Source organism: Salmo trutta, chromosome 35 (assembly GCF_901001165.1).
Source record: "Salmo trutta chromosome 35, fSalTru1.1, whole genome shotgun sequence".
Taxonomy (NCBI): Eukaryota; Metazoa; Chordata; class Actinopteri; order Salmoniformes; family Salmonidae; genus Salmo; species Salmo trutta.
The window spans coordinates 39328313-39399496 of NC_042991.1; the positions used below are offsets into that span (position 1 = coordinate 39328313).

The 71184-nt window shown below is 46.5% G+C and overlaps 2 protein-coding genes across 3 annotated transcripts in view; one reads left to right on the top strand and one right to left on the bottom strand.

Annotated features, from left to right (window-relative positions):
• Positions 1 to 9436: 9436 nt before the first annotated feature.
• ccm2 (CCM2 scaffold protein) lies at positions 9437 to 36530 on the top strand. Of its 2 annotated transcripts, none has more exons than XM_029734429.1 (10): positions 9437 to 9848; positions 25211 to 25387; positions 25564 to 25647; positions 25924 to 26107; positions 31053 to 31189; positions 31323 to 31458; positions 31813 to 31870; positions 32981 to 33119; positions 34553 to 34691; positions 35205 to 36530. In XM_029734429.1, exons 1-10 carry the CDS (start codon positions 9819 to 9821, stop codon positions 35501 to 35503), a joined length of 1383 nt encoding a protein of 460 aa, XP_029590289.1. In that variant the 5' UTR covers positions 9437 to 9818; the 3' UTR covers positions 35504 to 36530. The 2 variants fall into 2 exon arrangements, with proteins under 2 accessions (XP_029590289.1, XP_029590290.1); XM_029734430.1 differs by lacking the exon at positions 9437 to 9848 and adding an exon at positions 19874 to 19976.
• Positions 36531 to 69541: 33011 nt separating this feature from the next.
• The window catches only part of fam167ab (family with sequence similarity 167 member Ab), a 14986-nt gene continuing 13343 nt past the window's right edge, over positions 69542 to 71184 (bottom strand). The window contains exon 4 of the mRNA XM_029734431.1: positions 69542 to 69817. Coding sequence (XP_029590291.1) covers positions 69554 to 69817 — 264 coding nt within the window. The 3' untranslated portion in view covers positions 69542 to 69553. The remainder of the gene's footprint in view (positions 69818 to 71184) is intronic.

A 71184-nucleotide genomic window follows, 5' to 3' on the forward strand; every position in this document is an offset into this window, starting at 1 on the left:
AATTTAAAATGAGAGAAGAGCCACAAGGTGTAGGCTAAGATCAATGAAATCAAATGTAATTATTTCAGAAATGTATATTGATCAATAATTTGGTGAATAAATAATATATTCGAATCGTTCTCTAGTTGAGAAACACCACTTATTTAAAAAAAAAAAGAAAAAAAGGTTGAGACATTTCTGCAGTAAGGCTTTATTAAAACATAACATCGTATCTGTCTGCCAATGGCGTTAAAGACTTGGCCCGAAAGTGACGTTCATCCCTGTGGATGCTAACCTAGTGGAAGGTAGTGGTTGGTGGTGTTTCAGACAGAACTCTGTGGTTATGTCATCGGGCTTGAGCCTTCACATTAGACAAACTCTTTTTCTTGTTGTGCCAGTCAATGTCTCGTGTCCATGAGGCTGAGTGCGGCATTTTGACGGGAGCTGTCCACTGCTAAACTGGTGCTGAAATAGTGGTGGGGGGGGGGGGGGGGGCTGGGAGGGAAGCTGAAATAGTGGGGGGGCTGGGAGCGAAGCTAAAATGGTGGAGGGATGGGAGAGAAGCTGAAATGGTGGGGGGCTGGGAGGGAAGCTGAAATGGTGGGGGGCTGGGAGGGAAGCTGAAATAGTGGGGGGGCTGGGAGGGAAGCTGAAATGGTGGAGGGATGGGAGGGAAGCTGAAATGGTGGGGGGCTGGGAGGGAAGCTGAAATGGTGGGGGGCTGGGAGGGAAGCTGAAATAGTGGGGGGGCTGGGAGGGAAGCTGAAATGGTGGGGGGGCTGGGAGGGAAGCTGAAATAGTGGGGGGGCTGGGAGGGAATCTGAAATGGTGGAGGGATGGGAGGGAAGCTGAAATGGTGGGGGGGCTGGGAGGGAAGCTGAAATGGTGGGGGGGCTGGGAGAGAAGCTGAAATGGTGGGGGGGCTGGGAGGGAAACTGAAATGGTGGAGGGATGGGAGGGAAGCTGAAATGGTGGAGGGATGGGAGAGAAGCTGAAATGGTGGGGGGGCTGGGAGGGAAGCTGAAATGGTGGGGGGGCTGGGAGAGAAGCTGAAATGGTGGAGGGATGGGAGGGAAGCTGAAATGGTGGAGGGGCTGGGAGGGAAGCTGAAATGGTGGGGGGGCTGGGAGGGAAGCTGAAATGGTGGGGGGGCTGGGAAGGAAACTGAGATGGTGGGGGGCTGGGAGGGAAGCTGAAATGGTGGAGGGATGGGAGGGAAGCTGAAATGGTGGGGGGGCTGGGAAGGAAACAGATGGTGGGGGGGCTGGGAGGGAAGCTCTCTTTTGGTTTCTGTTATTCTATTGAATCCCTCCTCCCCTCCCCCTTCCATCCTCCTCCCTCCTCCCCTCCCCCTTCCATCCTCCTCCCTCCTCCCTCCTCCTTCCATCCTCTGACTGTCTATAGACGCATCATGACTGACTGTCTATAGATTCATAATGTCTAACTGTCTATAGATTCATCATGTCTGACTGTCTATAGATTCATCATGTCTGACTGTCTATAGATGCATCATGTCTGACTGTCTATAGATTCATCATGTCTGACTGTCTATAGATTCATCATGTCTGACTGTCTATAGATGCATCATGTCTGACTGTCTATAGATGCATCATGTCTGACTGTCTATAGATTCATCATGTCTGACTGTCTATAGATGCATCATGTCTGACTGTCTATAGACGCATCATGTCTGACTGTCTATAGACGCATCATGTCTGACTGTCTATAGACGTATCATGTCTGACTGTCTATAGATTCATCATGTCTGACTGTCTATAGATTCATCATGTCTGACTGTCTATAGACGCATCATGTCTGACTGTCTATAGATGCATCATGTCAGACTGTCTATAGATTCATCATGTCTGACTGTCTATAGATTCATCATGTCTGACTGTCTATAGATTCATCATGTCTGACTGTCTATAGATTCATCATGTCTGACTGTCTATAGATTCATCATGTCTGACTGTCTATAGATGGATCATGTCTGACGGTCCAGTGTGGCTCAGTTGGTAGAGCATGGTGTTTGCAATGCCAGGGTTGTGGGTTCGATTCCCACGGGGGACCAGTATGGAGAATTTTTTTTAATGAAATGTATGCATTCACTACTGTAAGTCGCTCTGGATAAGAGCGTCTGCTAAATGACTAAAATGTAAATGTCTATAGATGCATCATGTCTGTCTGTCTATAGACAGTCAGATATGACAGTTTTGGGCCAGCATCCCTGTGGAACGCTTTCAACACATTGTAGAGTTCATGCCCCGATGAACTGAGGCTGTTCTGAGAGCAAACGAAGAGGGGTGCAGCTCAATAAGGTGTTCTTAATGTTTTGGAGACTCAGTTTGCTTTGGTCCACAGTGCTTTTGGTAGAATTAACCTGTAAAAGACACAGGAAAGACTCCGATGCATGTGGATATATCACTGTTTAGTTTCATTGACATTCAGAGGTTGGCTTTGCTTGGGAAGCAATCTAAGATGTTTAAACTCAGACAGCTTTTAGGGAAACACTTGTGACCTCCTCTCGTTGGGTTAAGCCACGGAAGAAGAGTAGCCAGCAGGGGTGGAAAGGTAGGCCTACTCTGTCTGGGGTGGAATGGTAGGTCTACTCTGTCTGGGGTGGAATGGTAGGTCTACTCTGTCTGTCTGGGGTGGAGAGGTAGGCCTACTCTGTCAGGGGTGGAAAGGTAGACCTACTCTGTCTGGGGTGGAATGGTAGGCCTACTCTGTCCGGGGTGGAATGGTAGGTCTACTCTGTCCGGGGTGGAATGGTAGACCTACTCTGTCCGGGGTGGAATGGTAGACCTACTCTGTCCGGGGTGGAATGGTAGACCTACTCTGTCTGGGGTGGGAAGGTAGACCTACTCTGTCTGGGGTGGAAAGGTAGACCTACTCTGTCTGAGGTCGAAAGGTAGGTCTACTCTGTCTGAGGTGGAAAGGTAGGGCTACTCTGTCTGAGGTGGAAAGGTAGGCCTAATCTGTCTGAGGTGGAGAGGTAGGCCTACTCTGTCTGAGGTGGAAAGGTAGGTCTACTCTGTCTGAGGTGGAAAGGTAGGCCTAATCTGTCTGAGGTGGAAAGGTAGACCCTACTCTGTCTGGGGTGGAAAGGTAGACCTACTCTGTCTGTCTGGGGTGGAAAGGTAGGTCTACTCTGTCTGGGGTGGAAAGGTAGGGTAGGCCTACTCTGTCTGGGGTGGAAAGGTAGACCTACTCTGTCTGTCTGGGGTGGAAAGGTAGACCTACTCTGTCAGGGGTGGAAAGGTAGACCTACTCTGTCTGGGGTGGAAAGGTAGACCTACTCTGTCTGGGGTGGAATGGTAGGCCTACTCTGTCTGGGGTGGAAAGGTAGGTCTACTCTGTCAAAGGTGGAATGGTAGGTATACTTTGTCAAAGGTGGAAAGGTAGGTCTACTCTGTCAGGGGTGGAAAGGTAGACCTACTCTGTCTGGGGTGGAAAGGTAGGCCTACTCTGTCTGGGGTGGAAAGGTAGACCTACTCTGTCTGGGGTGGAAAGGTAGGTCTACTCTGTCTCGGGTGGAAAGGTAGACCTACTCTGTAGTTCTACTCTGTCTGTCTGGGGTGGAAAGGTAGACCTACTCTGTCTGGGGTGGAAAGGTAGGTCTACTCTGTCTGTCTGGGGTGGAGAGGTAGGCCTACTCTGTCTGGGGTGGAATGGTAGGTCTACTCTGTCTGGGGTGGAAAGGTAGGCCTACTCTGTCTGGGGTGGAAAGGTAGGCCTACTCTGTCTGGGGTGGAAAGGTAAGTCTACTCTGTCAGGGGTGGAAAGGTAGACCTACTCTGTCTGGGGTGGAAAGGTAGGCCTACTCTGTCTGGGGTGGAAAGGTAGACCTACTCTGTCTGGGGTGGAAAGGTAGACCTACTCTGTCTGGGGTGGAAAGGTAGACCTACTCTGTCTGGGGTGGAAAGGTAGGTCTACTCTGTCTGTCTCGGGTGGAAATGTAGGTCTACTCTGTCTGGGGTGGAAAGGTAGACCTACTCTGTCTGGGGTAGAAAGGTAGACCTACTCTGTCTGGGGCGGAAAGGTAGACCTACTCTGTCTGGGGTGGAAAGGTAGACCTACTCTGTCTGGGGTGGAAAGGTAGGCCTACTCTGTCTGGGGTGGAAAGGTAGACCTACTCTGTCTGGGGTGGAAAGGTAGGCCTACTCTGTCTGGGGTGGAAAGGTAGGCCTACTCTGTCTGTCTGGGGTGGAAAGGTAGAACTACTCTGTCTGGGGTGGAAAGGTAGGTCTACTCTGTCTGGGGTAGAAAGGTAGACCTACTCTGTCTGGGGCGGAAAGGTAGGCCTACTCTGACTGGGGTGGAAAGGTAGACCTACTCTGTCTGGGGTGGAAAGGTAGACCTACTCTGTCAGGGGTGGAAAGGTAGGCCTACTCTGTCTGTCTGGGGTGGAAAGGTAGAACTACTCTGTCTGGGGTGGAAAGGTAGACCTACTCTGTCAAAGGTGGAATGGTAGGTATACTTTGTCAAAGGTGGAAAGGTAGACCTACTCTGTCTGGGGTGGAAAGGTAGGCCTACTCTGTCTGGGGTGGAAAGGTAGGCCTACTCTGTCAGGGGTGGAAAGGTAGGTCTACTCTGTCTGGGGTGGAAAGGTAGACCTACTCTGTCTGGGGTGGAAAGGTAGAGCTACTCTGTCTGTCTCGGGTGGAAAGGTAGACCTACTCTGTCTGTCTGGGGTGGAAAGGTAGACCTACTCTGTCTGTCTGGGGTGGAAAGGTAGATCTACTCTGTCTGGGGTGGAAAGGTAGGACTACTATGTCTGGGGTGGAATGGTAGGTCTACTCTTTCTGAGGTGGAAAGGTAGGCGTACTCTGTCTGGGGTGGAAAGGTAGACCTACTCTGTCTGAGGTGGAAAGGTAGGTCTACTCTATCTGGGGTGGAAAGGTAGGCCTACTCTGTCTGGGGTGGAAAGGTAGGTCTACTTTGTCAAAGGTGGAAAGGTAGACCTACTCTGTCTGTCTCGGGTGGAAAGGTAGACGTACTCTGTCTGGCGTAGAAAGGTAGGTCTACTCTGTCTGTCTGGGGTGGAACTTTCTGAACATTCGAGACGTGTAGTCCACTTGTCATTCCAATCTCCTTTGCATTAGCGTAGCCTCTTCTGTAGCTTGTCAACTATGTGTCTGTCTATCCCTGTTCTCTCCCCTCTGCACAGGCCATACAAACGCTTCACACCGCGTGGCCGCTGCCACTCTAACCTGGTGTTCCCAGCGCGCACGACCCACGTGGAGTTCCAGGTCTCCGGCAGCCTCTGGAACTGCCGGTCTGCGGCCAACAAGGCTGAGTTCATCTCAGCCTATGCTACCCTCCAGTCCCTAGACTTCCTGGCGCTGACAGAAACATGGATTACCACAGATAACACTGCTACTCCTACTGCTCTCTCCTCGTCTGCCCACGTGTTCTCGCATACCCCTAGAGCATCGAGCCAGCGGGGTGGTGGCACTGGAATCCTCATCTCTCCCAAGTGGACATTCTCTCTTTCTCCCCTGACCCATCTGTCTATCTCCTCATTTGAATTCCATGCTGTCACAGTTACCAGCCCTTTCAAGCTTAACATCCTTATCATTTATCGCCCTCCAGGTTCCCTTGGAGAGTTCATCAATGAGCTTGACGCCTTGATAAATTCCTTTCCTGAGGATGGCTCACCTCTCACAGTTCTGGGTGACTTTAACCTCCCCACGTCTACCTTTGACTCATTCCTCTCTGCCTCCTTCTTTCCACTCCTCTCCTCACCTCACCCGCTCACCATCCCCCCCTACTCACAAGGCAGGCAATACGCTTGACCTCATCTTTACTAGATGCTGTTCTTCCACTAATCTCATTGCAACTCCCCTCCAAATCTCCGACCACTACCTTGTATCCTTTTCCCTCTCGCTCTCATCCAACACTTCTCACTCTGCCCCTACTCGGATGGTATTGCGCCGTCCCAACCTTCGCTCTCTCTCTCCCGCTACTCTCTCCTCTTCCATCCTATCATCTCTTCCCTCTGCTCAAACCTTCTCCAACCTATCTCCTGATTCTGCCTCCTCAACCCTCCTCTCCTCCCTTTCTGCATCCTTTGATTTTCTCTGTCCCCTATCCTCCAGGCCGGCTCGGTCCTCCCCTCCTGCTCCGTGGCTCGACGACTCACTGCGAGCTCACAGAACAGGGCTCCGGGCAGCCGAGCGGAAATGGAGGAAAACTCGCCTCCCTGCGGACCTGGCATCCTTTCACTCCCTCCTCTCTACATTTTCCTCTTCTGTCTCTGCTGCTAAAGCCACTTTCTACCACTCTAAATTCCAAGCATCTGCCTCTAACCCTAGGAAGCTCTTTGCTACCTTCTCCTCCCTCCTGAATACTCCTCCCCCCCTCCTCCCTCTCTGCGGATGACTTCGTCAACCATTTTGAAAAGAAGGTTGATGACATCCGATCCTCGTTTGCTAAGTCAAACGACACCGCTGGTCCTGCTCACACTGCCCTACCCTGTGCTTTGACCTCTTTCTCCCCTCTCTCTCCAGATGAAATCTCGCGTCTTGTGACGGCCGGCCGCCCAACAACCTGCCCACTTGACCCTATCCCCTCCTCTCTTCTCCAGACCATTTCCGGTGACCTTCTCCCCTACCTCACCTCGCTCATCAACTCATCCTTGACCGCTGGCTACGTCCCTTCCGTCTTCAAGAGAGCGAGAGTTGCACCCCTTCTGAAAAAACCTACACTCGATCCCTCCGATGTCAACAACTACAGACCAGTATCCCTTCTTTCTTTTCTCTCCAAAACTCTTGAACGTGCCGTCCTTGGCCAGCTCTCCTGCTATCTCTCTCAGAATGACCTTCTTGATCCTAATCAGTCAGGTTTCAAGACTGGGCATTCAACTGAGACTGCTCTTCTCTGTGTCACGGAGGCTCTCCGCACTGCTAAAGCTAACTCTCTCTCCTCTGCTCTCATCCTTCTAGACCTATCTGCTGCCTTTGATACTGTGAACCATCAGATCCTCCTCTCCATCCTCTCCGAGCTGGGCATCTCCGGCGCGGCCCACGCTTGGATTGCGTCCTACCTGACAGGTCGCTCCTACCAGGTGGCGTGGCGAGAATCTGTCTCCGCACCACGTGCTCTCACCACTGGTGTCCCCCAGGGCTCTGTTCTAGGCCCTCTCCTATTCTCGCTATACACCAAGTCACTTGGCTCTGTCATATCCTCACATGGTCTCTCCTATCATTGCTACGCAGACGACACACAATTAATCTTCTCCATTCCCCCTTCTGATAACCAGGTGGCGAATCGCATCTCTGCATGTCTGGCAGACATATCAGTGTGGATGACGGATCACCACCTCAAGCTGAACCTCGGCAAGACGGAGCTGCTCTTCCTCCCGGGGAAGGACTGCCCGTTCCATGATCTCACCATCACGGTTGACAACTCCCTTGTGTCCTCCTCCCAGAGTGCTAAGAACCTTGGCGTGACCCTGGACAACACCCTGTCGTTCTCCACTAACATCAAGGCGGTGACCCGATCCTGTAGGTTCATGCTCTACAACATTCGCAGAGTACGACCCTGCCTCACACAGGAAGCGGCGCAGGTCCTAGTCCAGGCACTTGTCATCTCCCGTCTGGATTACTGCAACTCGCTGTTGGCTGGGCTCCCTGCCTGTGCCATTAAACCCCTACAACTCATCCAGAACGCCGCAGCCCGTCTGGTGTTCAACCTTCCCAAGTTCTCTCACGTCACCCCTCTCCTCCGCTCTCTCCACTGGCTTCCAGTTGAAGTTCGCATCCGCTACAAGTCCATGGTGCTTGCCTACGGAGCTGTGAGGGGAACGGCACCTCCGTACCTTCAGGCTCTGATCAGGCCCTACACCCAAACAAGGGCACTGCGTTCATCCACCTCTGGCCTGCTCGCCTCCCTACCTCTGAGGAAGCACAGTTCCCGCTCAGCCCAGTCAAAAAACTGTTCGCTGCTCTGGCACCCCAATGGTGGAACAAGCTCCCTCACGACGCCAGGACAGCGGAGTCAATCACCACCTTCCGGAGACACCTGAAACCCCACCTCTTTAAGGAATACCTGGGATAGGATAAAGTAATCCTTCTAACCCCCCCCCCCTAAAAGATTTAGAAGCACTATTGTAAAGTGGTTGTTCCACTGATATCATAAGGTGAATGCACCAATTTGTAAGTCGCTCTGGATAAGAGCGTCTGCTAAATGACTTAAATGTAAATGTAAATGTGGAAAGGTAGGCCTACTCTGTCTGGGGTGGAAAGGTAGGACTACTCTGTCTGGGGTGGAAAGGTAGACCTACTCTGTCTGGGGTGGAAAGGTAGGCCTACTCTGTCTGGGGTGGAAAGGTAGGCCTACTCTGTCTGGGGTGGAAAGGTAGACCTACTCTGTCTGGGGTGGAAAGGTAGCGCCTACTCTGTCTGGGGTGGAAAGGTAGGCAATACTCTGTCTGGGGTGGAAAGGTAGGTCTACTCTGTCTGGGGTGGAAAGGTAGGCCTACTCTGTCTGGGGTGGAAAGGTAGGCCTACTCTGTCTGGGGTGGAATGGTAGGCCTACTCTGTCTGGGGTGGAAAGGTAGGTCTACTCTGTCAGGGGTGGAAAGGTAGGTCTACTTTGTCAAAGGTGGAAAGGTAGACCTACTCTGTCTGTCTCGGGTGGAAAGGTAGACCTACTCTGTCTGGGGTGGAAAGGTAGACCTACTCTGTCTGGGGTGGAAAGGTAGGACTACTCTGTCTGGGGTGGAAAGGTAGGCCTACTCTGTAAGGGGTGGAAAGCTAGACCTACTCTGTCAGGGGTGGAAAGGTAGACCTACTCTGTCTGTCTGGGGTGGAAAGGTAGACCTACTCTGTCTGGGGTGGAAAGGTAGACCTACTCTGTCTGTCTGGGGTGGAAAGGTAGGCCTACTCTGTCTGTCTGGGGTGGAAAGGTAGGCCTACTCTGTCTGTCTGGGGTGGAAAGGTAGGCCTACTCTGTCTGTCTGGGGTGGAAAGGTAGGCCTACTCTGTCTGGGGTGGAATGGTAGGCCTATTCTGTCTGGGGTGGAATGGTAGGCCTACTCTGTCTGGGGTGGAGAGGTAGGTCTACTCTGTCTGTCTGGGGTGGAGAGGTAGGCCTACTCTGTCAGGGGTGGAAAGGTAGGGCTACTCTGTCTGGGGTGGAATGGTAGGTCTATTCTGTCTGGGGTGGAATGGTAGGTCTACTCTGTCTGTCTGGGGTGGAATGATGGGTCTAACTTTTGAAAGTACCATGCTCAGATTCCTTAAAATATCTTAGATTTAATTATTTGTAAACAGGGACGGTTTCCTTGCAAACAAGACACAGTGATTTGCCATTGGATAAATATGATCAAATGAATGAATCCCGTCTTCCCAGGCCGTTGGATCAGTAGTATTTTTCTATTTTTCCCCCTTGGTTTTAATTTTTGTAAGGTGATTGATGACACACTACCGCACAGTAGGTGGCAGCATGCACAAACACCATGACACCAAAGAACAACACTCAAAATGGCGACACGATAGAAAAGTTGATGCTGTTTTGTCTGTTTTTATATTCCCTTTTATCTTTTCCATGTAGTTGTTTTTAATAATACCAAGTCACTGACATAAGGAAATACGTTTTTTTGTGTGTGTGTTTTTTTGGACAACGCAAGAACTGAATGTTATCGAAGTTACAAACTGTTGTTATTCCACACATTTTATGAGCACAGAAGGCCCACTAGGCGAATTGGCTAGCTATGCTAACTTTTACTTTGGGTGGAAATGTCAAATATTGTCTGTTTGGCTCTAGATGCCTTTATAGGAGTTGTTGAAGAAATCATCTGTTGAAGTGAGCATGAACAGGATCTACACATAGAGATGGAAGAGGATGTGAAAAAAGTGAAAAAGGTAAGTGATTTTTAACTTTATTAACTAGCTAGCTAGCAAGCTAGTTAGCCTGTTTCCTACCACACGTAACTATCTTGGTTGTCAGGGCGTCGGTTTTTGTCGTCGTTTCGTGACTGTCATCATTATACTTAAGTAACTGACCAAAACATACATAACGTTATATATATATATATATATATAACGTTATGTTGCTACACATCTTGGGAAATATTTCTCTTTTTTGTGACTTGAGTAATTTCTGTAAAAGACTAAATAAACGACATTTGAGCAGTTTATATACCACCAGGACGGTAATGTTCATGTCTTTCAGCTAACTAGCTAAGATCTCACACTGGCCACAAAGTTAGGAAACATTTTCAAGAATATTGGTAACTTACATTTGAAAACATCATTCATGTTCAACCAACCTGGACTCAGGGGTAGACGTAAAATACTAAATATACATTTTGTCTTCCTCCATTTAGTATGATTTGTTACATTTCGTATGGTATTTATTAATTTGTTTATTCATTTCATTTATGTTACGAATTACAGTTTGTTGTGGCCTCAACTTCATTTTACATTTACATTTTAGTCATTTAGCAGACGCTCTTATCCAGAGCGACTTACAGTTGTGAATGCATACATTTCATACATTTTTTTCCGTACTGGTCCCCCGTGGGAATTGAACCCACAACCCTGGCGTTGCAAACACCATGCTCTACCAACTGAGCCACACAGGACCACTTCAGTACTACAGGATAGTTCCCGAATGGCGCAGAGGTCTAAGGCATTGCATCTCAGCGCTTGAGGTGTCACTACAGACACCCTGGTTCGAATCCAGGCTGTATCACGTGATTGGAAGTCTCGTATGGCAGCTCACAATCGGCCCAGCGTCGTCCAGGTTTGGCCGGTGTAGGCCGTCTCATCGTCAATAAGAATTTGTTCTTAACTGAGTTGCCTAGTTAAATAAAATATATATAATAAACACATTAATATTACCGAATATCCTGGAACAAGGTTGTTATGAAGGTATGACAATCTGGATATTGCCCAAGCCTACTGTAATAAAAGCCTTTGACTCTGGCAGGTCACTCACAGATTTTCTTCTCTTTCTCTCTCTCTCATCTGTGTCAGCTGTCATAGAGAAGGATTGGCAGTAGGGGTGTGTTTATAGTGTCAGTTCTCGTAGAGAAGGATTGGCAGTAGGGATTTGTTTATAGTGTCAGCTGTGGTAGAGAAGGATTGGCAGTAGATATTTTAGACGGTAGATATCTAAAAAATGTGATATTTTCAGACGGTAGAAAGAATATAAAATGAGCAGTAACAAAAATAGTGAATCGGCAATCCGTAATATATTTTAAAAAATTATCGATTTTTCTGACCGATGCATGCTACGTTTCGGTTTGGGGGTTTGCGGACCGATGAACTCCTCATATCTTAAACATTTGAATCGGGACTGATACCGATCAGTGAATCATTCCATCTGTGGTCTGCAGTGTCACTCACAGTAGACACTTGGCAGGGAGAGCGAGAGACAGAGTTTCTTCCTCTGAATCTCTCTCTCAGTGTGTGACAGACTCTAACTGTTAAGCTAGAAAACACGTTGGACAAAGGAAGCCGCTGAGAGGAGAGGCAAGGAGTCTTATTATTTATATTTTAATCAGTTGAATGTTCATTTCACTTAAAAGAGTAGTGCACATGTTTTCCCCCTCTGGTTCACACACGGATGTTTTCCCCTCTGTGGTTCAGGCTGCTGGAGCGTGGTGGGTGAAGGGAAGGAGGGCTTACATAAACCAGACAGGAAGTTACACTGCTTTCTCTAGTCTGCCTACACTGTACTCCAACCCTGGGGACTGGAACTCCAACCGGGAACTTGCCTACCATCTTTTTATCCCAGTGTTGTTTCCTCGTTTAGAAAAACTATCACTGTATCCGTAACTCTCTTGTCCTTTTGTGTATTGAGATTAGCAAGGTGGGGAAAGGTTTAAGCCCTATTTTTATTTTTTTTATTTTTTTGGGAGCCTAGGAAGGCATTGTTAGGTGGTGGTCATCTTGAGTCCACACGAGGGGTACTTTCTGTCATGTCCTTTTGATCCTGACCAGACCTCACCAACTCTGGTCCTGGGGAAACTTCTAGATGGCCTGCAGATCTTGATTAGGCCTAGTTATGAGCAGTTGGTTAGCTGAATAAAGTTAAAAAAAAAAAAACATTTTGCTAGGCAGGAACAAAAGTCTGTATACCCTGTCATGGTCACAGACCACTGTGCTTGGGGGAGTGCTTGACAGTGCCTGCGAAGAAACAGACAGTGCCTGCGAAGAAACAGACAGTGCCTGCGAAGAAACAGACAGTGTTATGTAATCCACTAGACAGAAACAGTACTGTCTGATGCTGTCCACTAGATGGTGCTGTTGTATTGTACAGATTCAGACTACCGGTCTGGTAAACTGTTAGCTGCATGTTAATGCCAGTTAGTGTTTATTCCCTATGTAAGGGCACTACTTTTGACCAGGACCCATAGGGCTCTGGAAAGTGGTGCATTATATTGGGAATAGGGTGCCATTTGGGACGCAAGCAGTGTAGCCTTCACAGGCCAGTGGCAGGGTGTTGATACGGGCCAGTGGCAGGGTGTTGATACGGGCCAGTGGCAGGGTGTTGATACGGGCCAGTGGCAGGGTGTTGATACGGGCCAGTGGCAGGGTGTTTATACGGGCCAGTGGCAGGGTGTTGATACGGGCCGGGCCAGTGGCAGGGTGTTGGTACGGGCCGGGCCAGTTGCAGGGTGTTGGTACGGGCCGGGCCAGTGGCAGGGTGTTGGTACGGGCCGGGCCAGTGGCAGGGTGTTGGTACGGGCCGGGCCAGTGGCAGGGTGTTGGTACGGGCCGGGCCAGTGGCAGGGTGTTGGTACGGGCCGGGCCAGTGGCAGGGTGTTGGTACGGGCCGGGCCAGTGGCAGGGTGTTGGTACGGGCCGGGCCAGTGGCAGGGTGTTGGTACGGGCCAGTGGCAAGGTGTTGTTACGGGCCAGTGGCAGGGTGTTGTTACGGGCCAGTGGCAGGGTGTTGTTACGGGCCAGTGGCAGGGTGTTGTTACGGGCCGGGCCAGTGGCAGGGTGTTGATACGGGCCAGTGGCAGGGTGTTGGTACGGGCCGGGCCAGTGGCAGGGTGTTGTTACGGGCCGGGCCAGTGGCAGGGTGTTGGTACGGGCCAGTGGCAGGGTGTTGGTACGGGCCAGGCCAGTGGCAGGGTGTTGGTACGGGCCAGGCCAGTGGCAGGGTGTTGGTACGGGCCAGGCCAGTGGCAGGGTGTTGGTACGGGCCAGGCCAGTGGCAGGGTGTTGGTACGGGCCAGGCCAGTGGCAGGGTGTTGGTACGGGCCAGGCCAGTGGCAGGGTGTTGTTACGGGCCAGTGGCAGGGTGTTGTTACGGGCCAGTGGCAGGGTGTTGATACGGGCCAGTGGCAGGGTGTTGGTACGGGCCGGGCCAGTGGCAGGGTGTTGTTACGGGCCGGGCCAGTGGCAGGGTGTTGGTACGGGCCAGGCCAGTGGCAGGGTGTTGGTACGGGCCAGGCCAGTGGCAGGGTGTTGGTACGGGCCAGGCCAGTGGCAGGGTGTTGTTACGGGCCAGTGGCAGGGTGTTGATACGGGCCAGTGGCAGGGTGTTGATACGGGCCAGTGGCAGGGTGTTGATACGGGCCAGTGGCAGGGTGTTTATACGGGCCAGTGGCAGGGTGTTTATACGGGCCAGTGGAAGGGTGTTTATACGGGCCAGTGGAAGGGTGTTTATACGGGCCAGTGGCAGGGTGTTTATACGGGCCAGTGGCAGGGTGTTGATACGGGCCAGTGGCAGGGTGTTGATACGGGCCAGTGGCAGGGTGTTGATACGGGCCAGTGGCAGGGTGTTGATACGGGCCAGTGGCAGGGTGTTGATACGGGCCAGTGGCAGGGTGTTGTTACGGGCCAGTGGCAGGGTGTTGATACGGGCCGGGCCAGTGGCAGGGTGTTGATACGGGCCGGGCCAGTGGCAGGGTGTTGATACGGGCCAGTGGCAGGGTGTTGATACGGGCCACGGCCAGTGGCAGGGTGTTTATACGGGCCAGTGGCAGGTTGTTTATACGGGCCAGTGGCAGGGTGTTTATACGGGCCAGTGGCAGGGTGTTTATACGGGCCGGGCCAGTGGCATGGGGGTGTGTTACTATATTCTGGTGTTTGTGGAATTGTAGGATTTCCTTGTGCCACAAATGATTAGATTTATCAAACTGTCGCACACAACAAATACATGTTTTCATTGATAAATGAGAGCCATATTATATTTTAGCGGTCATGAACGAGCGTTACACCTTCTATGGTAACAAAAACACCTTTCTGTTCTCCTTCTATGGTAACAAAAACACCTTTCTATGGTAACAAAAACACCTTTCTGTTCTCCTTCTATGGTAACAAAAACACCTTTCTATGGTAACAAAAACACCTTTCTGTTCTCCTTCTATGGTAACAAAAACACCTTTCTGTTCTCCTTCTATGGTAACAAATACACCTTTCTGTTCTCCTATGGTAACAAAAACACCTTCCTTCTATGGTAACAAAAACACCTTCCATTCGCCTACTATGGTAACAAAAACACCTTTCTGTTCGCCTTCTATGGTAACAAAAACACCTTTCTGTTCTCCTTCTATGGTAACAAAAACACCTTTCTTCTTTGGTAACAAAAACACCTTTCTTCTATGGTAACAAAAACACCTTTCTTCTATGGTAACAAAAACACCTTTCTTCTATGGTAACAAAAACACCTTTCTTCTATGGTAACAAAAACACCTTTCTTCTATGGTAACAAAAACACCTTTCTTCTATGGTAACAAAAACACCTTTCTTCTATGGTAACAAAAACACCTTTCTATGGTAACAAAAACACCTTTCTATGGTAACAAAAACACCTTTCTTCTATGGTAACAAAAACACCTTTCTTCTATGGTAACAAAAACACCTTTCTATGGTAACAAAAACACCTTTCTGTTCGCCTTCTATGGTAACAAAAACGGCCTCATTTGCTGTATGATGATCACATTTCTGTAGATGTGTGGGCAGAATGTTTGGTCTTAACCAAACAAGAAATGCATACATCCTGCCGCGAGCCAAACACTGGCTGCACGTTCTGCCAGATTGATTGTCCTTTCAAACAATATAACAGTTAATGCTACAGCCCACACTTCTATGCAAAATACAAATTCTTGTTCAATGTTTTGTTTATCAATGCAGGATTGTTTCTTTGCTCTGTCTCCTGCATTTGGTTTAGGCTTTGAGATTAAATAGGCTATGATGTCATGCTCCTAATTAGAGGGTCGACCGATTTTTAAAAAAAAATTGTATTTTTATTTTTTCCCCCAAGTTTTCATAACAATCGGTAATCTGCCTTTTTGGACGCCGATTACCACTCCACGAGGAGACTGCGTGGCAGGCTGACCACCTGTTAGGCGAGTGCAGCATCAAAAGGACCTTGTGGCTGCAAGAAGCCAAGGTAAATTGCTAGCTAGCATTAAATGTGTCTTTATAAAAAACAATCAATTTTCACATAATCACTAGTTTAACTACACATTCTTGATGATATTACTAGCTTGTTCTGCATTGCATATAATCAATGCTGTGCCTGTTAATTTACAGTTGAAGTCAAAAGTTTACATACACCTTAGCCAAATACATTTAAACTCAGTTTTTCACAATTCCTGACATTTAATCCTAGTAAAAATTCCCTGTTTTAGGTCAGTTAGGGTCACCACTTTATTTTAAGAATGTGAAATGTCAGAATAATAGTAGAGAGAATAATTTCAGCTTTTATTTCTTTCATCACATTCCCAGTGGGTCAGAAGTTTACATACACTCAATTAGTATTTGGTAGCATTGCCTTTAAATTGTTTAACTTGGGTCAAATGTTTCGGGTAGCCTTCTACAAGTTGGGTGAATTTTGGCCCATTAATCCTGACAGAGCTGGTGTAACTGAGTCAGGTTTGTAGGCCTCCTTGCTCGCACATGCTTTTTCAGTTCTGCCCACAAATTTTCTATAGGATGAGGTCAGGGCTTTGTGATGGCCACTCCAATACCTTGACTTTGTTGTCCTTAAGCCATTTTTCCACAACTTTAAGTATGCTTGTCCATTTGGAAGACCCATTTGCAACCAAGCTTTAATTTCCTGACTGATGTCTTGAGATGTTGCTTCAATATATCCACATCAATTTCCTACCTCATGATGCCATCTATTTTGTGAAGTGCACCAGTCCCTCCTGCAGCAAAGCACCCCCACAACATGATGCTGCCACCCCCGTGCTTCACGGTTGGGATGGTGTTCTTCGGCTTGCAAGCCTCCCCCTTTTTCCTCCAAACATAACGATGGACGTTATAGCCAAACAGTTCTATTTTTGTTTCGTCAGACCAGAGCACATTTCTCCAAAAGTACGATCTTTGTCCCAATGTGCAGTTGCAAACCGTAGTTTGGCTTTTTTATGGCGGTTTTGGAGCAGTGGCTTCTTCTTTGCTGAGCGGCCTTTCAGGTTATGTCGATATAGGACTCGTTTTACTATGGATATAGATACTTTTGTACCTGTTTCCTCCAGCATCTTCACAAGGTCCTTTGCTGTTGTTCTGGTATTGATTTGCACTTTTCGCACCAAAGTACGTTCATCTCTAGGAGACAGAACTCGTCTCCCTCCTGAGCGGCATGACGGCTGCGTGGTCCCATGGTGTTTATACTTGCGTACTATTGTTTGTACAGATGAACGTGATACCTACAGGCGTTTGGAAATTGCTCCCAAGGATGAACCAGACTTGGGGAGGTCTACAATTTGAGGTCGACTGATTTCTAGAATAAAGGTTTAGTTTTTTTGAAATGATAGTTTTTGGATTTGACCATATTAATGACCAAAGGCTCGTATTTCTGTCTGTTTATTATAATGAAGTATATGATTTGATATTTGATAGAGCAGTCTGACTTAACGGTGGTAGGCAGCAGCAGGCTCGTAAGAATTCATTCAAACAGCAGCACTTAGCAATGCTGGGATGCACAGCTCTGTTTATGACTTCAAGCCTATCAACTCCCCAGATTAGGCTGGCAATGCTAAAGTGCCTATAAGAACATCCAATAGTCAAAGCTATATGAAATACAAATGGTGTAGAGAGAAATAGTCCTATAATTCCTATAATAACTACAACCTAAAACTTCTTACCTGGGAATATTGAAGACTCATGTTAAAAGGAACCACCAGCTATCATATGTTCTCATGTTCTGAGCAAGGAACTTAAACGTTAGCTTTCTTACATGGCACATATTGCACTTTTACTTTCTTCTCCAACAGTGTGTTTTTTGCATTATTTAAACCAAATTGAACATGTTTCATTATTTATTTTAGACTAAATTGATTTTATTTATGTATTATATTAAGTTAAAATAAAAGTGTTCTTATATATATATCTATATCGATTTAATTGCTATCTGCTTTTTTTTTGGTCCTCCAATAATCGGTATTGGCGTTGAAAAATCATAGTCGGTCAACCTCTACTCCCAATACTGTAGCCTACCCATACTGTCAAGTTGAGTCTTTTTTTTGTACACACACACACACACCTTCGATAAATGAGGCCCCTGGTCAGGGCAGGGTCACCCGTCGTAGCTGTGGACAGTGTGGTGTTTCATTACACATGGCTCATGCAGTGTTAATGCACCTATCCTCTAGTCTACTAGGCTTACTGGTGAGACGAGAGGCATGTTAAATAATGCACTACCAGCTCGTCTTCTAGTGGATTGGAGGATCATGTGTCAGATAGGACTGCTCTTGTCGTTGACAGTAAACGACTCACGTGAAGGAGTTCAGGACTTGTGCATTCACAACGATTTTTAAATGTTACTCAAACTGTCGACTTGTGCAGCACGTGTCATCACAGGAAGTTGGCGGTTGATATACTTCCTCTTCTTGTGTCTCAGCAATAGAGAAGCAGAAACACTCCCTTTCCTCTGGAGAAAGCCACACACACACACACACACACACACACACACACACACACTGTGTGCGTCAGTCAGTCTTCACGTACCAACTGTTACACCTAAGTGAATGAAGCAGCAGGCGTTACACCCAGGGACCAGGCTATCAGTCAGGCACAGCCCAGGGACCAGGCTATCAGTCAGACACCGCCCAGTCAGACACCGCCCAGTCAGACACCGCCCAGGCATATCAGTCAGGCACCGCCCAGGGACCAGGCTATCAGTCAGACACCGCCCAGTCAGACACCGCCCAGTCAGACACCGCCCGGGCATATCAGCCAGACACCGCCCAGGGACCAGGCTATCAGTCAGACACCGCCAGGGACCAGGCTATCAGTCAGACACCGCCCAGTCAGACACCGCCCAGTCAGACACCGCCCAGTCAGACACCGCCCAGGCATATCAGTCAGACACCACCCAGGGACCAGGCTATCAGCCAGACACTGCCCAGTCAGACACCGCCCAGGGACCAGGCTATCAGTCAGACACCGCCCAGGGACCAGGCTATCAGTCAGACACCGCCCAGGGACCAGGCTATCACACAGACACCGCCCAGTCAAACACCGCCCAGGGACCAGGCTATCAGTCAGACACCGCCCAGGGACCAGGCTATCAGTCAGACACCGCCCAGGGACCAGGCTATCAGTCAGACACCGCCCAGGGACCAACTATCAGTCAGGACACCGCCCCAGGGACCAAGGCTATCAGTCAGACACCGCCCAGGGACCAGGCTATCAGTCAGACACCGCCCAGGGACCAGGCTATCAGTCAGACACCGCCCAGGGACCAGGCTATCAGTCAGACACCGCCCAGTCAGACACCGCCCAGGGACCAGGCTATCAGTCAGACACCGCCCAGTCAGACACCGCCCAGGGACCAGGCTATCAGTCAGACACCGCCCAGGGACCAGGCTATCAGTCAGACACCGCCCAGGGACCAGGCTATCAGTCAGACACCGCCCAGGGACCAGGCTATCAGTCAGACACCGCCCAGGGACCAGGCTATCAGCCAGACACCGCCCGGGCATATCAGCCAGACACCGCCCGGGCATATCAGCCAGACACCGCCCGGGCATATCAGCCAGACACCGCCCGGGCATATCAGCCAGACACCGCCCAGGGACCAGGCTATCAGTCAGACACCGCCCGCGCATATCAGCCAGACACCGCCCGGGCATATCAGCCAGACACCGCCCAGGGACCAGGCTATCATTCAGACACCGCCCAGTCAGACACCGCCCAGGGACCAGGCTATTAGTCAGACACCGCCCAGTCAGACACCGCCCAGGGACCAGGCTATCAGTCAGACACCGCCCGGGCATATCAGCCAGACACCGCCCGGGCATATCAGCCAGACACCGCCCGGGCATATCAGCCAGACACCGCCCAGGGACCAGGCTATCAGTCAGACACCGCCCGCGCATATCAGCCAGACACCGCCCGGGCATATCAGCCAGACACCGCCCAGGGACCAGGCTATCATTCAGACACCGCCCAGTCAGACACCGCCCAGGGACCAGGCTATTAGTCAGACACCGCCCAGTCAGACACCGCCCAGGGACCAGGCTATCCGTCAGACACCGCCCAGCCAGACACCGCACAGTCACCCAGGGAACAGCAGTCAGACACCGCCCGGGCATATCAGCCAGGCACTGCCCGGGGATCAGGCTATCAGCCAGACACCGCCCAGGGACCAGGCATATCAGCCAGGCACCGCCCGGGCATATCAGCCAGGCACCGCCCAGGGACCGGGCATATCAGCCAGACACCGCCCAGGGACCAGGCATATCAGCCAGACACCGCCCAGTTTTTGTATAGTTTTATTTTACCAGGTAAGTTGACTGAGAAATAATTCTCATTTACAGCAACGACCTGGGGAAATAGTTACAGGGGAGAGGAGTGGGAGATGAATGAGCCAATTGGAAACTTGGGATGATTAGGTGGCCATGATGGTATGAGGCTGAGATTGGGAATTTAGCCAGGACACCGGGGTTAAAAAAAAAAAACACAGTGATCAGACTGTCAGACACCGTCAGACACCGCCCAGTAACGGCATCAAACAGACACAGACGACATACAGGCAGACACAAACAGCTCCTCTTTCATTGAGGCTAAATGGAGACTGAGGTAGGAATACATGTCTGCGTCCGACCTGGGAAAAGTTAGTTTCCTTTTTTTTTGTTTTTAATCCGTTTGTCTGATCTGTCGTCATGGGTGACGTTGTCAACGCACTAATGGAGCTCTTCATTTTACTGCTTCTCTTGCTGCTGTATTTGGTGGTGTTTTAGCGGTGCTCTTCAACAGCTAACCCCGAACAGGAACTATATATACTTTAGGTCTACATTGTAAGTGGAGAGTTAATGTGTTCTACTTTTTTTTTTTAAAGTTTAGTGTCAACTTTTTACATTTGGAGAAAGCGGAAGGAAGATGTGGATGTTTCTTATACCTAGTCAATGTCTGTGGTTAATAACTTAGAACCATGTTCCGGCCGTGTGTGTGTGTGTGTGTGTGTGTGTGTTTACAACACCATGTTTTTATGTAATGTTCACAGCAGTGTCGTATAAAACCACATAGCTAATGTAATGCTTGGAGTAGTGTTTTTTATTTTAGCGGTGAATATGCTGGGAACATGCAATATTGTGTAACATGGGCTGCTACCAGAGATAGTAACACTACTTCCCAAATGGCATCCTATCCCCCAGGGCTCTGGTCTAAAGTAGTGCACTATATAGGGAATAGGGTGCCATAGGGCTCTGGTCTAAAGTAGTGCACTATATAGGGTGCCATAGGGCAGTGGTCTAAAGTAGTGGACTATATAGGGAATAGGGTGCCATAGGGCTCTGGTCTAAAGTAGTGCACTATATAGGGTGCCATAGGGCTCTGGTCTAAAGTAGTGCACTATATAGGGAATAGGGTGCCATAGGGCTCTGGTCTAAAGTAGTGGACTATATAGGGAATAGGGTGCCATAGGGCTCTGGTCTAAAGTAGTGCACTATATAGGGTGCCATAGGGCAGTGGTCTAAAGTAGTGGACTATATAGGGAATAGGGTGCCATAGGGCTCTGGTCTAAAGTAGTGCACTATATAGGGTGCCATAGGGCAGTGGTCTAAAGTAGTGGACTATATAGGGAATAGGGTTCCATAGGGCTCTGGTCTAAAGTAGTGCACTATATAGGGTGCCATAGGGCAGTGGTCTAAAGTAGTGGACTATATAGGGAATAGGGTGCCATAGGGCTCTGGTCTAAAGTAGTGCACTATATATAGGGAATAGGGTTCCATAGGGCTCTGGTCTAAAGTAGTGGACTATATAGGGAATAGGGTGCCATAGGACTCTAGTCTAAAGTACTGCACTATATACAGTGGGTAGAACAAGTATTTGATACACTGCCGATTTTGCAGGTTTTCCTACTTACAAAGCATGTAGAGGTCTGTAATTTTTATCATAGGTACACTTCAACTGTGAGAGACGGAATCTAAAACAAAAATCCAGAAAATTACATTGTATGATTTTTAAGTAATTCATTTGCATGACATAAGTATTTGATACATCAGAAAAGCAGAACTTAATATTTGGTACAGAAACCTTTGTTTGCAATTACAGAGATCATACGTTTCCTGTAGTTCTTGATCAGGTTTGCACACACTTCAGCAGGGATTTTGGCCCACTCCTCCATACAGACCTTCTCCAGATCCTTCAGGTTTCGTGGGCTGTCGCTGGGCAATATGGACTTTCAGCTCCCTCCAAAGATTTTCTATTGGGTTCAGGTCTGGAGACTGGCTAGGCCACTCCAGGACCTTGAGATGCTTCTTACGGAGCCACTCCTTAGTTGCCCTGGCTGTGTGTTTCGGGTCGTTGTCATGCTGGAAGACCCAGCCACGACCCATCTTCAATGCTCTTACTGAGGGAAGGAGGTTGTTGGCCAAGATCTCGCGATACATGGCCCCATCCATCCTCCCCTCAATACGGTGCAGTCGTCCTGTCCCCTTTGCAGAAAAGCATCCCCAAAGAATGTTTCCACCTCCATGCTTCACGGTTGGGATGGTGTTTTTGGGGTTGTACTCATCCTTCATCTTCCTCCAAACACGGCGAGTGGAGTTTAGACCAAAAAGCTCTATTTCTGTTTCATCAGACCACATGACCTTCTTCCTCCTCTGGATCATCCAGATGGTCATTGGCAAACTTCAGACGGGCCTGGACATGCGCTGGCTTGAGCAGGGGGACCTTGCGTGCGCTGCAGGATTTTAATCCATGACGGCGTAGTGTGTTACTAATGGTTTTCTTTGAGACTGTGGTCCCAGCTCTCTTCAGGTCATTGACCAGGTCCTGCCATGTAGTTCTGGGCTGATCCCTCACCTTCCTCATGATCATTGATGCCCCACGAGGTGAGATCTTGCATGGAGCCCCAGACCGAGGGTGATTGACCGTCATCTTGGAACTTCTTCCATTTTATAATAATTGCGGCAACAGTTGTTGCCTTCTCACCAAGCTGCTTGCCTATTGTCCTGTAGCCCATCCCAGCCTTGTGCAGGTCTACAATTTTATCCCTGATGTCCTCTGGTCTTGGCCATTGTGGAGAGGTTGGAGTCTGTCTGATTGAGTGTGTGGACAGGTGTCTTTTTATACAGGTATCGAGTTCAAACAGGTGCAGTTAATACAGGTAATGAGTGGAGAACAGGAGGGCTTCTTAAAGAAAAACTAACAGGTCTGTGAGAGACGGAATTCTTACTGGTTGGTAGGTGATCAAATACTTATGTCATGCAATAAATTGCAAATGATTTACTTCAAAATCATACAATGTGATTTTCTGGATTTTTGTTTTAGATTCCGTCTCTCACAGTTGAAGTGTACCTATGATAAAAATTACAGACCTCTACATGCTTTGTAAGTAGGAAACACTGCAGATTTTGCAGGTTATCAAATACTTGTTCTCCCCACTGTATAAGGAATAGGGTGCCATAGGGCTCTAGTCTAAAGTAGTGCACTATATAGGGAATAGGGTGCCATAGGGCTCTGGTCTGAAGTAGTGCACTATATAGGGAATAGGGTGCCGTTTGGAAGCAGCCTTACACTCTCACAGTTCTCATATGTTGTATTGTCACATGCAGCAGATAGGTGCAGTAATGTTGTTTTACAGGGTGTCATGGAAACTCGAATCAATAATGAGGAGGGTATTGCTTTATTCAAAACGTATTGATAAGGAACAGGTCACACGACACACACGTGAATGGAGTGAGTGCTCTGCAGTAATGAGGCTGGTTGACCCAACACTCTTCACTAACCCTTACAGAGGTATCCTGGTTCTTATATAGCTGACACTAAGAATGCTTAGTCATGGATGGTTCCACCCCTCCCATGCAGATCGGGGGGCATCATAAGCTACCTCGGGTTCATCTCGTTATCTGCACCTGGTCAGTGTTTTGACCCGGCTTAGTTTCCCAATTACAAGAATGATTAGGAACAATGAGGGATTGTTCTACTCCTAAACTATCTCTAGTAAAACCCATATACTTGACCATACGCCCAGATTAGCGGCAGGGAGCTAGAGTTAAGCTGGACAATAGAACGAGTCACCCAAGGCTGAAAAATGGCAAATTAACTTTGGCTAAGCTGGAACATAGCAACTGAATGGAATCGAACTTTCGCAGAGCCTGTTTTGACTGAAGCGATACTTAGAATTCCATTTTGCCTAAATGACACAACAACAAAAATTATCCCTTTTTATTTTACCACTACAATCTGTTCGTTGGACAAAACTGGAAACAAAACAACTAGTGTAGAAAGTAAACAGCCACACCTCGATGGTGTCAACTGTTTATGGCTGCGTAAAATGAGAAAGTAGGGAAAAAATAAACTTCTGAATATTTCTGGTCTAGTGATCGATGACAACCGAGCTCTCTGCCCAGACTTGCATAATTACAAAGAGGAGATTCTCTTGATTTTTAAAATGGTGTCCGACTTGAAAAAAAATCTAAATATACACGTTACGAGACCTTTGGCGAAATAGACCAGCATGCCTATCTTTCCCCCTATAGGAAACAATGGGACGACCTCAGAGTTCCATGAGTCATTTTTTTTGTTTGTTTAAATTTGAACTACCAACAACGTGAGCAGGTCTCATTGCCATCAATAGCAAAGCAGGCATTGTGACGTAGAACAAGAGGCTGGGAATAGAACGTTCAGAAGACAAAAATTGGTTCCACGGTGCTCAATAGAACTAATTGGAGCTGGCAGGTAGAAAAAATGCTCTAAAATAAGGCCTGTTTTTTTTTTTCTTCTCGTGATTACTTCAAAACTACGGCAAGCAGCTGGGAAATATGGTCATATTATGAAACTGGGCTCCACGGCGGATGCAATGAACTAGTTTTTTATCAGAAAGCATTGTTAAATAGTTCAAGTGTCCAGCCTACTAGAGTGGAGACCATCCTTTTACAAAAACACAGCATTGGTAAAACAGAAATATCTTACTATTTGTTACGTATATAATTTGGCTATTAATATCAAACAAATCAGGTAAATACGTAATTTTTTTCTCTCACAATGGTCAGCCATGGTAGTACAGCGCCCCTAGAGCACATTAGGGTTAAGAGCTCAAGGGGTATATTGACAGATTTTTTTCACTTTGTCGGCTCGGGTATTCGAACCAGCAACATTTCAGTTACTGGCCAAATGCTCTAACAATTAGTAGCTCGCACTGCTTCCAACAGAGGAAACACACTGGGGCAGCAGAACGGACAAGGCCAGAGTAAACACTGGGGCAGCAGAACGGACAAGGCTTGGTAACAGCAGAAGTAGGTCTAGGCCTAGTCCACTTTGTAACTCTGCAGGCTTCACAAACCTTTTACCTATATGGATGTGTAGGCTTAGCCCGATACGGATGGGTAGGCTTAGCCCGATACGGATGGGTAGGCTTAGCCCGATACGGACGGGTAGGCTTAGCCCGATACGGACGGGTAGGCTTAGCCCGATACGGACGGGTAGGCTTAGCTCGATACGGACGGGTAGGCTTAGCCCGATACAGACGGGTAGGCTTAGCCCGATACGGACGGGTAGGCTTAGCCCGATACGGACGGGTAGGCTTAGCCCGATACGGACGGATACGGACGGGTAGGCTTAGCCCGATACGGACGGCTAGGCTTAGCCCGATACGGACAGGTAGGCTTAGCCTACAGATAAACATAAAGATACTCTGGCCTAGGTGACTTTATATTATTGATACTTTGATGTTACTGTGAATTAATACGATACCTCTCCCCTCCCTCCCTCGCTCCCTCCCTCTACCTCCCCCTGTCACCATCTCTCTACCCTCCCTCCTCCCTCTCTTTCCATCCCCTCTCCCTCCCTCCCTCTACCTCCCCCTGCAGCCAGGTATCGTGTCTCCCTTCAAGCGCGTGTTTCTGAAGGGAGAAAAGGGCAGAGATAAAAAGGCTCAGGAGAAGACTACAGAACGCCGTGCCCTCCACACCTTCTCCCTCTCCCTCCCCGACCACCGCATCGACCCTGACATCCTGCTCAATGACTACGTAGAGAAGGAAGTCAAGGTGAGAGGTCAGCGGGTCAAGGCTCCCAGGGCTGGAGGAATGACTGACTGGGAACTAAGACTGTGTCGGTGATAGCTGCACAGCCCAGGGTTTCTCCACAGCTTCTGAAAAAAAAACTAATAATCAAGTGTCTGTATTTTTATCCTCTGTTCCAATGTTACCTGTGTGTTCTGTAGTACTTGGGCCAGCTGACGTCAGTACCAGGGTACTTGAACCCCTCCAGTCGAACGGAGGTGTTACAGCTCATTGACAATGCCAGGGTAAGTTACATCTCCAAATGGATCCTTGTATTGTTCACTAAAGAATTTTAAAAAGTCAAGATTTATTCACAGGAGGTAAAAAAAAAAAAAAAAGGTTATCTTTCTTTTATCATTTTGAATAAAGCCTCTGATATTTCACTTTGCCACGACGTTACAAAGAAAATACTACATTTTAGACTTGAAATGATTATAAATGGTAGAGTCGTGGGGATATATTGTGTTGCCACGGGAACGACAACATGAGTGAAACTGTGACGTCATTTCCTGGTTACCTAGAAGTCCCACCAGTTGGCGGGTCAGCTTACTACGGAGCAGGATGCAGTGGTCAGTCTGTCGGCCTATAATGTGAAGCTGGTGTGGCGGGATGGAGAGGATATCATACTGCGTGTTCCCATCCACGACATCGCTGCCGTGTCATACATACGAGACGACTCACTACACCTGGTGGTGCTCAAGACAGGTACCTAACCACTTTACCTACCTTAGCTCGCTACACCTGGTGGTGCTCAAGACAGGTACCTAACCACCTATCTACCTACTAGAGCTGGGACGATAATCCAAAAATTATCGACAACTGACCATATTGATCACTTATCGCAGGCGTTTTGCTAATATTGTTGTTCATCATGATAAGTACCCGAAACTAGAGAAATGTGAAGTTTGAAATGAAATGTTTGCTAATATGGCTGATTTGTTAATGGCTACAACGATGGAACTACTAATAGTGTAAAGGATCGTAAACACAGAACATTGTATTAATGTTCTGAACTTATCGTTGATATGTAGAATAATGTATCAACCCTACAAGCAATATTATTATGGTGAGAGATTATAACTACAGTTTTAAATACCTCCATGGACCTTGAAGGAAATCACACTACAAACTTATCACCCTCAAGCACATGATTTTTTTTTTATAAATAAATTTATTTAACCTTTATTTAACTAGGCAAGTCAGTTAAGGACAAATTCTTGTTTACAATGACTGCCTAACTCCGGCCAAACGTGGACGACGCTGGGCCAATTATGCACCGCCCTATGGGACTCCCAATAACGGCCGGATGTGATACAACCTGGATTCGAACCAGGTATTATAGTGACGCCTCTTGCACTGAGATGCAGTGCCTTAGACCGCTGCGCCACTCGGGAGCCCAAAATCAAGAATACCTAGTGAGGTATACATGGCGGAGGCTCAATCAAGCTAGTCGTCTTGACTATTTTCTTATGTCATTCTCTCTGGCATTAAAGGTTAGTGTTGATAGGGGACAGAATGCGGTCGGACCATCAAATAATTGGCATACTCTTACAGAATTTCTACGTGTGCGAGGATATTGGAAATGTTATCAAATCCTACTGGACTTGTTTTTAACCAAGACAGTAATTTATAGATTTTTTTTCCTACATAACATATAGGTTTAGCAGATCCCCCAGTATGGGACACTTTTAAAATGTGCCTTTAGAGAGGACATGCTGCAATTCAATACCCATCTTTAACAAAAACAATTTAGTCTCAAAAGAGTTAACATTAACAAAGGAAATGGAGGAACTAACCGTACAGCTGATGGATAGCAATACAAACTGTAGCATAGAGGCTCAGAGTACGTTAGAGGAAAACAAAAAGAAAGATCAAGTGTAATATATTTATTTTTAATCTTCAACATAGAAATGCTACCGAAAATAATTTACAGGAACTAGATGGTAATGATGGAGTCATCCATGTTTCACCAAATTATATCTTGGAAGAGAAACATTTTAAGCATACATTTTCACTTCATTCTCCATCTCCACTAACCAAAGTTAATCGCAATTATTGTTTCTATTAATAATGTAAAATGAACATCTGTACAGAAAGATTCATGTGAATGCCAAATTACAGAGGAGGTATTTATTGATGCAATTAAAGCCTTTAAGTCCGGAAGAACTGCAGGGCTGGATGGCATACCAGTTAAGGTATATCAAACCTTTTTCGATGTAATCAGATGTCTATTATTAGCATGTGTTAACCACAACTAGAAAAGTGGTAGATTCTCAGATACTCAGCAAGAAGGTCTGATTGGTGGTAAATATAAAGATCCAATCCACCTAAAAAAAAAAATGGAGGCCCCTTACACTTCAGTGTTGTGATGCTAAAATTATAGCAAAATGCAAAGCGCATTGAATGGAAAAAGGTATTGTCGGATATTATTCATGCTAAACAGACAGGTTTTTAATGGACGATACATTGGAGATAATATAAGATAAGGACTGGAAACAATGGAACACTATGAAAAATCTGGGAAACCAGGCTTGGTATTTATAGCTGATTTTGAAAAGGCCTTTGATAAAGTACAACTACAATTTATATATAAATGCCTTGACTATTTTAATTTAGGAGAATCTCTTATATAATGGGTTATGTATAAGTAACCCTAGGTGTAAAATAGTAAATAATAGATACTACTCAAAGTATTAAACAATGAAGAGGAGTAAAACAAGGTTGTCTATTATCGGCATATTTATTAAGGGCATCGAAATGTTAGCTATTAAAATCAGATCGAACAATAATATCAAGGGGCTAGAAATCCAAGGCTTAAAAACAAAGGTATTGTACGCAGACGACTCATGTTTTCTTTTTAATCCGCAATCTGGTTCCCTGCACAGCCTCAAAGAGATGCTTGATAATTTCTCTAACCTCTCTTGATTACAACCAAACTATGACAAGTAAATTTGTATGTATTGTGTCACTAAAAACGAAAACTTTTACATTAGCATCTAGTTTACCAATAAAATGGTCTGACAGTGAAGTGGACATACTATGTATTCATATCCCTGAATAAATAAATGATCTCACTGCACTGTGTTTTAATAGAAAGTTAGCAGAAATAGATAAGATCTTGCTAACAAGGAGAGAACACCTATTTGTGGAGAAATCACCCTGATTAACTCTTTAGTCATATCTCAGTTTATGTATTTACGAATGGCTCTGTCTACACCTAACGACTTTTTATTATTTTTTATTATATGAGCAAAAAAATATTCCACTTTATTTGGAACGGAAAGCCAGACAAAATTAAACGGGCCTATTTATATAATGAATATGAATTCAGAGGGAGGAAATTGTTAAATATTAAATCATTGGACCTCTCACTAAAGGCTTCAGTCATACAAAAGTTTTATAGTTAAATCCGAGCTGGTTCTCCAGCAGATTAGTAAGAACACCTCACCCCGGGTTCCAAAATGTTTCCCTTTAGCTAAATTACAACCTATCACTTCCGGTTATTTGAAAATTAAATAATCTCGAATATATCGTTATCTTTTTAAAACAAGCCATAGAAAGTTGGTTGCAATTTCAGTTTAATCCACCAGAAAAGACAGAACAAAGATGGTTAAACTCAAATATACTAATTGATCCCCAAAAAAAAATGTTTTTGGGGAGGAAAAGTGTTTTAAAAAAATGTGCTAATGATAGCATAAATAGGAGTGGTGGAGTTATGTCACACATGGAGCTATCTAAAATATATGGGAACGTCTGCTGTATCCAAAATTACAACCAAGTCAATGCAGCATTACTGCGAAAATGGAGGAGGCAAGTCGAAGGGGGTGAAGGTAAGGAACTTGTCCATGTATCTACATTAAAGGCCAAAGTTTTTTTTTAAATTGGGGGGGGGGGGGGGGGGGGGGAAATAAGAGTATACAAGTTACATTTAGGGATACATTTTTTTTAAACTGCTGCCCCATACAGATAGTTGTGAAGAGATCTTCAATGTGCTGATTCCATGGCACATGGTTTATGAACTGATACACAAAACAACGCCTGATTCAAAATGTAGTTTAGCAATTTAAATTATTATACAAAATTATTGAAACCAATCTAATGTTATGTATATAGGGGATACAACCATCCCAGCTCTGCAGATTTTCCTACGAAGAAACAGAATCATTCGATTTCTTGTTTTGGTACTGCCCGTATTTTGGTCGCAGGTTTAGGAATGGTTGAAAAATCGCGACATTTACCGAAAAATAACTCTGCAAATAGCACTGCTGGGTGATTTTGAAAACCCATAGTCAATCGATCAATAATATAATACTCTTAGTAAACATAATTTTTGTTAATTTGGCAAGTAAAAACTAGATGGTTTTCAGAGATAGATTGGAGGGGTTGAGGGTAGCTGAAGGACTAAAGGAAAATAGTGCCTGTAATATGTTCTGTAGAAGTCTGAGTATTGTTGTACAGTAGTTTACTCCAATTACGGGAGAGGATTGGGGGAAATAAAGACATTTAAAAAAATTATATATATATATATATATATATATATATATATATATAATTGGAAATTATGCAAAGAATTATATTGATAGAACCCTTAATCTGTCCGCAATATTACAGCTGATCTACCACCTAAAAAAAATATATATATATATACACATATATATAGTTATTGTATCAATTCAGGCAATCTATTGCTATATGGTTTTTGTGCATATCGCCCAGCTCTACTACCTACCTTACCTCACTACACCTGGTGGTGCTCAAGATGGGTAGCCAGCCATCTTAAGCCCCTTTTACACAGAGGGCTTTACCTTTTTTCGTTCCTGTATCTAGATATGTATCGTTCCTGTATCGGAAGAGCCCATGTATCTAGATATGTATCGTTCCTGTATCAGAGCCCATGTATCTAGATATGTATCGTTCCTGTATCAGAGGAGCCCATGTATCTAGATATGTATCGTTCCTGTATCAGAGCCCATGTATCTAGATATGTATCGTTCCTGTGTCAGAGCCCATGTATCTAGATATGTATCGTTCCTGTATCGGAGGAGCCCATGTATCTAGATATGTATCATTCCTGTATCAGAGGAGCCCATGTATCTAGATATGTATCGTTCCTGTATCAGAGCCCATGTATCTAGATATGTATCGTTCCTGTATCAGAGCCCATATATCTAGATATGTATCGTTCCTGTATCAGAGGAGCCCATGTATCTAGATATGTATCGTTCCTGTATCGGAGGAGCCCATGTATCTAGATATGTATCGTTCCTGTATCATCAGAGCCCATGTATCTAGATATGTGTCGTTCCTGTATCAGAGGAGCCCATGTATCTAGATATGTATCGTTCCTGTATCAGAGGAGCCCATGTATCTAGATATGTGTCGTTCCTGTATCAGAGGAGCCCATGTATCTAGATATGTATCGTTCCTGTATCAGAGCCCATGTATCTAGATATGTATCGTTCCTGTATCAGAGGAGCCCATGTATCTAGATATGTGTCGTTCCTGTATCAGAAGAGCCCATGTATCTAGATACGTATCGTTCCTGTATCAGAGGAGCCCATGTATCTAGATGCATACAGAATAATCTTTAAAAGGAAAGCTGATTATTGTGAGTGTAATGTTGGTGTGTTTTCTCTCTCTGGTTCACCAGCCCAGGACGCAGGTGTGTCCCCATGCTCCAGTACCTGTCCTGACCTGTCTAAGTCCCAGACCCTCAGCTCTCTGTCTGAGAGCGGGGCTGTACTGATAGAGGTCTGCTGTCTGCTAGTACTGGCTGTAGACAACAAGGTATCTAACACACACACATTGCCTCCTCCTGCTGGCTATCGACAAACACACTACTACCTTTCTCAGACTGTTGGCTATGTTCCCAAACTATTTCCCCTTTGTTGAACTTACCTCTGTTTCCTGTCGTCTGCAGGCAGCAGCAGAGGAGTTGTGTCTCCTGCTCAGCCAGGTGTTCCAGATAGTTTATACTGAGTCCACTATAGACTTCCTGGACAGAGCCATCTTTGACGGAGCCACTACCCCCACCAGACACCTCTCTCTCTACAGTGGTGAGGACATCAATCAATTAACATATCAATCAATCAATCCCACACTGACGCTGACACCGCTCTCTACCAGTGGAGGCTGCTGAGAGGTTGGACGACTCATAATAATGGCCGGAACCGAGCGAATGGACTGGCATCAAATACATGGAAACTATGTGTCGGATGTATTTGATACCATTCCACTGAATTCCTCTCCAGGCATTACCACGAGCCCGTCCTACCCAATTAAGTAGCCACCAACCTCATGTGCTCTCTATAGTGATGAGGCTCTGTCCACCTCAAAATGTTTTCAATGTTACTAAGAGCAGCAATAAAAAATTATTAATATGAATCCATTTATGTTTTCTAATTGTGAAGATGACTCTTCAAGCAAGGTGGACCTTAAGGAATCATTCGAAGCAGAGGCCAGCACCTTGTAAGTAGCTAGAATTATGTCTGTGTGTTATGCAGTTAGTTCCAGGGTTCTCAGGCGGAAGGTTCTCAGGCGGAAGGTTCTCAGGCGGAAGGTTCTCAGGCGGAAGGTTCTCAGGCGGTGGTGACCACACAGCTGGACAGTACTCCAGGTGCGACAAAACTAGGGCCTGTAGGACCTGTCTGGTCAAATGAGATGTCAAGAAGGCAACGCCCTATCATGGACAGACCTCTTCCTATTTTAGCAACCGTTTGTGTCTATATGTTTTGACCGTGACAGCTTGCTATTGTTCTGTAGGGTTTTAATGATGTAGTTCTGGGTTTTAATGATGTAGTTCTGGGTTTTAATGATGTGGTTCTGTAGGGTTTTAATGATGTGGTTCTGTAGGGTTTTAATGATGCGGTTCTGTAGGGTTTTAATGATGTGGTTCTGGGTTTTAATGATGTGGTTCTGGGTTTTAATGATGTGGTTCTGTAGGGTTTTAATGATGTGGTTCTGTAGGGTTTTAATGATGTGGTTCTGTAGGGTTTTAATGATGTGGTTCTGTAGGGTTTTAATGATGTGGTTCTGGGTTTTAATGATGTGGTTCTGTAGGGTTTTAATGATGTGGTTCTGTAGGGTTTTAATGACGTGGTTCTGTAGGGTTTTAACGATGTGGTTCTGTAGGGTTTTAATGATGTGGTTCTGTAGGGTTTTAATGATGTGGTTCTGGGTTTTAACGATGTGGTTCTGGGTTTTAACGACGTGGTTCTGGGTTTTAACGACGTGGTTCTGGGTTTTAACGATGTGGTTCTGGGTTTTAACGACGTGGTTCTGTAGGGTTTTAACGATGTGGTTCTGTAGGGTTTTAACGATGTGGTTCTGTAGGGTTTTAACGATGTGGTTCTGTAGGGTTTTAATGATGTGGTTCTGTAGGGTTTTAATGATGTGGTTCTGTAGGGTTTTAATGATGTGGTTCTGTAGGGTTTTAATGATGTGGTTCTGTAGGGTTTTAATGATGTGGTTCTGTAGGGTTTTAATGACGTGGTTCTGGGTTTTAATGACGTGGTTCTGTAGGGTTTTAATGATGTGGTTCTGTAGGGTATTAATGATGTGGTTCTGTTTGTTCTATAGTTCTTTCCAGGGGTCTCTAGAGGCAGGGGGCGACTCTCCGTCCCCCACCTCCACCCCAGCCTCCCCTCAGACCAAGACAGCCAGCGAAGGAGAGCTGAGCACCACCGCCACAGAGCTGCTACAAGACTACATGACCACGGTAGGGTGGGTGTGTTGTGTGTCTGTGCATGTATGGATGTATAATGGCGCCTGAGGGGGATGGCTGATGTTTACAGGCTCATAAACAACTGCTGTTTTGTGGGGGGGGGGTTTTCCACATTGTTTGTAACTTATTTTGTACATAATGTTGCTGCTACCGTCTATTATGACCGAAAAGAGCTTCTGGATATCAGGACAGAGATTACGAACTGGATTAAGATTTTTTTTTCTTTAATGAGTCCGATGCGAAGGATATACTGCTTCTCCGAGACCCGTCATTTGCGTGAAGAAAATACAGAAATAAAAATACTGAAATACAGGGGGCGGAGATCAGGGTGCCCCGCCTCTACCACATAGTTTTATAATTGTTTGTTTTATTAGTTTAACCAGACTGCGTTTGTGTATTGTTGTTACTTAGATGAAGATCAGATCAAATTTTATGACCAATTTATGCAGAAATCCAGAATAATTCCAAAGGGTTCATGTACTTTTTCTTGCCACTCTAGCCATCGTTATTGTTATTTAATTTTTTACTTTAGTTTATTTAGTAAATATCTTAACTCTTATTTCTTGAACTGCGTTGTTGGTTAAGGGCTTGTAAGTAAGCATTTCATGGTAAGGTCTACACCTGTTGTGTTCGGCGTATGTGACATTTGATTTGATGTATGAGGTTGTGGTTTTGGTGATCTATAAAATGAGGTTGTGGTTTCGGTGATCTATAAAATGAGGTTGTGGTTTTGGTGATCTATAAAATGAGGTTGTGGTTTCGGTGATCTATAAAATGAGGTTGTGGTTTTGGTGATCTATAAATGAGGTTGTGGTTTTGGTGATCTATAAAATGAGGTTGTGGTTTTGGTGATCTATAAAATGAGGTTGTGGTTTTGGTGATCTATAAAATGAGGTTGTGGTTTTGGTGATCTATAAAATAGGTACAGCTGCTTTCTCATTTTATTTTTCTCTAACCTTTTCCCTTCCCTCTCTCCCCCCTTTTCTCTCTCCCCCCCTTTTCTCTCTCTCCCCCTTTTCCTCTCTCCCCCCTTTTCTCTCTCCCCCCTTTTCTCTCTCCCCCCTTTTCTCTCTCCCCCCTTTTCTCTCTCCCCCCTTTTCTCTCTCTCCCCCCTTTTCTCTCTCCCCCCCTTTTCTCTCTCCCCCCCCTTTTCTCTCTCCCCCCCCCTTTTCTCTCTCCCCCCCTTTTCTCTCTCTCCCCCCTTTTCTCTCTCTCCCCCCTTTTCTCTCTCCCCCCTTTTCTCTCTCTCCCCCCTTTTCTCTCTCTCCCCCCTTTTCTCTCTCTCCCTCCCCCCTCTCGCTCTCTCCCCCCTTTCCTCTCTCCTCTCCCTCTCCCCTCCTCTCTCTCTCTCCTCTCCCCTCTCTCTCTCCTCCCCCCTCTCTCTCTCTCCCCTCTCTCTCTCCCTCCCCCCTCATTTCCTCTTTAAGTTGCGTACCAAGTTGTCGTCTCAGGAGATCCAGCAGTTTGCTACTCTTCTTCATGAGTACCGTAACGGAGCGTCCGTCCATGAGTTCTGTATCAACCTTCGCCAGCTCTACGGGGACAGCAGGAAGTTCCTCCTACTGGGTGAGAACCACTTCCTGTATGGGGGTCACAGGGTGAAAGGTCAAACCTGGGCTGTGTTCAGAGGTCAAGCCGAGCAGCAGGAAACAGTTGTGAAACGAACGGGAGATTTTTACCTGAGCTTGACCAATGAGAATGCTTATTTTGTTTCCCAATCCCTGTTTTTGCTACATTGTGCCTTATTGAACAGGACCCTGCTGTTTCAGCTTGACTGTGAAATGAGTCTGCACTATTTTCAGTTCACACAAGGCTCTCAGGGTTCGACAGTGGGACCATTTTAATCCCATATGTGCCTAAATATGTGCTGTGTGCCCTGGATTGTTAATTTAGGAGCAGCAGTGAGTCTAGAGAAATGAGGGACTCTTTAATACCTAAAATAATTTTCATTGTGCTGCTAAATTTCTTTGGCTCCTTGTAAAAAAAAAAAAAAAAAAGTCAGCTTAGAGCCCTGGTTCTGTGATTCAGACTGTCTGTGCATTGTCCTTCCCCCCCCCTTACGATCCCATGTCCACCCAGGTCTGAGGCCGTTCATCCCAGAGAAGGACAGCCAACACTTTGAGAACTTCCTGGAGACCATCGGTGTTAAGGACGGCCGTGGCATCATCACTGACAGCTTCGGACGCTACCGCCGCACCGCCAGCTCCGCCTCCGACTCAACCACCAATGGGAACGGGGCGGCGGGAGGGGACGGGGCTGGGTCTGACGAGGGGCTGGTGCCCTCCGAAGGAGACGAGTGGGACCGCATGATCTCTGATATCAGTAATGATATAGAGGCTCTGGGCGTTAGTATGGACCAAGAAGGGGTCACACCCTAGCTTCTAACCCCTTGCCTCGAGTCTGGGAGAGAGGGTGACGCCCTACTCCCCCCCCCCCCCCCCCCCCCCCCCCCCCTAGACCCTACTCCCTACCATCAAGACTGTGCTGCAGTATGGACTAAAGAGGGGTCACACTCTAGACCCTAACCCCTTCTCCCTATGCCCTAACTCATACCCCCCCCCCCTAGTCCGTACTCGTCCTGAACCAACAGAGAGGACGATCCAGCCAGCCCAGATCCAACCCCTTGATGATGACATGCTGTGCATTGTGGCCAATCAGCTTTCAGTGTGAGCCAGCGTGGCCAATCAGCTTTCAGTATGAGCCAGTGGACCAATCCGCTCGGCCGTTCAAAGAAAACGTTATTGATCCATTCGTAGTGGTTTTTACTAACTGAGTGAATGGCAGCTTTTTTTTTTTTTATCGTTATTGGCAGTATCTGCCATCAGTGACAAGGATGAAGCTGAGTCACCCCCCTGAGGGCAGCCATAATGAATACCCACAATGCTCTGTCTGGTGTCTCGCTTCACAATGGGTGTGTTTGACATTTGCAGTCGAGCCCGACTGATCTACAAATCACATTAGATCATTAAAAATGACCTACTCAATGTTATATGTAGGGTCAAGTCAGTTGCAATTTTTCCCTTTACACAACAAGCTTTTGATGCTGTGGAACACGGCCAATCAGAGTCTGTGAGTGCGCTGTACAGGAAATAAAGGGGTGCCATTTGAGACGTGCACCTGAAGATGTGCCTAAACACAGAATATTGAATATATGTTTTAATGACTTAGGTTCGTGTTTGTAGTAGTTAGCCTGTATTTCTAACTAATGTGTGTTCTTTAAGGTCAATCATTAACCTTCTACAGTCTCAGCCCTGTTTTAAGACTGGGGGCCAGGCGGGGGTTCTACTCAGCTAACATATGGAATTGTTTTAAGAAAGTCATACCAAATGACATTTAGCTCATTTGATTTTTGAATTTTAAGATCCCTTGGAAGTATAAAGAAAAATATATATAAAAAGTATTTGATGAAACAGTGAATTTGGCCTTACTGCTGTTAGCCACAAACAAACACATTGAATAACAGATTCACTACATGGAACGACAGATAGTTTTATTTTTTTTTAATCTAAAGGAAGTCTATTTGATATCTGCGAGATATAAGAAAGATCAGGAACCTTTTTTAATTTAAATTTTATTACATGTTTTTGACCCCTTATTTTTGGCACTAAACTATCTCCATATATACGTCGACGGATGTTTAGGATTAAGATGCATCCAATGTAAGGAAACAGAAATCTCTAGTTTAAACTGAAGGATGTTGATGAGGATTTTTTTTTTTTGTATTATACTGATATGATTTCGGCGGGCTGCGGAAATCCACTCTGGGACGGGTTAACTTAATCCACCAAGTATTTTCTCCTACTCTGCATATTTACTGCTTTCCTTTTCTTTTTTTTAAGTGTGTTCCAAATGCACCCTATTCCTTATTTAGTGCACTACTTTTGACCAGAGCTTTATGGGCACTCGTCAAAAGTAGTGCACTAAATAGGGAATAGAGTGCTCTTTGGTGTTCGGGACTTTGTGTTTTATTTACTTGTATTATTTTGTTGTGGTTTTGTTTTACACTTAGCCTAGCATTTAGCCTGAGCCTTAGCCTAGCAGTTACCCTTAGCCTAGCGTTTTCTATTAACGTTTACTTTTGTCTTATCTCAGTCAACGACAACTGTTGATAAAATGTGACTTTGTATTGTAAAACTGAAAACTCCCATTCAGAATATCTGGATGGAGAACATATCTGACAAAGCCAGTTACTGGCTGATTTGACAATTCCATACCCAATCTCTTCTCATAGCGCGGACAGACCAAACCAACCTTACCTTCAGCCATGCACAGTAGATCGCCTGCTGGGCGTTGACAAAGGTGCCGATTCAACATGTAGAATCGTCTGGAAAATGAAATGGCGGCCGTCGACCATTGTGGTACCAACCCCTATGGGCCCTGGTCTAAAGTAGTATACTATATACCAACCCCTATGGGTCCTGGTCTAAAGTAGTATACTATATACCAACCCCTATGGGTCCTGGTCTAAAGTAGTATACTATATACCAACCCCTATGGGTCCTGGTCTAAAGTAGTATACTATATACCAACCCCTATGGGTCCTGGTCTAAAGTAGTATACTATATACCAACCCCTATGGGCCCTGGTCTAAAGTAGTATACTATATACCAACCCCTATGGGTCCTGGTCTAAAGTAGTATACTATATACCAACCCCTATGGGCCCTGGTCTAAAGTAGTATACTATATACCAACCCCTATGGGTCCTGGTCTAAAGTAGTATACTATATACCAACCCCTATGGGTCCTGGTCTAAAGTAGTATACTATATACCAACCCCTATGGGCCCTGATCTAAAGTAGTATACTATATACCAACCCCTATGGGCCCTGGTCTAAAGTAGTATACTATATACCAACCCCTATGGGTCCTGGTCTAAAGTAGTATACTATATACCAACCCCTATGGGTCCTGGTCTAAAGTAGTATACTATATACCAACCCCTATGGGTCCTGGTCTAAAGTAGTATACTATATACCAACCCCTATGGGCCCTGGTCTAAAGTAGTATACTATATACCAACCCCTATGGGTCCTGGTCTAAAGTAGTATACTATATACCAACCCCTATGGGTCCTGGTCTAAAGTAGTATACTATATACCAACCCCTATGGGCCCTGGTCTAAAGTAGTATACTATATACCAACACCTATGGACCCTGGTCTAAAGTAGTATACTATATACCAACCCCTATGGGTCCTGGTCTAAAGTAGTATACTATATACCAACCCCAATGGGTCCTGGTCTAAAGTAGTATACTATATACCAACCCCTATGGGTCCTGGTCTAAAGTAGTATACTATATACCAACCCCTATGGGTCCTGGTCTAAAGTAGTATACTATATACCAACCCCTATGGGTCCTGGTCTAAAGTAGTATACTATATACCAACACCTATGGGTCCTGGTCTAAAGTAGTATACTATATACCAACCCCTATGGGTCCTGGTCTAAAGTAGTATACTATATACCAACCCCTATGGGCCCTGGTCTAAAGTAGTATACTATATACCAACACCTATGGACCCTGGTCTAAAGTAGTATACTATATACCAACCCCTATGGGTCCTGGTCTAAAGTAGTATACTATATACCAACCCCTATGGGTCCTGGTCTAAAGTAGTATACTATATACCAACCCCTATGGGTCCTGGTCTAAAGTAGTATACTATATACCAACACCTATGGGTCCTGGTCTAAAGTAGTATACTATATACCAACCCCTATGGGTCCTGGTCTAAAGTAGTATACTATATACCAACCTCTATGGGTCCTGGTCTAAAGTAGTATACTATATACCAACACCTATGGACCCTGGTCTAAAGTAGTATACTATATACCAACCCCTATGGGTCCTGGTCTAAAGTAGTATACTATATACCAACCCCTATGGGCCCTGGTCTAAAGTAGTATACTATATACCAACCCCTATGGGCCCTGGTCTAAAGTAGTATACTATATACCAACCCCTATGGGTCCTGGTCTAAAGTAGTATACTATATACCAACCCCTATGGGTCCTGGTCTAAAGTAGTATACTATATACCAACACCTATGGGCCCTGGTCTAAAGTAGTATACTATATACCAACACCTATGGGTCCTGGTCTAAAGTAGTATACTATATACCAACACCTATGGGTCCTGGTCTAAAGTAGTATACTATATACCAACCCCTATGGGTCCTGGTCTAAAGTAGTATACTATATACCAACCCCTATGGGTCCTGGTCTAAAGTAGTATACTATATACCAACCCCTATGGGTCCTGGTCTAAAGTAGGAGCTCTATATCAGGGGTGCACAGTTAGCCACTGGACCTCTTTGAATTCTAACGTTTTTTTCCCCCCCAAAGGTCCAAACCATTAAAATGTCTACCGTGCGCTATGATTTGGGGTCATATGTAGCTCTTGTATATGTATAGCTAATAAACAAAGTACTGCATTTCAATAACATTTCAACAATATTTATTGCACATTTTCAATGCAGACACATTAAACATAAATATGCAGCCTAATCATAAATAAAAGTAGGCCTATCACAAATGTTCTCATTTCAAGCAAAACAAGACTGCATCTTCACAAAACAAGACTGCATCTTCACACAACAAGACTGCATCTTCACACAACAAGACTGCATCTTCACACAACAAGACTGCATCTTCACACATCAAGACTGCATCTTCACAAAACAAGACTGCATCTTCACAAAACAAGACTGCATCTTCACAAAACAAGACTGCATCTTCACGCAACAAGACTTCATCTTCACGCAACAAGACTGCATCTTCACGCAACAAGACTGCACCGTCACACAACAAGACTGCACCGTCACACAACAAGACTGCACCGTCACACAGAAAAATAACAAAAGTTGCCTGTTTCTGAAAAAAGTGCTTTGCATTTTGCACAAATAAGAAACCACATGTTTAATATTTATGTTTCCTACTCTCTCCCAATTCACTACTCCATCTCTCTTCTTTAGTGAGAGGAATGGTCTGTTTCTTCTTTAGTGAGAGGAATGGTCTGTTTCTTCTTTAGTGAGAGGAATGGTCTGTTTCTTCTTTAGTGAGAGGAATGGTCTGTTTCTTCTTTAGTGAGAGGAATGGTCTGTTTCTTCTTTAGTGAGAGGAATGGTCTGTCTCTTCTTTAGTGAGAGGAATGGTCTGTTTCTTCTTTAGTGAGAGGAATGGTCTGTTTCTTCTTTAGTGAGAGGAATGGTCTGTCTCTTCTTTAGTGAGAGGAATGGTCTGTTTCTTCTTTAGTGAGAGGAATGGTCTGTTTCTTCTTTAGTGAGAGGAATGGTCTGTCTCTTCTTTAGTGAGAGGAATGGTCTGTTTCTTCTTTAGTGAGAGGAATGGTCTGTTTCTTCTTTAGTGAGAGGAATGGTCTGTTTCTTCTTTAGTGAGAGGAATGGTCTGTTTCTTCTTTAGTGAGAGGAATGGTCTGTTTCTTCTTTAGTGAGAGGAATGGTCTGTTTCTTCTTTAGTGAGAGGAATGGTCTGTTTCTTCTTTAGTGAGAGGAATGGTCTGTTTCTTCTTTAGTGAGAGGAATGGTCTGTTTCTTCTTTAGTGAGAGGAATGGTCTGTTTCTTCTTTAGTGAGAGGAATGGTCTGTTTCTTCTTTAGTGAGAGGAATGGTCTGTTTCTTCTTTAGTGAGAGGAATGGTCTGTTTCTTCTTTAGTGAGAGGAATGGTCTGTTTCTTCTTTAGTGAGAGGAATGGTCTGTTTCTTCTTTAGTGAGAGGAATGGTCTGTTTCTTCTTTAGTGAGAGGAATGGTCTGTTTCTTCTTTAGTGAGAGGAATGGTCTGTTTCTTCTTTAGTGAGAGGAATGGTCTGTTTCTTCTTTAGTGAGAGGAATGGTCTGTTTCGTCTTTAGTGAGAGGAATGGTCTGTTTCTTCTTTAGTGAGAGGAATGGTCTGTTTCTTCTTTAGTGAGAGGAATGGTCTGTTTCTTCTTTAGTGAGAGGAATGGTCTGTTTCTTCTTTAGTGAGAGGAATGGTCTGTCTCTTCTTTAGTGAGAGGAATGGTCTGTCTCTTCTTTAGTGAGAGGAATGGTCTGTCTCTTCTTTAGTGAGAGGAATGGTCTGTTTCTTCTTTAGTGAGAGGAATGGTCTGTTTCTTCTTTAGTGAGAGGAATGGTCTGTTTCTTCTTTAGTGAGAGGAATGGTCTGTTTCTTCTTTAGTGAGAGGAATGGTCTGTTTCTTCTTTAGTGAGAGGAATGGTCTGTTTCTTCTTTAGTGAGAGGAATGGTCTGTTTCTTCTTTAGTGAGAGGAATGGTCTGTTTCTTCTTTAGTGAGAGGAATGGTCTGTTTCTTCTTTAGTGAGAGGAATGGTCTGTTTCTTCTTTAGTGAGAGGAATGGTCTGTTTCTTCTTTAGTGAGAGGAATGGTCTGTTTCTTCTTTAGTGAGAGGAATGGTCTGTTTCTTCTTTAGTGAGAGGAATGGTCTGTTTCTTCTTAGTGAGAGGAATGGTCTGTTTCTTCTTTAGTGAGAGGAATGGTCTGTTTCTTCTTTAGTGAGAGGAATGGTCTGTTTCTTCTTTAGTGAGAGGAATGGTCTGTTTCTTCTTTAGTGAGAGGAATGGTCTGTTTCTTCTTTAGTGAGAGGAATGGTCTGTTTCTTCTTTAGTGAGAGGAATGGTCTGTTTCTTCTTTAGTGAGAGGAATGGTCTGTTTCTTCTTTAGTGAGAGGAATGGTCTGTTTCTTCTTTAGTGAGAGGAATGGTCTGTTTCTTCTTTAGTGAGAGGAATGGTCTGTTTCTTCTTTAGTGAGAGGAATGGTCTGTTTCTTGCCCTGCCGGTCATTTGAACTTTAGCTGGAATCAGTGTCATTCTCATGATCATGTGTAGGTGCTCGTTGGTGAGTCTAGAACGGTACTTATCTCTTAGGGATGTTCATAGTGGAGAAAGAAGATTCACAGCTGTATGTGGAGCCAAACATGGTCAAGGAGTGTAGTGCTACTTTGGTTAGACCAGAGAACACAGTCTCAGACACAGTCTGCAGCCAGGAAGGGTCGTGGTTGGTTAGACCAGGGAACACAGCCTGCTGCCAGGAAGGGTCATGGTTGGTTAGTTGGTTATAGACCAGGGAACACAGCCTGCAGCCAGACAGGGTCATGGTTGGTTATAGACCAGGGAACACAGCCTGCAGCCAGACAGGGTCATGGTTGGTTAGACCAGGGAACACAGCCTGCAGCCAGGAAGGGTTATGGTTGGTTAGACCAGGGAACACAGCCTGCTGCCAGACAGGGTCATGGTTGGTTATAGACCAGGGAACACAGCCTGCAGCCAGACAGGATCATGGTTGGTTAGACCAGGGAACACAGCCTGCAGCCAGGAAGGGTCATGGTTGGTTAGACCAGGGAACACAGCCTGCAGCCAGACAGGGTCATGGTTGGTTATAGACCAGGGAACACAGCCTGCAGCCAGACAGGATCATGGTTGGTTAGACCAGGGAACACAGTCTGCAGCCAGGAAGGGTCATGGTTGGTTAGACCAGGGAACACAGCCTGCAGCCAGACAGGATCATGGTTGGTTAGACCAGGGAACACAGCCTGCAGCCAGACAGGATCATGGTTGGTTAGACCAGGGAACAAAGCCTGCTGCCAGACAGGGTCATGGTTGGTTAGACCAGGGAACACAGCCTGCAGCCAGGAAGGGTCACGGTTGGTTAGACCAGGGAACACAGCCTGCTGCCAGACAGGGTCATGGTTGGTTAGACCAGGGAACACAGCCTGCAGCCAGACAGGGTCATGGTTGGTTAGACCAGGGAACACAGCCTGCAGCCAGACAGGATCATGGTTGGTTAGACCAGGGAACACAGCCTGCAGCCAGACAGGATCATGGTTGGTTAGACCAGGGAACACAGCCTGCTGCCAGACAGGGTCATGGTTGGTTAGACCAGGGAACACAGCCTGCAGCCAGGAAGGGTCATGGTTGGTTAGACCAGGGAACACAGCCTGCAGCCAGACAGGATCATGGTTGGTTAGACCAGGGAACACAGCCTGCAGCCAGACAGGATCATGGTTGGTTAGACCAGGGAACACAGCCTGCTGCCAGACAGGGTCATGGTTGGTTAGACCAGGGAACACAGCCTGCTGCCAGACAGGGTCATGGTTGGTTAGACCAGGGAACACAGCCTGCAGCCAGGAAGGGTCATGGTTGGTTAGACCAGGGAACACAGCCTGCAGCCAGACAGGATCATGGTTGGTTAGACCAGGGAACACAGCCTGCTGCCAGGAAGGGTCATGGTTGGTTAGACCAGGGAACACAGCCTGCAGCCAGACAGGATCATGGTTGGTTAGACCAGGGAACACAGCCTGCTGCCAGGAAGGGTCATGGTTGGTTAGACCAGGGAACACAGCCTGCTGCCAGGAAGGGTCATGGTCAGTTAGATGAAAGTGATCTCTCAGTGCAACATTTGCTTGCAGATCAGTCAGTTCCATCTGTAGAGATCCAGCATGTGTCCACTTTGAAGGTCTGTGTCGTCACCTCCTTTTTGAAAATCCTCTGACATCTGTGATGAGGAATGGATTCTTAAATTAGACGACGGTGTTGCTGTCCAAAGGCTGAAGCTGTCAAAGCGATTTTTCTGAAGTTTACAATCAGCATATCTATGAAGTCAACATGAGGAGAAACATCTCTCTCACCCCGGAATCTGTTCCTGTACTTTTGGGAAGTGTGCTCTGTCTCTTTCAACACATTCCAGTTTCCTCTGGAAGGAGAGGACAGATTTTCATCAAATCGCAAACTGAATTGTTCTTGCCCTGTAGTTTCACGTTGAGCTCATTAAAGGTGTGATGTCGACCAAAAAAATGCATCAATATCCATTTTGCTCTCATCTTGCAACAAAAAAAAAAAGTGAAAACTCTGTTTCCTTCTGAGCTGTACTAGGAAAGCTATTAATTCCTTTCGAATGGACCAAAAGCGTTTCAACACCCTGCTTTTACTGAGCCGTCTCACGTTGTCGTGCAGCAGTAGGTCATTTGCATTTGCCTTTCAACTTCTTTCCAGGAATTCTCTCAGCGGGACGATGTTGATGAGGATGAGGATGATGCCCTGAGGAAGTGGATGAGTTTCATCATTGTATTCATCATTTCAACATACTCTTCTGACAGATTGGCGCACGGGGGGACAGACGGGCGGAAATCCCGGGGGGGACAGGGGGGACACGACCCCCCCATCCTGGGAAAAATATGATTTGTCCCCCCCAATATATCACTGAAACATAACTATGTAATTTAAATAATATTAATAATACGCAATGAAAGCAATTGTGCTGATTATAGACACTTAATAGCGCGTTTTTAAGTTTCAAAAGATTGCGACCCCTTTGCCTCACAATGATTTGATCCACTGCCAGTTCCTTAGTTTGCACGTAACTGCCGTGAGGTTCATCCAGTCAATCGCGCACACACACACTAGCTGAATATGCAGAGCTAGCGCGCAAATATTAACTATTAAGCTAGCTAGTACCTATTTCATTTATGTGGCGTCGTCAAAGATGGAATCTTTGCTATCGTCAATGTATTCCAAGATCAGCACGCAGTTGATGTAAGTTAGTGCTTCAAAGTCCCTGTGATAAGGTTAGCGATAAACTGAAGTCCAAACTGAACAGAACTACACTCTCTTCTACCATTGTCTTAAATATATTTCATGGTCTCGTTGCAAAAGCTAAATTGTCGCAAGGGAACTTTTATTTATTTATTTTATTTCACCTTTATTTAACCCGGGTAGCAAAGATTATAGCAAACACCACTGAAACTGAATTGGTGCTCGCTAGCTTTGCAAATTCAGCTATTGTTGGAAGCCAGCCAATATGAAACAAACTATAAAAATTACAAAAGGTTGCAGCATATGTTGTGTAAATGGTGAACTCATACAGCTGTCAACTCTTGTCATTTTAATCCGTTTCACATTTGCTAGCTACCTTTTAGATCGAAGCCCAAATAGAATGATAAAAGATAAGATGATAGAAGCCCATCTCCTACTGTAAATAACCTACACACTGTGTGTGGCCAGCCAGCCAGGTAGAAAAATGGCAGAAAAATAAAAGACGGACATCAGAGTATTTTTCAGTTCACCAAAACGCAAAGTAAGAACCCTAGTAGCCTAATATCTCAAAGACTAGTTGATAAAATGTTCATAAGAAAGAAATGAAATTCTAATGGAAATGTTTCACAATGATGTCATTAGGCAGAGCAGGCAACAGATGGCACACAGACAGCAGAGTTGGGGACAGATATGCAGGGACAGACTGGCAGAGACAGGGAGTCTCAGGTAAGTTTGTTGAGTCTTTGTTTGGCAATATTATGAAAGGTTCTCCATTTTTTTGACTTGTAAAATAGGAACATAATTGGAAAATGCCATGGATACCCCCACTCTCAACTTAAACTGGTGACTGAACTAAGATTTGTTAAAGGCAATGGTATTGCTGTTGTGTAGTTTTGGATACCGGTAGTTAGGAGTACGGCAAACACCTTATTTCTTTGGTTCCTCAATATACATTTACCATATTACAATGTAGGCTGTGTGTTACAGCACTACTTTTGGTGTCCCCCTCAGGAATTGCTCTTGAGAAAATTTCATGTAATTGTCCCCTCCAAAGTTGATATCAGATTTTCGCCCCTGGGGACAGACTGATGAATGATCTACAGTGGTAAGCTGTGAGATCAGGGTTGTCCTCTTTCAGCCGTGCCAAAGCTCCTCTCTCTCTCTCTTCCTGTCATGACAGGGGGCCCCGTCTGAGGTGGTAGAGACCACTTGTTTTAGGTCTACCCCCCCTCTCTCTCAGCATCTCCTTTATGGCTTTATGTACATGTCCTTTTTCCTCTTGTATGTGTCTCGAGAGGTGTTACCCCTAACATGTCTTCACAGAATTCCTTCTTCTCTGTGTGGTAAAATCTGACATTACACCAGAAGCTGGTCGTTATCACTCACATCAGTCGATCCATCAAACAGCATAATGCTCTGCCTGGTGTTCTCCGTATCGCTTCATCAAACTGTGTTAATACGTCCTCTGTTCGTATTTCACTCTTCCTTGCTGTTGTTGTACGTGACGTTGCGATTTGCTTCATCTTTTCACACAGCTCGTCTTTTATGTTTATCAGTCAAGTAAAGTTTTCAGCAACAGCATTCATGCACTCCATCACCACTCCCACCATCAGTAAAATGGCTTTTGGTGTTGACCCAAAAATCCAATTTATTATTATTTTTTTTTTGGTGAACATTCGTTTGCATGTTGTTGGGCAGTGAATGCACGGGGGAGAGAGGACTCTGGTGGATCGATCATACTGGGCTTTGAGTTGGTTTATTTTTGCGTGTCCTCACCTCAGACTGCTGTGGATATGTTCGCTCAACAGATCTGTACTTTGTCTCGTAGTGGCGCTTCATGTTGGCACTTTTTTTATCAGAGCCGCGATCTCTGAACATATCAGGCAGAGGTTTGACACCTGCTGCGGGAAGGATAAAGACGTATTTGTCTGCCCTACTCCTCTTTGAAAGCTCGATATTCTGTATCGACTTATCTGATAATTATTTTGGGGGGCACGCCATTCAATAATTTCTCCTCTCTCTCTCTCTCTCTCTGACATCAGTCTCTCTCTCTGACATCAGTCTCTCTCTCTCTCTCTCTCTCTCTCTCTGACATCAGTCTCTCTCTCTCTGACATCAGTCTCTCTCTCTCTGACATCAGTCTCTCTCTCTCTCTGACATCAGTCTCCTAACATGCATTGTAAACATTCGCTTTGTTTGGCTGAGTTTCGTGAAGGGATTTTAAATAACGAACGTGATTGGACAACACACAGTAGTATGGGCCGTTGTCTGGGACCTTCCCAGCTGCGCTGAGCCAGAAAAAAAAAAAGGTTGCTTCATCAGTATTTAAATTTAACAATTATTAATGAGAAATCTGTCGAGGTCCAGGTAGAACCCGGACCGAGTGCAATTATGCACCTCAGCTATATACCAACCCCTATGGGTCCTGGTCTAAAGTAGTATACTATATACCAACCCCTATGGGTCCTGGTCTAAAGTAGTATACTATATACCAACCCCTATGGGTCCTAGTCTAAAGTAGTATACTATATACCAACCCCTATGGGCCCTGGTCTAAAGTAGTATACTATATACCAACCCCTATGGGCCCTGGTCTAAAGTAGTATACTATATACCAACCCCTATGGGTCCTGGTCTAAAGTAGTATACTATATACCAACCCCTATGGGTCCTGGTCTAAAGTAGTATACTATATACCAACCCCTATGGGTCCTGGTCTAAAGTAGTATACTATATACCAACCCCTATGGGCCCTGGTCTAAAGTAGTATACTATATACCAACCCCTATGGGCCCTGGTCTAAAGTAGTATACTATATACCAACCCCTATGGGTCCTGGTCTAAAGTAGTATACTATATACCAACCCCTATGGGTCCTGGTCTAAAGTAGTATACTATATACCAACCCCTATGGGCCCTGGTCTAAAGTAGTATACTATATACCAACCCCTATGGGTCCTGGTCTAAAGTAGTATACTATATACCAACCCCTATGGGTCCTGGTCTAAAGTAGTATACTATATACCAACCCCTATGGGTCCTGGTCTAAAGTAGTATACTATATACCAACACCTATGGGTCCTGGTCTAAAGTAGTATACTATATACCAACCCCTATGGGTCCTGGTCTAAAGTAGTATACTATATACCAACCCCTATGGACCCTGGTCTAAAGTAGTATACTATATACCAACCCCTATGGGTCCTGGTCTAAAGTAGTATACTATATACCAACACCTATGGGTCCTGGTCTAAAGTAGTATACTATATAGAGAATAGGGTGCCATTTTGGGACATAGACATACAGTAGCTTCTACTGCCCAGTCTCTGTCCCCTTGTGATGATGTCATTCTGAACTGTATTGTACAGCTGTTGCGTTATTAAATAACTTTAACGTACAGGAGCTGTCTTTGGCTATTACTAATATATACTGCTCAAAAAAATAAAGGGAACACTTAAACAACACATCCTAGATCTGAATGAAAGAAAGAATCTTATTAAATATTATTAAATACTTTTGTCTTTACATAGTTGAATGTGCTGACAACAAAATCACACAAAAATAATCAATGGAAATCCAATTTATCAACCCATGGAGGTCTGGATTTGGAGTCACACTCAAAATTAAAGTGGAAAACCACACTACAGGCTGATCCAACTTTGATGTAATGTCCTTAAAACAAGTCAAAATGAGGCTCAGTAGTGTGTGTGGCCTCCACGTGCCTGTATGACCTCCCTACAACGCCTGGGCATGCTCCTGATGAGGTGGCGGATGGTCTCCTGAGGGATCTCCGCCCAGACCTGGACTAAAGCATCAGCCAACTCCTGGACAGTCTGTGGTGCAACGTGGCGTTGGTGGATGGAGCGAGACATGATGTCCCAGATGTGCTCAATTGGATTCAGGTCTGGGGAACAGGCGGGCCAGTCCATAGCATCAATGCCTTCCTCTTGCAGGAACTGCTGACACACTCCAGCATTGTCTTGCATTAGGAGGAGCCCAGGGCCAACCGCACCAGCATATGGTCTCACAAGGGGTCTGAGGATCTCATCTCGGTACCTAATGGCAGTCAGGCTACCTCTGGCGAGCACATGGAGGGCTGTGCGGCCCCCCAAAGAAATGCCACCCCACACCATGACTGACCCCCGCCAAACCGGTCATGCTGGAGGATGTTGCAGGCAGCAGAATGTTCTCCACGGCGTCCCCAGACTCTGTCACGTCTGTCACGTGCTCAGTGTGAACCTGCTTTCATCTGTGAAGAGCACAGGGCGCCAGTGGCGAATTTGCCAATCTTGGTGTTCTCTGGCAAATGCCAAACGTCCTGCACGGTGTTGGGCTGTAAGCACAACCCCCACCTGTGGACGTCGGGCCCTCATACCACCCTCATGGAGTCTGTTTCTGACCGTTTGAGCAGACACATGCACATTTGTGGCCTGCTGGAGGTCATTTTGCAGGGCTCTGGCAGTGCTTCTCCTGCTCCTCCTTGCACAAAGGCGGAGGGTAGCGGTCCTGCTGCTGGGTTGTTGCCCTCCTACGGCCTCCTCCACGTCTCCTGATGTACTGGCCTGTCTCCTGGTAGCGCCTCCATGCTCTGGACACTACGCTGACAGACACAGCAAACCTTCTTGCCACAGCTCGCATTGATGTGCCATCCTGGATGAGCTGCACTACCTGAGCCACTTGTGTGGGTTGTAGACTCCGTCTCATGCTACCACTAGAGTGAAAGCACTGCCAGCATTCAAAAGTGACCAAAACATCAGCCAGGAAGCACAGGAACTGAGAAGTGGTCTGTGGTCACCACCTGCAGAACCACTCCTTTATTGGGGGGGTCTTGCTAATTGCCTATAATTTCCACCTGTTGTCTATTCCATTTGCACAACAGCATGTGAAATTTATTGTCAATCAGTGTTGCTTCCTAAGTGGACAGTTTGATTTCACAGAAGTGTGATTGACTTGGAGTTGCATTGTGTTGTTTAAGTGTTCCCTTTATTTTTTTGAGCAGTATATGATCCTCTCTTCACTTTGTCAATATTGAGGTTCGAACCGTTTTTTTACATTTACATTTTAGTCATTTAGCAGACGCTCTTATCCAGAGCGACTTACAGTAGTGAATACATACATTTCATACATTATTTTTTTTTTCTTCCCCGTACTGGTCCCCTGTGGGAATCGAACCCACAACCCTGGCGTTGCAAACACCATGCTCTACCAACTGAGCCACACGGGACCAACAGGGGGACTGATTGGCCTGTATGTTAGCTCCCTGGTGGTCTTACCATTCACAGTTAAGGCAGTGTGTTTCTTCCCCAGTGTAGTGCATGGGGATTAATTGGCCTGCAGTGTGTTTCTTCCCCAGTGTAGTGCAGGGGGATTAATTGGCCTGCAGTGTGTTTCTTCCCCAGTGTAGTGCAGGGGGATTGATTAGCCTGCAGTGTGTTTCTTCCCCAGTGTAGTGCAGGGGGATTAATTGGCCTGCAGTGTGTTTCTTCCCCAGTGTAGTGCAGGGGATTGATTAGCCTGCAGTGTGTTTCTTCCCCAGTGTAGTGCAGGGGATTGATTGGCCTGCAGTGTGTTTCTTCCCCAGTGTAGTGCAGGGGGATTGATTAGCCTGCAGTGTGTTTCTTCCCCAGTGTAGTGCAGGGGGATTGATTAGCCTGCAGTGTGTTTCTTCCCCAGTGTAGTGCAGGGGGATTGGTTAGCCTGCAGTGTGTTTCTCCCCAGTGTTAGTGCAGGGGGATTGATTAGCCTGCAGTGTGTTTCTTCCCCAGTGTAGTGCAGGGGGATTGATTAGCCTGCAGTGTGTTTCTTCCCCAGTGTAGTGCAGGGGGATTAATTGGCCTGCAGTGTGTTTCTTCCCCAGTGTAGTGCAGGGGGATTGATTAGCCTGCAGTGTGTTTCTTCCCCAGTGTAGTGCAGGGGGATTGATTAGCCAGGGGGGTTAGCCTGCAGTGGTTTCTTCCCCAGTGTAGTGCAGGGGATGATTATGCCTGCAGTGTGTTTCTTCCCCAGTGTAGTGCAGGGGATTGATTAGCCTGCAGTGTGTTTCTTCCCCAGTGTAGTGCAGGGGGATTGATTAGCCTGCAGTGTGTTTCTTCCCCAGTGTAGTGCAGGGGGATTGAATTAGCCTGCAGTGTGTTTCTTCCCCAGTGTAGTGCAGGGGGATTGATTAGCCTGCAGTGTGTTTCTTCCCCAGTGTAGTGCAGGGGGATTGATTAGCCTGCAGTGTGTTTCTTCCCCAGTGTAGTGCAGGGGGATTGATTAGCCTGCAGTGTGTTTCTTCCCCAGTGTAGTGCAGGGGGAATGATTAGCCTGCAGTGTGTTTCTTCCCCCAGTGTAGTGCAGGGGGATTGATTAGCCTGCAGTGTGTTTCTTCCCCAGTGTAGTGCAGGGGGATTGATTAGCCTGCAGTGTGTTTCTTCCCCAGTGTAGTGCAGGGGGATTGATTAGCCTGCAGTGTGTTTCTTCCCCAGTGTAGTGCAGGGGGATTGATTAGCCTGCAGTGTGTTTCTTCCCCAGTGTAGTGCAGGGGGATTGATTAGCCTGCAGTGTGTTTCTTCCCCAGTGTAGTGCAGGGGGATTGATTAGCCTGCAGTGTGTTTCTTCCCCAGTGTAGTGCAGGGGGATTGATTAGCCTGCAGTGTGTTTCTTCCCCAGTGTAGTGCAGGGGGATTGATTAGCCTGCAGTGTGTTTCTTCCCCAGTGTAGTGCAGGGGGATTGATTAGCCTGCAGTGTGTTTCTTCCCCAGTGTAGTGCAGGGGGATTGATTAGCCTGCAGTGTGTTTCTTCCCCAGTGTAGTGCAGGGGGATTGATTAGCCTGCAGTGTGTTTCTTCCCCAGTGTAGTGCAGGGGGATTGATTAGCCTGCAGTGTGTTTCTTCCCCAGTGTAGTGCAGGGGGATTGATTAGCCTGCAGTGTGTTTCTTCCCCAGTGTAGTGCAGGGGGATTGATTAGCCTGCAGTGTGTTTCTTCCCCAGTGTAGTGCAGGGGGATTGATTAGCCTGCAGTGTGTTTCTTCCCCAGTGTAGTGCAGGGGGATTGATTAGCCTGCAGTGTGTTTCTTCCCCAGTGTAGTGCAGGGGGATTGATTAGCCTGCAGTGTGTTTCTTCCCCAGTGTAGTGCAGGGGGATTGATTAGCCTGCAGTGTGTTTCTTCCCCAGTGTAGTGCAGGGGGATTGATTAGCCTGCAGTGTGTTTCTTCCCCAGTGTAGTGCAGGGGGATTGATTAGCCTGCAGTGTGTTTCTTCCCCAGTGTAGTGCAGGGGGATTGATTAGCCTGTCAGTGTGTTTCTTCCCCAGTGTAGTGCAGGGGGATTGATTAGCCTGCAGTGTGTTTCTTCCCCAGTGTAGTGCAGGGGGATTGATTAGCCTGCAGTGTGTTTCTTCCCCAGTGTAGTGCAGGGGGATTGATTAGCCTGCAGTGTGTTTCTTCCCCAGTGTAGTGCAGGGGGATTGAGTAGGCCTGCAGTGTGTTTCTTCCCCAGTGTAGTGCAGGGGGATTGATTAGCCTGCAGTGTGTTTCTTCCCCCTGCACTACACTGGGGATTGATTAGCCTGCAGTGTGTTTCTTCCCCAGTGTAGTGCAGGGGGATTGATTGGCCTGCAGTGTGTTTCTTACCCAGTGTAGTGCAGGGGGATTGATTAGCCTGCAGTGTGGTTTCCTTCCCCAGTGTAGTGCAGGGGGATTGATTAGCCTGCAGTGTGTTTCTTCCCCAGTGTAGTGCAGGGGGATTGATTAGCCTGCAGTGTGTTTCTTCCCCAGTGTAGTGCAGGGGGATTGATTAGCCTGCAGTGTGTTTCTTCCCCAGTGTAGTGCAGGGGGATTGATTAGCCTGCAGTGTGTTTCTTCCCAGTGTAGTGCAGGGGATTGATTAGCCTGCAGTGTGTGTTCTTCCCCAGTGTAGTGCAGGGGGATTGTTAGCCTGCAGTTGTGTTCTTCCCAGTGTAGTGCAGGGGGATGTGGCATGCAGTGTGTTTCTTCCCCAGTGTAGTGCAGGGATTGATTAGCCTGCAGTGGGTTTCTTCCCAGTGTAGTGCAGGGGGATGATTAGCCTGCAGTGTGTTTCTTCCCCAGTCGTAGTGCAGGGGGATTGATGGCCTGCATTGTGGTTTCTTACACAGTGTAGTGCAGTGGGATTGATTAGCCTGCAGTGTGTTTCTTCCCCGTGTAGTGCGGGGGATTGATTAGCCTGGCAGTTGTGTTTCTGTCCCCGTGTAGTGCCAGGGGGATTGTTAGCATGCAGTGTGTTTCTTCCAGTGTATGTCAGGGGGATTGATTAGCCTGCAGTGTGTTCTTCCCCAGTGTAGTGCAGGGGGTTTGATTAGCCTGCAGTGTGTTTCTTCCCCAGTGTAGTGCAGGGGGATTGATTAGCCTGCAGTGTGTTTCTTCCCCAGTGTAGTGCAGGGGGATTGATTAGCCTGCAGTGTGTTTCTTCCCCAGTGTAGTGCAGGGGGATTGGTTGGCCTGCAGTGTGTTTCTTCCCCAGTGTAGTGCAGGGGGATTGATTAGCCTGCAGTGTGTTTCTTCCCCAGTGTAGTGCAGGGGGATTGATTAGCCTGCAGTGTGTTTCTTCCCCAGTGTAGTGCAGGGGGATTAATTGGCCTGTAGTGTGTTTCTTCCCCAGTGTAGTGCAGGGGGATTGATTAGCCTGCAGTGTGTTTCTTCCCCAGTGTAGTGCAGGGGGATTGATTAGCCTGCAGTGTGTTTCTTCCCCCAGTGTAGTGCAGGGGGATTGATTAGCCTGCAGTGTGTTTCTTCCCCAGTGTAGTGCAGGGGGATTGATTAGCCTGCAGTGTGTTTCTTCCCCAGTGTAGTGCAGGGGGATTTAAATCTTACGTCTACGAGGTCCGGACTACTGCTGCTTTTCAGTCCCTGATTTTAAAGGGAAAGAATCAAGTTCAATAAAAAGCTGTTGACCTGGATTGGAGGTCCAGGTTATCATTTTATACCAGTAGTGTTTAGCTGACTGACTTCAGAGGTATGTAAGGATTAGAAGGACAGGAGGTTGGCATGGGGACAGAGGACTGGCATGGGGACAGAGGAATGGCATGGGGACAGAGGACTGGCATGGGGACAGAGGACTGGCATGGGGACAGAGGACTGGCATGGGGACAGAGGACTGGCATGGGGACAGAGGACTGGCATGGGGACAGAGGACTGGCAGGGGGACAGAGGACTGGCAGGGGGACAGAGGACTGGCAGGGGGACAGAGGACTGGCAGGGGGACAGAGGACTGGCATGGGGACAGAGGACTGGCATGGGGACAGAGGACTGGCATGGGGACAGAGGACTGGCATGGGGACAGAGGACTGGCATGGGGACAGGAGACAGGCATGGAGACAGAGGACACGCATGGAGACAGAGGACACGCATGGGGACAGGGGACTGGCATGGGGACAGGGGACTGGCATGGAGGACAGGGGACTGGCATGGGGACAGGGATGGGGACAGGGGACAGGCATGGGGACAGGAGACTGGCATGGGGACAGGAGACTGGCATGGGGACAGGAGACTGGCATGGGGACAGGAGACAGGCATGGGGACAGAGGACAGGCATGGGGACAGGGGACTGGCATGGGGACAGGGGACTGGCATGGAGGACAGGGGACTGGCATGGGGACAGGGATGGGGACAGGCATGGGGACAGAAGACTGGCATGGGGACAGAGGACTGGAGACTGGCATGGGGACAGGGGACAGGCATGGGGACAGAAGACTGGCATGGGGACTGGGGACAGGAGACTGGCATGGGGACAGGGGACAGGCATGGGGACAGGAGACTGGCATGGGGACAACTTGAAAATCTTACACTAGTTTGGTGTATTAACATAAACAAGACAAGTGAAAGACAATCAGTTCCATTACAAAAACAAGGTAAAAGGTGTGCAGATGAGGTTGGAAACCCAGGAGTATATAAAACATGTTTTAACACACCCCAACACAAATAGAACTATAAACTGAGTGAACAAAACATTAAGAACACCTGCTCTTTTCATGACAGACTGTCCAGATAAAAAACTATGATCCCTTATTGATGTCACTTGTTAAATCCACAGTGTAGAGAATTTAATGTTCATTGTTTTTCGACCATAAATTGTCTTATGTCCAACCGGCCTCACAACCGCAGACCCACGTGTATGGCGTCGTGTGGACGAGCGGTTTGCTGATGTCAACGTTGTGAACAGAGGGCCCCCTGGTGCCCCCTGGTGGCCCCTGGTGACGGTGGGGTTTATGGTATGGGCAGGCATAAGTTACAGATAACAAACACAAATTTCTTTGTGTTTTTCTCTCTGGCAGTTTGATTGCACAACAAATTCCGTGACGACATCCTGAAGCACATTTTGTTTTTTTATTTTTTAATGATCTGTGACCAACAGATCCACATCTGTATTCCCAGTCATGTGAAATCCATAGATTTAGGGCTTAATGAATTTATTTCAATTGACTGATTTCCTTTTTTGAACTTTAACTCAGTAAAAATCGATGAAATTGTTGCGTGTTGTGTTTATATTTTAGTTCATTATACATATGGGCAGTACCAAAACAAGGGATCTAATGATTTTGTCTCCCTTCTCATATACATAACATTCTATTGGTTGCAAGAATTTTGTATAATTTTAAATCTAATTTTTATTGTTTGTGTATCAGTTCATAAACCATGTAGGGCAGCTGTCCTTTTTATTCGTAAATATACGTTACCGTTCAAAAGTTGAGTCACTTAGAAATGTCCTTGTTTTTGAAAGAAAAGCTCATTTTTGGTCCATTTAAAATAAACATAAAATGTATCAGAAATACAGTGTAGACGTTGTTAATGTTATAAATGACTATTGTAGCTGGAAACGGCTGATTTTTTTAATGGATTATCTACATAGGCGTACAGAGGCCCATTATCAGCAACCATCACTCCTGTGTTCCAATGTCACGTTGTGTTAGCTAATCCAAGTTTATCATTTTAAAAGGCTAATTGATTATTAGAAAACCCTTTTGAAATTGTTATAACAGCTGAAAACTGTTGTCCTGATTTAAAGAAGCAATAGTCTTACAACATTAACAATGTCTACACTGTATTTCTGATCAATTTGATGTTATTTTAATGGACAAAAAATGAGCTTTTCTCTCAAAAACAAGACATTTCTAAGTGACCGTAAACTTTTAAAAAATTGTGTAACCGGTATACTTTTTTATCTTTTAATGTAGGGCCGAGGAGCAAGTTCCTTACCTTCTCCTCCTTCTACTTGTCTTCTCCATTTTTTTTTTTTTTTAAATGCTGCAATCAGTTGGTTGTAATTTTAGAGCAGACATTTCCATGTGTGACAATTCCACCAGTCCTATTTATATTTACAAAGAATTTTTTTTTAAAAGAAAAAAAAAAGTATAATTTTTTTATTCCCCCAAAAAAATGTTTTATCAATCTCTATATTTATTCTGTTTTTTTTCTGGTGGATTAAACTGAAATTTAAACCAATTTTCTACGGCGTAAAAAAAAAAAAAAGGTCTATTTTTTTTTCAATTAATTTTTCAAATAACCGAATATTTGAGTTTGTAATTTGAATAAAGGGGGAAAAAATCCCAACACGGGGTGAGACGTGTTTACTAATCTGCTAGAGAACCCGTTTGAATTTATGTATAGTGTTTTTTTTTTATTACTGAAGCCTTTAGTGAGAGGTCTAATGCTTTAATATTTAATCATTTCTTCCCTCCAAATTCAGATTCATTATATACAGTGTATTCGTAAAGTATTCGGACCCCTTGACTATGAGGAAAATTGATGACGAAAAAAACAACAATGTAATCCATTTTAGAATATGGCTGTAACGTAATAAAATGTGGAAAAAGTCAAGGGGTCTGAATACTTTCTGAATGCTCTGTAAATGGGCCCGTTTAATCTGGTCTGGTTTGTGGAATATTTTTCACTCATGTAATTTGTAAATACAAATTATTTGGTGTAGTTGCAGCCATTAGTCATATCCCAGTTAGTCTATTTACTTAAGAGTTAATCAGGGTGACTTTTCCACAAATAGACAGGTGTTGTCCTTTCCATGGTAGCAAGATCATCTGTTTTTTGCTAACTTTCAATTACAATGTATTGTAGTGAGAATTTCTTTCTTTCAGGATATGAATACAGAGTAGGACCATTTTATTGTTAAACTACAGTACTATAACCAAATACTTATTTTCCACCATAATTTGCAAATAAATTCATTAAAACTCCTACAATGTGATTTTTCTGGATTTTTTTTCTCATTTTGTCTGTCATAGCTGACGTGTACCTATGATGAAAATTACAGGCCTCTCTCATCTTTTTAAGTGGGAGAACTTGCACAATTGGTGGCTGACTAAATACTTTTTTCCCCCACTGTGTGTAATGCAGTGTTTTTGACCTAGCCCCATAGGGTGCCATTTGGGACAGCCAACATGTGAGGGAGGGAGGGGGGAGGCTGATGTACAGGACAAAAGAAACCTGTCAGGGCGACACAAAGTGAGGAGTTAGTAACTCTGGCCCCCTGTTAGAGGAGGGGAGAGAGGAGTTAGTAACTCTGGCCCCCTGTTAGAGGAGGGGAGAGAGGAGTTAGTAACTCTGCCCCCTGTTAGAGGAGGGGAGAGAGGAGTTAGTAACTCTGCCCCCTGTTAGAGGAGGGGAGAGAGGAGTTAGTAACTCTGCCCCCTGTTAGAGGAGGGGAGAGAGGAGTTAGTAACTCTGGCCCCCTGTTAGAGGAGGGGAGAGAGGAGTTAGTAACTCTGGCCCCCTGTTAGAGGAGGGGAGAGAGGAGTTAGTAACTCAATTTTGACCAGTCAAAATTGCATCCTATTCCCTATATAGTGCTCTACTTTTGACAAGAGCCGAGCATTGGTTAGAAGTAGTGCACTACATAGGGATTAGGGCGCCAATTGGGACGAAGTCAGACACGCAGATAGACAGACAGACAGGCTAGGCTACCTTCCTCCTTTGTCTCTGTGGTGTCTGGGACTGGAGGTGAGCTGCCTGTGGGAGTATTGTTGGTATGACTGACTGTTGTGAACAAATTAGACACACAAGTGTAATGCAATAGGAGGATAGTAAGATGGAGGATGACTAACGGGCAGAAAGGTCCTTTGTTCTGGGCTCCTGGGCTCCAGGGCTCCAAGGCTCCAGGGCTCCTGGGCTCCATGTCTCCAGGGCTCCTGGGCTCCAGGGCTCCAAGGCTCCAGGGCTCCAGGGCTTCAAGGCTCCTGGGCTTCAAGGCTCCTGGGCTTCAAGGCTCCTGGGCTCCAAGGCTCCTGGGCTCCAAGGCTCCAAGGCTCCAAGGCTCCAGGGCTCCAGGGCTCCAAGGCTCCAAGGCTCCAGAACATAGTCACGATATAATGTACGCTTTCTTAAAAATACCTAATGTTGAATGTTGTTGTGATGCATGTGTGCGTACATATACAGAGCATTCGGAAAATGTTCAGACCCCTTCACTTTTTCCACATTTTGTTACATTACAGGAGTAGCTTCGGGACAAGTCTCTGAATGTCCTTGAGTGGCCCAGCCAGAGACTTGTCCCGAAGCTAATCCTGTGTTTACGGTCGTTGTCCTGTTGGAAGGTGAACCTTCGCCCCAGTCTGAGGTCCTGAGCACCCTGGAGCAGGTTCTCATCAAGGATCTCTCTGTACTTTGCTCTGTTCACCCTTCCCTTGATCCTGACTAGTCTCCCAGTCCCTGCTGCTGAAAAACATCCCCACAGCATGATGCTGCCACCACCATGCTTCACCGTAGGGATGATGCCAGGTTTCCTCCAGAGGTGATGCTTGGCATTCAGGCCAAAAAGTTCAATCTTGGTTTCATCAACTCCAAGAGGGTTGTCATGTGCCTTGGGCCAGACTCTCAGGAAGAAAACCATGAATGAATGAATGAATGAATATGGTGTTCCTGAGAAGGAGGATAGTCATTGTGACACAGCTGTAGTTACAGCTGTTCTAACATTCTAAATGCTCTTTGGAAAAAAATGTTCCTACAGTGAACTTTTCTCACGAAACCCTGTTGAATGTTATTAATTACCTTAATGCCTAATGTGTTTTTTTAAATTTGTTTTGATATTTACTAGTTTGGTTAATAAAACCCAGATTATTCTAAATGTATCTCATCTCCTTATTACATGGTTGCAGACAATTTTACATTTTAGCAGACGCTCTTATCCAGAGCAACTTACATTTTTCATACTGGTCCCCCATGGGAATCGAACCCACAACCCTGGCATTGCAAGTGCCATGTTCTTACCAAGCGAGCCACACAATGAAATGCAATGTTTTGGGATAAATCTCGGAGGGATTTTGACAGTAAACTAAGCTAGTTTATATGAAAGCCGATATTTCTCTTCAATTCCGTTACAGTATTCAACCCTGTCACGTGACAATATTTGTAATGTTTTCTGAGCTCAGTCTGAAATGTTACGGACAATCCCAAAAAGATTAGATTAATGTTACAATTCTAAATTGAAAGCTTTTTTTAAAATTTTCTTTAAATGATGAGCCCGCTGACACAAACAATGCGTCTATTTAAGGGTTTAATATAGCAAAATTCTAAGATTTTATATTTATAATGATTGAATTTGTTTGGACATTAGGTAAATGTTTGATTTTATAACAAGTATCTTTTATAATTCTATTCAGACAACGTCCATGTATTCTGTGACGGGGTTGAAGGTAAATGCTGTCCTTATCAGACAAAAATGGACAATAAAAAATAAAAAAAGGGCTTTAAAGCCTGAGGTGAGAAAATATGTTTTCTTGAAGGTTTATTAATATGTTCTTAATTTTGTGGGGTGTTCAGAAAATGCATTTCTTGTAGTAACATAAAAGTTTATTTAAAAAAAAAAAAAAATTACCGCAGCCCAAGAATGACCCTGTTACAGTGGGACTGTTGTCATGGTGATTATTCCCATTCCTTGGGGTTCAGCCCCCCCCCTTTAACCTGGTAGGTAAAACAATATGCTGTGTGCTCCTTTTGATCAATGGCCTGTGATACTGGAGCATCAGGCCTGTTCTATCTAGTCATCTACACCTCTGACTGAGTGTCTCTTCTATCTTCTGAGTGTCTCGTCTACCTTCTGAGTATCTCGTCTACCTTCTGAGTATCTCTTCTACCTTCTGAGTGTCTCGTCTACCTTCTGAGTATCTCGTCTACCTTCTGAGTGTCTCTTCTACCTTCTGAGTGTCTCTTCTACCTTCTGAGTGTCTCTTCTACCTTCTGAGTGTCTCTTCTATCTTCTGAGTGTCTCTTCTACCTTCTGAGTATCTCTTCTACCTTCTGAGTATCTCGCCAACCTTCTGAGTGTCTCTTCTATCTTCTGTACCAGGACCTCCTAGACCTGGCTACGGCTCGGTTAACCACTCCCAAGAGTAACAACTGAGAGATAAACACCTCCATGAAGCACAACACTGCTTACCATGTTTTATTTATAGTCTATATCAGGGGTGTCAAACTCACTTTGCCACGGTGTCTGCACTCTATCTTCAACGAGGTCTGAAGGGGCCGCACTGAAAATGAGTGATATTTCCTTGCCGTCAAAACATTTGCATAACATTTCCTCTAGCCATCGTTTTTGGAATTTACGATACTCCCCGACAGTCTAGCTTTCATTTAGGTGACTATTAGCGAGCTGGACACACCTTGGATGTAGGTCCATTATAATTTCTACACAGTTATGATTTGGTTTTAGTCATTTTAAAGTGTACTCAAACCACCTGCGGGCTGTATGTTTGACACCCCTGGTCTATATATAACAGTACAATACAAATATAACAGAAGGCATCACTACTTTTATTCATTGTCATTATTTAGTTTCTATCGATGTCAAATAGACACACTGAATCAATGTATGCTTTTTTGTAAGGAACAATATTAAGGCATTGTTGTACATGTACAAAACAGACATGTAGATTTCACTTCAGGAGGAAAAAAAGGGTTACAGTCATTGAGCTGGAAGCAGAAGACAACGGGTACAGAGGTGTGTAGTTACAAGGCTAGGGTTGGTGCTAAACGCACTGCACTGTTGACGATGCACCGGATCAGGACCGGATCAGAATGTGGAAGCCCGGCCTAGGACCGGATCAGAATGTGGAAGCCCGGCCTAGGACCGGATCAGAATGTGGAAGCCCGGCCTAGGACCGGATCAGAATGTGGAAGCCCGGCCTAGGACCGGATCAGAATGTGGAAGCCCGGCCTAGGACCGGATCGGAATGTGGAAGCCCGGCCTTGGACCGGATCAGAATGTGGAAGCCCGGCCTAGGACCGGATCAGAATGTGGAAGCCCGGCCTTGGACCGGATCAGAATGTGGAAGCCCTGCCTTGGATCGGATCGGAATGTGGAAGCCCGGCCTTGGACCGGATCAGAATGTGGAAGCCCTGCCTTGGATCGGATCAGAATGTGGAAGCCCTGCCTTGGACCGGATCAGAATGTGGAAGCCCTGCCTTGGACCGGATCAGATGTGGAAGCCCTGCCTTGGATCGGATCAGAATGTGGAAGCCCTGCCTAGGACCGGATCAGAATGTGGAAGCCCTGCCTTGGACCGGATCAGAATGTGGAAGCCCTGCCTTGGACCGGATCAGAATGTGGAAGCCCTGCCTTGGAACGAATCAGAATCTCAAACCCCAGCCTAAAACCGGATCAGAATGTTTTAAAAGTGCCATGGTATCTAATAGTGAGGTTCAGTTTCAGGAAAAGCCTTCAGAGATGTTAAGAGGAGTGTCTGTAGCTGCTTCATTGTTGTGTGGAATGGATTTACATCATCTGATATGATTTCTAGAAACCATCTATATGCTCCTCCCACTGACAGAAAACAATATATAGGCTCCTCCCACTGACATAGAAAACAAACTATAGGCTCCTCCCACTGACATAGAAAACAAACTATATGCTCCTCCCACTGACATAGAAAACAATATATAGGCTCCTCCCACTGACATAGAAAACAATCCTGGTTTGTAGATTTCCAGTATCAGAAGAAAATAAACAGGAAATCAGAGAAACCTCCAGCCAGGATTTCCCAAAATGTTAGGAAAGTTTCCGGAATATTGCAATCCTAATCTGGTACTACTAGCAGAGATGTGGCTAGCAGAGCTCTCTCTCTCTCTACTGCTAGCAGAGCTCTCTCTCTCTCCACTGCTAGCAGAGCTCTCTCTCTCTCTCTACTGCTAGCAGAGCTCTCTCTCTCTCTCTACTGCTAGCAGAGCTCTCTTTCTCTCTACTGCTAGCAGAGCTCTCTCTCTCTCTACTGCTAGCAGAGCTCTCTCTCTCTCTACTGCTAGCAGAGCTCTCTCTCTCTCTACTGCTAGCAGAGCTCTCTCTCTCTACTGCTAGCAGAGCTCTATCTCTCTCTACTGCTAGCAGAGCTCTCTCTCTCTCTACTGCTACCAGAGCTCTCTCTCTCTCTACTGCTAGCAGAGCTCTCTCTCTCTACTGCTAGCAGAGCTCTATCTCTCTCTCTCTCTACTGCTAGCAGAGCTCTCTCTCTCTCTACTGCTAGCAGAGCTCTCTCTCTCTCTCTACTGCTAGCAGAGCTCTCTCTCTCTCTACTGCTAGCAGAGCTCTCTCTCTCTCTACTGCTAGCAGAGCTCTCTCTCTCTACTGCTAACAGAGCTCTCTTTCTCTCTACTGCTAGCAGAGCTCCCTCTCACTCTACTGCTAGCAGAGCTCTCTCTCTCTCTACTGCTAGCAGAGCACTCTCTCTCTCTCTACTGCTAGCAGAGCTCTCTCTCTCTCTACTGCTAACAGAGCTCTCTACTGCTAACAGAGCTCTCTCTCTCTCTACTGCTAACAGAGCTCTCTCTCTCTCTACTGCTAGCAGAGCTCTCTCTCTCTCTACTGCTAGCAGAGCTCTCTCTCTCTACTGCTAGCAGAGCTCTCTCTCTCTACTGCTAACAGAGCTCTCTCTCTCTCTCTACTGCTAGCAGAGCTCTCTCTCTCTCTCTACTGCTAGCAGAGCTCTCTCTCTCTACTGCTAACAGAGCTCTCTCTCTCTCTCTCTACTGCTAGCAGAGCTCTCTCTCTCTCTACTGCTAACAGAGCTCTCTCTCTCTCTACTGCTAACAGAGCTCTCTCTCTCTATCTCTCTCTCTACTGCTAACAGAGCTCTCTTTCTCTCTCTCTCTCTCTCTCTCTCTCTACTGCTAGCAGAGCTCTCTCTCTCTCTCTCTCTCTACTGCTAACAGAGCTCTCTCTCTCTCTCTACTGCTAACAGAGCTCTCTCTCTCTCTCTACTGCTAGCAGAGCTCTCTCTCTCTCTACTGCTAGCAGAGCTCTCTCTCTCTCTCTACTGCTAGCAGAGCTCTCTCTCTCTCTCTCTCTCTCTACTGCTAACAGAGCTCTCTCTCTACTGCTAACAGAGCTCTCTCTCTCTCTCTACTGCTAACAGAGCTCTCTTTCTCTCTCTCTCTCTCTCTCTACTGCTAGCAGGGCTCTCTCTCTCTACTGCTAGCAGAGCTCTCTCTCTCTACTGCTAGCAGAGCTCTCTCTCTCTACTGATAGCAGAGCTCTCTCTCTCTACTGATAGCAGAGCTCTCTCTCTCTCTCTTCTGCGAGCAGAGCTCTCTCTCTCTCTACTGCGAGCAGAGCTCTCTCTCTCTCTACTGCTAGCAGAGCTCTCTCTCTCTCTCTACTGCTAGCAGAGCTCTCTCTCTCTCTCTACTGCTAGCAGAGCTCTCTCTCTCTACTGCTAGCAGAGCTCTCTCTCTCTTCTGCGAGCAGAGCTCTCTCTCTCTCTACTGCTAGCAGAGCTCTCTCTCTCTCTACTACTAACAGAGCTCTCTCTCTCTCTCTCTACTGCTAGCAGAGCTCTCTCTCTCTACTGCTAACAGAGCTCTCTCTCTATCTCTCTCTCTACTGCTAACAGAGCTCTCTTTCTCTCTCTCTCTCTCTCTCTCTCTCTCTACTGCTAGCAGAGCTCTCTCTCTCTCTCTCTCTCTACTGCTAACAGAGCTCTCTCTCTCTCTCTACTGCTAACAGAGCTCTCTCTCTCTCTCTACTGCTAGCAGAGCTCTCTCTCTCTCTACTGCTAGCAGAGCTCTCTCTCTCTCTCTACTGCTAGCAGAGCTCTCTCTCTCTCTCTCTCTACTGCTAACAGAGCTCTCTCTCTACGCTAACAGAGCTCTCTCTCTCTCTCTACTGCTAACAGAGCTCTCTTTCTCTCTCTCTCTCTCTCTCTACTGCTAGCAGGGCTCTCTCTCTCTACTGCTAGCAGAGCTCTCTCTCTCTACTGCTAGCAGAGCTCTCTCTCTCTACTGATAGCAGAGCTCTCTCTCTCTACTGCTAGCAGAGCTCTCTCTCTCTCTCTTCTGCGAGCAGAGCTCTCTCTCTCTCTACTGCGAGCAGAGCTCTCTCTCTCTCTACTGCTAGCAGAGCTCTCTCTCTCTCTCTACTGCTAGCAGAGCTCTCTCTCTCTCTACTGCTAGCAGAGCTCTCTCTCTCTACTGCTAGCAGAGCTCTCTCTCTCTTCTGCGAGCAGAGCTCTCTCTCTCTCTACTGCTAGCAGAGCTCTCTCTCTCTCTACTACTAACAGAGCTCTCTCTCTCTCTCTCTACTGCTAGCAGAGCTCTCTCTCTCTACTGCTAACAGAGCTCTCTCTCTATCTCTCTCTCTACTGCTAACAGAGCTCTCTTTCTCTCTCTCTACTGCTAGCAGAGCTCTCTCTCTCTACTGCTAGCAGAGCTCTCTCTCTCTACTGCTAGCAGAGCTCTCTCTCTCTCTCTCTACTGCTAGCAGAGCTCTCTCTCTCTCTCTCTCTACTGCTAGCAGAGCTCTCTCTCTCTCTCTCTACTGCTAGCAGAGCTCTCTCTCTCTCTCTCTACTGCTAACAGAGCTCTCTCTCTACTGCTAACAGAGCTCTCTCTCTCTCTACTGCTAACAGAGCTCTCTTTCTCTCTCTCTCTCTACTGCTAACAGAGCTCTCTCTCTCTCTCTACTGCTAGCAGAGCTCTCTCTCTCTCTCTCTACTGCTAACAGAGCTCTCTCTCTCTACTGCTAGCAGAGCTCTCTCTCTCTACTGCTAGCAGAGCTCTCTCTCTCTACTGCTAACAGAGCTCTCTCTCTCTACTGCTAGCAGAGCTCTCTCTCTCTCTACTGCTAGCAGAGCTCTCTCTCTCTACTGCTAGCAGAGCTCTCTCTCTCTACTGCTAGCAGAGCTCTCTCTCTCTCTACTGCTAGCAGAGCTCTCTCTCTCTCTACTGCTAGCAGAGCTCTCTCTCTCTCTCTACTGCGAGCAGAGCTCTCTCTCTCTCTCTCTACTGCGAGCAGAGCTCTCTCTCTACTGCTAACAGAGCTCTCTCTCTCTCTCTACTGCTAACAGAGCTCTCTTTCTCTCTCTCTCTCTCTCTACTGCTAGCAGAGCTCTCTCTCTCTCTACTGCTAGCAGAGCTCTCTCTCTCTATCTCTATTTCTACTGCTAACAGAGCTCTCTCTCTCTATCTCTCTCTCTACTGCTAGCAGAGCTCTCTCTCTCTCTCTACTGCTAGCAGAGCTCTCTCTCTCTACTGCTAACAGAGCTCTCTCTCTCTCTCTCTACTGCTAGCAGAGCTCTCTCTCTCTCTACTGCTAACAGAGCTCTCTCTCTCTCTACTGCTAGCAGAGCTCTCTCTCTCTACTGCTAACAGAGCTCTCTCTCTCTCTACTGCTAACAGAGCTCTCTCTCTCTCTACTGCTAACAGAGCTCTCTCTCTCTCTCTACTGCTAACAGAGCTCTCTCTCTCTCTCTACTGCTAGCAGAGCTCTCTCTCTCTCTACTGCTAGCAGAGCTCTCTCTCTCTCTCTACTGCTAGCAGAGCTCTCTCTCTCTTTCTCTCTCTACTGCTAACAGAGCTCTCTCTCTACTGCTAACAGAGCTCTCTCTCTCTCTCTACTGCTAACAGAGCTATCTTTCTCTCTCTCTCTCTCTCTCTCTACTGCTAGCAGGGCTCTCTCTCTCTACTGCTAGCAGAGCTCTCTCTCTCTACTGCTAGCAGAGCACTCTCTCTCTACTGCTAGCAGAGCTCTCTCTCTCTCTACTGCTAGCAGAGCTCTCTCTCTCTACTGCTAGCAGAGCTCTCTCTCTCTCTCTACTGCTAGCAGAGCTCTCTCTCTCTCTACTGCTAACAGAGCTCTCTCTCTCTCTCTACTGCTAGCAGAGCTCTCTATCTCTACTGCTAGCAGAGCTCTCTCTCTCTCTACTGCTAGCAGAGCTCTCTCTCTCTACTGCTAGCAGAGCTCTCTCTCTCTCTCTCTACTGCTAGCAGAGCTCTCTCTCTCTCTACTGCTAACAGAGCTATCTCTCTCTACTGCTAACAGAGCTCTGTCTTTCTCTCTCTCTCTCTACTGCTAGCAGAGCTCTCTCTCTCTCTCTCTACTGCTAGCAGAGCTCTCTCTCTCTCTCTCTACTGCTAACAGAGCTCTCTCTCTACTGCTAACAGAGCTCTCTCTCTCTCTACTGCTAGCAGAGCTCTCTCTCTCTCTCTCTACTGCTAACAGAGCTCTCTCTCTCTACTGCTAGCAGAGCTCTCTCTCTCTACTGCTAGCAGAGCTCTCTATCTCTACTGCTAACAGAGCTCTCTCTCTATCTCTCTCTACTGCTAACAGAGCTCTCTATCTCTCTCTCTCTACTGCTAACAGAGCTCTCTTTCTCTCTCTCTCTACTGCTAGCAGAGCTCTCTCTCTATCTCTCTCTCTACTGCTAACAGAGCTCTCTTTCTCTCTCTCTCTACTGCTAACAGAGCTCTCTCTCTATCTCTCTCTCTACTGCTAGCAGAGCTCTCTCTCTCTCTACTGCTAGCAGAGCTCTCTCTCTCTACTGCTAGCAGAGCTCTCTCTCTCTACTGCTAGCAGAGCTCTCTCTCTCTCTACTGCTAGCAGAGCTCTCTCTCTCTCTACTGCTAGCAGAGCTCTCTCTCTCTCTACTGCTAACAGAGCTCTCTCTCTACTGCTAACAGAGCTCTCTCTCTCTACTGCTAACAGAGCTCTCTCTCTCTCTACTGCTAGCAGAGCTCTCTCTCTCTCTCTCTACTGCTAGCAGAGCTCTCTCTCTCTACTGCTAGCAAAGCTCTCTCTCTCTACTGCTAGCAGAGCACTCTCTCTCTCTACTGCTAGCAGAGCTCTCTCTCTCTCTACTGCTAGCAGAGCTCTCTCTCTCTCTACTGCGAGCAGAGCTCTCTCTCTCTCTCTACTGCGAGCAGAGCTCTCTCTCTCTCTCTCTACTGCTAGCAGAGCTCTTTCTCTCTCTCTACTGCGAGCAGAGCTCTCTCTCTCTCTCTACTGCGAGCAGAGCTCTCTCTCTCTACTGCTAACAGAGCTCTCTCTCTCTACTGCTAACAGAGCTCTCTTTCTCTCTCTCTCTCTCTACTGCTAGCAGAGCTCTCTCTCTCTCTACTGCTAGCAGAGCTCTCTCTCTCTCTACTGCTAGCAGAGCTCTCTCTCTCTACTGCTAGCAGAGCTCTCTCTCTCTACTGCTAGCAGAGCTCTCTCTCTCTCTCCACTGCTAGCAGAGCTCTCTCTCTCTCTCCACTGCTAGCAGAACTCTCTCTCTCTCTACTGCTAGCAGAGCTCTCTCTCTCTCTACTGCTAACAGAGCTCTCTCTCTCTCTACTGCTAACAGAGCTCTCTCTCTCTCTCTACTGCTAGCAGAGCTCTCTCTCTCTCTCTACTGCTAGCAGAGCTCTCTCTCTACTGCGAGCAGAGCTCTCTCTCTACTGCGAGCAGAGCTCTCTCTCTCTCTACTGCTAGCAGAGCTCTCTCTCTCTCTCTACTGCGAGCAGAGCTCTCTCTCTACTGCTAGCAGAGCTCTCTCTCTCTCTCTACTGCTAACAGAGCTCTCTCTCTCTACTGCTAGCAGAGCTCTCTCTCTCTACTGCTAGCAGAGCTCTCTCTCTCTCTACTGCGAGCAGAGCTCTCTCTCTACTGCTAGCAGAGCTCTCTCTCTCTCTCTACTGCTAGCAGAGCTCTCTCTCTCTACTGCTAGCAGAGCTCTCTCTCTCTCTCTACTGCTAGCAGAGCTCTCTCTCTCTCTACTGCTAACAGAGCTCTCTCTTTCTCTCTCTCTCTACTGCTAACAGAGCTCTCTCTCTCTCTCTCTTCTGCGAGCAGAGCTCTCTCTCTCTCTACTGCTAGCAGAGCTCTCTCTCTCTCTCTCTACTGCTAGCAGAGCTCTTTCTCTCTCTCTACTGCTAGCAGAGCTCTCTCTCTACTGCTAGCAGAGCTCTCTCTCTCTACTACTAACAGAGCTCTCTCTCTCTCTCTACTGCTAGCAGAGCTCTCTCTCTCTCTCCACTGCTAGCAGAGCTCTCTCTCTCTCTCTCTACTGCTAGCAGAGCTCTTTCTCTCTCTCTCTCTACTGCTAGCAGAGCTCTCTCTCTCTCTCTCTCTACTGCTAACAGAGCTCTCTCTCTCTCTCTACTGCTAGCAGAGCTCTCTCTCTACTGCTAGCAGAGCTCTCTCTCTCTCTCTACTGCTAACAGAGCTCTCTCTCTCTCTCTACTGCTAGCAGAGCTCTCTCTACTGCTAGCAGAGCTCTCTCTCTCTCTACTGCTAGCAGAACTCTCTCTCTCTACTGCTAGCAGAGCTCTCTCTCTCTCTCTACTGCTAGCAGAGCTCTCTCTCTCTCTCTACTGCTAGCAGAGCTCTCTCTCTCTACTGCTAGCAGAGCTCTCTCTCTCTACTGCTAGCAGAGCTCTCTCTCTCTCTCCACTGCTAGCAGAGCTCTCTCTCTCTCTACTGCTAGCAGAGCTCTCTCTCTCTCTACTGCTAGCAGAACTCTCTCTCTCTACTGCTAGCAGAGCTCTCTCTCTCTCTCTACTGCTAACAGAGCTCTCTCTCTCTCTACTGCTAACAGAGCTCTCTCTCTCTCTACTGCTAGCAGAGCTCTCTCTCTCTCTCTCTACTGCTAGCAGAGCTCTCTCTCTCCTGCTAGCAGAGCTCTCTCTCTCCTGCTAGCAGAGCTCTCTCTCTCCACTGCTAGCAGAGCTCTCTCTCTACTGCTAACAGAGCTCTCTCTCTCTCTCTACTGCTAGCAGAGCTCTCTCTCTCTCTACTGCTAGCAGAGCTCTCTCTCTCTACTGCTAGCAGAGCTCTCTCTCTCTCTCTACTGCTAACAGAGCTCTCTCTTTCTCTCTCTCTCTACTGCTAGCAGAGCTCTCCCTCTCTCTACTGCTAGCAGAGCTCTCTCTCTCTCTACTACTAGCAGAGCTCTCTCTCTCTCTCTACTGCTAACAGAGCTCTCTCTCTCTCTCTCTTCTGCGAGCAGAGCTCTCTCTCTCTCTACTGCTAGCAGAGCTCTCTCTCTCTCTCTCTACTGCTAGCAGAGCTCTCTCTCTCTCTCTCTACTGCTAGCAGAGCTCTTTCTCTCTCTCTACTGCTAGCAGAGCTCTCTCTCTCTCTCTACTGCTAGCAGAGCTCTCTCTCTCTACTACTAACAGAGCTCTCTCTCTCTCTCTCTACTGCTAGCAGAGCTCTCTCTCTCTACTGCTAGCAGAGCTCTCTCTCTCTCTCCACTGCTAGCAGAGCTCTCTCTCTCTCTACTGCTAGCAGAGCTCTCTCTCTCTCTACTGCTAGCAGAACTCTCTCTCTCTACTGCTAGCAGAGCTCTCTCTCTCTCTCTACTGCTAGCAGAGCTCTCTCTCTCTCTCTACTGCTAGCAGAGCTCTCTCTCTCTACTGCTAACAGAGCTCTCTCTCTCTCTACTGCTAGCAGAGCTCTCTCTCTCTACTGCTAGCAGAGCTCTCTCTCTCTCTCTACTGCTAGCAGAGCTCTCTCTCTCTCTCCTGCTAGCAGAGCTCTCTCTCTCTCTCTCTCCTGCTAGCAGAGCTCTCTCTCTCTACTGCTAGCAGAGCTCTCTCTCTCTCTCCTGCTAGCAGAGCTCTCTCTCTCTCTCTCCTGCTAGCAGAGCTCTCTCTCTCTCTACTGCTAGCAGAGGGAAAAGCGTCGAGAGTTGATGTTCATCTTGGTGACCCCTATGAGTCTCAGCGGGGTGGAGAGTCCGAACCCGGGGGTGACGGGGGAGTCAAAGAGCAGGTCGCTCAACTCATCTCTCTCCTCCAGCCCGTAGGTGGCATCGTTGAGCATGCGGCGGTGCTGGTGACACGTCTGCTCGATCTTCAGTTTGTTGATGTCGCTATGGAGACGCATCAGCTGATGGGCCAACTGCTGGTCCTGGAGAGGCATTTCCTTCTGGAGGGGGGGGGGGGGTAGAGATTTAGGCCTAGATTCAAACCGGCGGGGAAGATCTGTGTTGTAACGCCAATGACATTTAACGTTAATATCCGATTGAGCCGACAGATGCAAAGGTTACCGTGAATACGGTCTCTGTGAACGTAGAAACGTTGCCTTTATTAAAAGGAGTGATCGGATAATTTAGTCGGATAAATCTAATGTTGACAGTAGATGTTAATGTCAGTGTGTCGGTAATAAAGTCACCGCAACAGCCCTAGGTGTAGTCTGGCCTCAACAACAGAGGGTGTAGTCTGGCCTCAACAGCAGAGGGTGTAGTCTGGCCTCAACAACAGAGGGTGTAGTCTGGCCTCAACAACAGAGGGTGTAGTCTGGCCTCAACAGCAGAGGGTGTAGTCTGGCCTCAACAACAGAGGGTGTAGTCTGGCCTCAACAACAGAGGGTGTAGTCTGGCCTCAACAACAGAGGGTGTAGTCTGGCCTCAACAACAGAGGGTGTAGTCTGGCCTCAACAACAGAGGGTGTAGTCTGGCCTTAACAACAGAGGGTGTAGTCTGGCCTTAACAACAGAGGGTGTAGTCTGGCCTCAACAACAGAGGGTGTAGTCTGGTCTCAACAACAGAGGGTGTGGTCTGGCCTCAACAACAGAGGGTGTAGTCTGGCCTCAACAACAGAGGGTGTAGTCTGGCCTCAACAACAGAGGGTGTAGTCTGGCCTCAACAACAGAGGGTGTAGTCTGGCCTTAACAACAGAGGGTGTAGTCTGGCCTTAACAACAGAGGGTGTAGTCTGGCCTCAACAACAGAGGGTGTAGTCTGGCCTCAACAACAGAGGGTGTGGTCTGGCCTTAACAACAGAGGGTGTAGTCTGGCCTCAACAACAGAGGGTGTAGTCTGGCCTCAACACCAGAGGGTGTGGTCTGGCCTCAACAACAGAGGGTGTGGTCTGGCCTCAACAACAGAGGGTGTGGTCTGGCCTCAACAACAGAGGGTGTGGTCTGCTTCAACAACAGAGGGTGTGGTCTGGCCTCAACAACAGAGGGTGTATTTTGGCCTCAACAACAGAGGGTGTGGTCTGGACTCAACAACAGAGGGTGTAGTCTGGCCTTATTATTGACAGGAAGCCCCTCTCCCTAGCATTGGCAGGAAGCCCCTCTCCCTAGCATTGACAGGAAGCCCCTCTCCCTAGCATTGACAGGAAGCCCCTCTCCCTATTATTGACAGGAAGCCCCTCTCCCTTGCATTGACAGGAAGCCCCTCTCCCTAGCATTGACAGGAAGCCCCTCTCCCTAGCATTGACAGGAAGCCCTTCTCCCTAGCATTGACAGGAAGCCCCGCTCCTTAGCATTGACAGGAAGCCCCTCTCCCTA

Bases quoted from the DNA above. Each gene is read 5' to 3' on its own strand.
- ccm2 (XM_029734429.1), top strand. From the start codon at position 9,819: ATGGAAGAGGATGTGAAAAAAGTGAAAAAG. The intron at 26,108-31,052 runs GTACCTAACCAC...CTGGTTCACCAG, and splicing joins CCTGGTGGTGCTCAAGACAG to CCCAGGACGCAGGTGTGTCC. The intron at 31,459-31,812 runs GTGAGGACATCA...CTAATTGTGAAG, and splicing joins ACACCTCTCTCTCTACAGTG to ATGACTCTTCAAGCAAGGTG.